At 40.3% G+C, this 60,912-nt stretch overlaps 2 protein-coding genes across 6 annotated transcripts; both read left to right on the top strand.

The window, feature by feature from the left end:
- Positions 1–2,626: 2,626 nt before the first annotated feature.
- On the top strand, positions 2,627–17,673 carry LOC129777740 (putative lipid scramblase CLPTM1). 2 transcript variants are annotated; one of them, XM_055784198.1, is made up of 3 exons: positions 2,627–2,951; positions 3,084–4,704; positions 16,907–17,673. In XM_055784198.1, exons 1-3 carry the CDS (start codon positions 2,847–2,849, stop codon positions 17,197–17,199), a joined length of 2,019 nt encoding a protein of 672 aa, XP_055640173.1. In that variant the 5' UTR covers positions 2,627–2,846; the 3' UTR covers positions 17,200–17,673. The 2 variants fall into 2 exon arrangements, with proteins under 2 accessions (XP_055640173.1, XP_055640174.1); XM_055784199.1 differs by having other exon boundaries at positions 3,087–4,704.
- A 12,646-nt stretch (positions 17,674–30,319) lies between these two features.
- On the top strand, positions 30,320–52,385 carry LOC129776539 (ral GTPase-activating protein subunit beta). 4 transcript variants are annotated; one of them, XM_055782244.1, is made up of 15 exons: positions 30,320–30,638; positions 30,720–30,939; positions 31,111–31,140; positions 31,218–31,616; positions 37,894–38,154; positions 38,250–38,702; positions 38,959–39,063; positions 42,413–42,553; positions 42,612–43,149; positions 43,213–43,421; positions 43,732–43,893; positions 49,712–49,852; positions 49,911–50,468; positions 50,533–51,952; positions 52,011–52,385. In XM_055782244.1, exons 1-15 carry the CDS (start codon positions 30,447–30,449, stop codon positions 52,123–52,125), a joined length of 4,944 nt encoding a protein of 1,647 aa, XP_055638219.1. In that variant the 5' UTR covers positions 30,320–30,446; the 3' UTR covers positions 52,126–52,385. The 4 variants fall into 4 exon arrangements, with proteins under 4 accessions (XP_055638219.1, XP_055638220.1, XP_055638222.1 ...); XM_055782245.1 differs by having other exon boundaries at positions 43,732–43,746; XM_055782247.1 differs by lacking the exon at positions 43,732–43,893.
- The last annotated feature ends 8,527 nt before the right edge of the window (positions 52,386–60,912 follow it).

Genomic DNA, 60,912 nt, shown 5'->3' on the forward strand with positions numbered 1-60,912 from the left:
CACTGGTTTCAACACACAATGCGACCAAAGTCATGGATAATCTTCGAAATTTTGAAGTTTGATACTGCATGATTATGCATATGTACTAACTCCCGGACATTTTACAGAATCTCATGCTGTGGATAATTCCGACATTAAATCAAGCGTATATATAACATCATATGCCCTAAATTTTGGTTGGCATATAATGCGCATAACTCTGGCATATGCATGCAAAAGTGGAGGCCATATACATACATGGCAAATGCCTACCGAATTAGTTTGGATGAATATGCAACTTTGATCGATTATGTTGGAATTGAATTGCGATCTAATAAGAATATAATCATGAATTGTCAACGCACCTAATACGACTTTTGCCATACTCATATACGATTTATTACAGATATGGAAAAGAAAAAAAATGGCGCAAAATATTTTCGTAAAATGTTTATTATAGCCCCACGAATCGCCATTTTTATATACGAGTATTTATATTTGTAGAAATAATAATTATTTAATTTACTTGTGTTGTGAGTGGAATATAAATGTTTAAAATGGCACAGATTGATGTTTGGTGAAAACTGATCCGATGTGGGTTCGAACTCCGGTCGTCTGGATTATCATCCACCAGCTATCTCGCGCGGTTATTTGAAATTTAATTCAACAGCGATTAAAACTCATACATATGATTCGATATGATATAACCTAATACATTATATGCAGTAGGATCAGTCATTCCTGGTTGCCGATTTTATTATTTAAGAAAAGGATCTTTGGTTTCCCTATTATAGAAACCAAATATATAATATCATTGAACTGGAATAATAAAAAAATAAATAAATATCAATGAAACTATCTCAATTTAAAAAAAAATAAATTATTATTGTTACTACAATTTTCACTATATAATTTGTTTTCTCAATCATATCCAACTAAATTCTGATTATAATGATAATAATAAATCAATCTGGCAATCTTGCAAAGCGATGCGATGCAATGTGCCAAATTCGATGTGGTATATATCTAAGATTGGCGTTCAATGGCGTAGTTCACTTCGTTTTGCTGCTTGTTTCATTAGAAGGGATGTTTTCCGTTGTTACTTTCATCGAACATCAGCAATTTCGAGTGCTGATATTCAGAAGTCCATTTTTGTAAATCATTTGTCATTTTTGAAGCATTTCATTGACATTTCAATATGATGTAATATGTTCTTTATTAGGATCTAATATGATTTACTGTTTCATGATTTTCTTCAGCATGCAACACTATTCTCTGCAGTACTGAATCGATTTAAATTATACGCTTATACGACACACAAGCTACACCAGCGTAATATACGCATATGATGCGGACTAAATTTTATGACAATGTACATCATAAAACTCATGTTTATTATACCGAATTGCGACTTAATTTGATAATGATATATAAAAGCGAGTTTTTACATTTTATGCGATTTCAAATATACACGATACATACTTTGATTGATATTATATGCGATTGTGATTTATTTTGATTTCTTGTAAGACTTAGCACGTGCAAAATTATACGATTTAATGTTTGCTGGGAATCAATACCATATTAAGTTACTTGATGTCTTTTGTAGGATCTTATACCAGGGAATTGATACGGTTTCACAAATAAACTTCACGGTTTAAATTTTCAATTAAAGTTCAACACCTTTATTCACATCCGTACGTGGCTATAGATATTTTCAAACTGAAGTCTCTCGCGCTCTGGCTTATACAATGTTGCTCGAGTTCCCTCTATTTATTCTCCTAACAATAAATACAAGATTCTACATCTTTAATTATGCAGGGGATTCCGTTTAGCCGATACGAGAAGAATCTGCAGTATTTGAAGCGCAATATATGCCACCCATCGTTCACCGGGTAAAAATGCAAATTTTCACACTTATACCAAGCCATCCTTTCTGTGTTATGAAATGAAAAAATGTAAAATAATTTTTTCACCGTAGAAAAAATTCTTGAACCCAGGTAATTCGAAGAAAAATACAGATTTATCAAAAAAAAAAAATCAAACGAATTTCAAGCCAAATCACTCGCTGCACCATCTGGTTGCAAATCTAACGTAGATTCGTCAATACAGTTTTTTCAAAACTCCGATAACTCCTCTCTCATCATCGTGTACAAACGTGGAAATTTCAAGGGATTGCTAAGATGGCCGCCTTTTTGTAGCCAGCAGAGAAAATCATGAGCATGGAAAACATAACCTAAAATTGCAAATGAAGTGCTCCGCGCGATTCTCCAGCAGTGATTCTAATCGCCAAATCGCCAAGAAAGCTTCCGGATGGGTAGCCAAACATCGCTTGCCGAAGCAAATTATCCAACTTAATCAAATATGAACCTATATGATCCAAATATTAAACAATACGTGAGCTCCCTAAGCACGAGCCTTGCTTTATACTGCAAACGCTCAATTTGCATTGGTTGAGATAGGGTTGCCAGAGCCCGGGAAATTTTCGTAACCCCTACCCCTGCTAAAGTTGTCCACGTGGTATGTAGACAGTCCCATTATCACTGTGTCCCGCAGCTAAAATGGCACACAACAAAAGCTGCAAACAAGTTTACCCACAACTTATCGTTCGTATCGCTTTTGGGTCATGTTTCTATCTTTTTTTTGTCACTTTGGAACCACCTGTCACGATTAATCAGTCGATTACTGCTCGTTCTCAGCTGTCTTTTTTCATCGTCCCCCAGCGTAGCTCGTCATTGCGTTAATTCGGAGCCTATTCTGAATTAATTGGACTGATTGAGCAAATCACAATTGTTTGTAGACAGCGCATTGTGAGGGTGGCATGAGTTTCAAGTTTAACTAATTTATCGCAAAGGAAAATCGGTGAAATGAGTGATCAGCAAAGTGATCGGCCGAGTGAGCCGATTACCACAGGAGAAGGAGCAGGGGAAGGTGAACCACTGGTGGCCGCGAACAATCAGGCCGTTAACGCAGTAAGTATTGCCCCACTTTGGAAGTGATAACAGTTTAGTATTCGGGCGTTAATCTACGATTGAATGTCACGTTTTCGTGATAATTAGGGATAATTTTAGTAACGGTTTTCCTCTTTTTCCTTTCTTTCTCAGCAGCAGCAAGCACGACAGCCAACCAAGTTGGAATCGTTTTTCGCAATAACCAAATCTTTGATATTGCGAGCACTGGTTATATACTTTATTTCTTCGTTCTTCCGGAAACCTGCCACTGATACGGCCAACACTCAGCCGGGCAATGTTCCAGGGAAAAGCAAGGTTATGGCTTGGAATCTATTCGATAACGGGACCATGTTCGATTTACACGTATATATTTCCGAGGACCCACTGTATGTAGATTTTAACGATCCCAGCTCCCTCGTTTGGCTGCAGGAAGACCTGATGTACGGGGACTGGTATGGGGGTCGCAACGGTGATGGCATTTTTACTGTCAATACTAAAATTAGGGCTTCAGAACGCTTGATGAACAACGGATCTATTTTTCTGCACACTTACGTGACTAAAGCAGGCAAAAGCCCCAATCCGGCAGCCGGTGATGATTATGCGGGGAAATTCATGGGATCCGCGAGTGCGATGTTGAGCAAGTACAAGAAAATAAAACGGGTCAGGACGCACAATTTGTTGGCCGGAGAGAAAGAGAAGTTCGAGAAAGAGTTGGATAGCGCGCTGATGGAGGACAAAATAATGGCACATTGGCATCCGAATTTAACGATAAATTTGGTAACGGATCAAACGAATTGGGCACAAGGAACGGTGCCACCTCCGTTGGACGAGTTTATCAAGTTCCTTCCGGGGGGCCATACCTATCTTCCGATAGTGTTTTACAATGATTACTGGAATATGTTGCGGGAATATCAACCTATTAATAACACCACGCCAGAGCTGGAACTGAATCTTTCATATCAACCATTATCACTCTTCAAATGGCAACTTTACGCAGCCCAAACAATGCGCAACAAATGGACGAATAACATTTTCGGAGAAGCACTCACCGGAGGATCCGAATCCGACGAGGATCAAGATTCGCTCAAAGAAACCCTGCTGGAAACTAATCCCTATCTGTTGGGCATCACGATTGCCGTATCGATTTTTCACAGTATTTTTGAATTGCTCGCATTTAAGAATGACATTCAGTTCTGGAACAATCGTAAATCTCTCGAAGGTCTCTCCGTGCGGTCGGTGTTTTTTAACGTGTTCCAATCGCTGATTGTGCTTCTGTATGTGCTAGATAATGAGACCAATTTCATGATCAAGATCAGTTGTTTCGTCGGGCTGGGCATTGAGGTGTGGAAGATTCAGAAGGTTGTTAACATAAATATCAACCGACAGGATCTCGTGTTTGGCTTCCTGCCGCGTATCAGCTTCTCGGATAAGGGTTCCTACGTGGAATCTAGCACCAAAGTGTACGATAATCTAGCCTTCAAATATCTAGGCTGGTTGTGCTTCCCGTTGCTGGTTGCCTATGGCGTTTACTCGGTGCTCTACCAGGAACACAAGGGCTGGTATTCGTTCGTGCTGAACATGCTGTATGGATTCCTGCTCACGTTTGGATTCATCATGATGACACCTCAACTTTTCATCAACTATAAGATGAAATCGGTTGCCCATCTGCCGTGGCGGATGATGACCTACAAATTCCTGAACACTTTCATCGACGACATCTTTGCGTTCGTTATCAAGATGCCAACCATGTATCGGTTAGGATGCTTCCGTGACGGTGAGTAATGTGCACCCAGTTTGATCAATGCTATCAAGTGTTTCTATCAGCATTCTCTCCATTCGGGTTATCAGCAAACCTTATGAATACAATTAACACTTTACGGACCGCTCACGAGTTTTCTCGTTTTCGCTTCCCTTCTTTACGGACTTACGTGAAATTAGCGGACAAAAGTTTTTGTTGCTTGGAAGTTTCTGTTCAACGTTTTGCTGGATTTCATGAATAATGCATTATTTCAATTGAAATAAATTGATTGTTTATCAAGTAACATCTTTCACAGTCATGCTCATTAGATAGAGAATTGATTCATTCTCGCGTAATTTTTGAAAAGGTCCTATGTAACATTCACATCAACTCGAGAAAAACGAAGTTGAAGATCGGAACATTGTTCCGCGAATTGTTTCAAAAGGAATCGATCTTTATCACTACTTTTACCACTAGCAGTCAATAATAACTCCGCGAAACCAATCGTATCTGTTGTTATGTGACATTGGACGTTTTGACTGACCGCTTCGTACATTGGACAAATTACGTTGTACGATGATAATTTGCAAATAACTACTGAACAACGCTTCAAATACTTGCTTTTCGTGCTAAAAGCAGATCATTATTGTTATAACTCGTTGAATTGTACTAAAAACGATATCAACACCCGAAAATAACAAAAACTCAAAATGTCCGAAGTGCGACTTCGTGTTGTTTTGATTGCTTTGTTACTTCGGACGTATCGAGCGTCAGAGGAAAGAGGCGTCCGAAATAATAGTCGAGTGCTTAAAATTCGAATCTGTACATTGGACATTTTTTGTATCGGTAATAAAAAGGTGAAAAGGATAGATACTTGAACGGTTGTTTTCGCATTGCATTCAATGATTGAGCACTAATGGTATGCATCCATTAACTCGATTTGTTTACATTTGTTACTTAGGACCTTTTCAAAAGTTACGCGAGCATTCATCTTTCCACATAATTCATTTTTTTTTAATCGTGACAGAGAAAAGTTATAGGCTGAAACGTGAGCATGGGTTAATATGGGAAAATATACAGAATTTTGAAAATCAAAAAAAGTTGTTCGAATAGAGTTATCGAATTGATTCGATAGAGAAATATTTTACTTCCAGCAACAATTTAATTAATCGGAAAAGAGTCTGCGAAAAGTTATAGGCCAAGTTGTATGGGATAAATTAATTATTTTAAAGAAAATTGAAAAAAAAGTTATTTGAAAGTACTTATTCGATGTAGACAATTTTTATCTATCTTTACCGCCATTCCATGCCAAACCGATATAGTGGATCTCAGATATTCGTCAAAAGTAGTAGTTTTGTTCTTCATCGCAAGACATTAGACCGGCATTTTTTAATTTTTTTATTAGTGTGCCCATTTCCATTTCTACTTTTTCTGACTTTTTCTGAATGACTTTTTTCAAAAATTCATAACTTTTGAACCACTGAATCGATTTAGATAATCGACATATCAAATTGAAACCAATGAGCTAGTCTTTCATGAATTTTATCTTCGCAAATACTGATAGTCGTTTTTTATTGTTTTCATGGCTTTGGACTAGAGGGCGCAATATTTTTTTATATTGTTTCTTGAAAGTTGAGGTTTTTTTTTACATTACGTATCTCGATATCGGAGATGCTATTTTTTTCGTTTTTGAGGTATGATTTTTCAAAGTTAATTGATGGTTCGAAAAAACATTTTTTCCCCATTTTTGCCACTACAAAAAATCATAACTGTTGAACTACTGGACCGATTCAGATGATCGACATATCAAATTGAAGCTTATAAATTAGTTTTCTTTGGAAAAATACACCTTCGCGCAGTGGCGTCTCGTGAGTGAATTACCTAGTTGTTCAACGCGAAAAGGGGGTTAACTAATGGTCGAATATTGTTTTCTTTATCTAATTTTAATGACTAGGGTGAACTATTTTGTGTTTCATCGTAATTCAAGCATATCAGAGTCTAATTCTAATTTTGAACTATTTTTCATATTCGTGCGTAGTTGATATATGTTGTACTAGCTGACCCGGCAAACTTCGTCCCGTCCATTTGGTTTTGTTATCAATACCTTCAAACAATCACGTGTTCTTACTAAACGCAAGTTCGTAAGTCCAATCGCATGACTGTTCATTGATTGATCTTCTAAACGACCCCGTTGGATTTACCTTTTACTATAAAATTCCTAGTACTTCTACCAAAACTCATCATTATAATATCAGATTATTTTCAGACACAATTCTCGTGTAAGATTTTTAATCCACTCGCAAATAACATGTTTCTCCGTTACATGAAATAAATGTTTGATACAGAAAATATAATAGAATAAAGATAGACCCCTCCCCTCCTCAGTCTTGTTTTCGGGGAAAATGATTTGTTTGATTAAATTTCTCATAGCGATACAGTAATCGAATTCTTCGTTCTGTGCGATGGGCAAATCGGTCGATTATATTTTCCAAAAAAACTACTTTGACGTTGGACCTCAAGAAGCAAATTGTTTTCAATAGCCATAAGTATATGCTTTTCGAGTCGCTCTTCTCCCATCGTTGATTACAAGTAGGTCTTCAGTCTACGAAGAACAGAAAAAGTTCGTTCAACCGATGCTGTGGTTGATGGAAGTATTAGCTTTGCGAGAAAATAATTTCCGAAAAAATATCGTCAAGATTGCAGCTGGTCAGTGTTTTTATAATCTCCGGTATTTTCTTTTCGGTAAATTCTGACTTTGTATTGAACATTCGCAGTTCAATACCCAACTTCACTTTGTCAAAATTAGAGAACCGACAACAAAGATCATCTACTAGATGTCTGGGAAACACCGTGTTGAAGTGTGTTGAAGTGTGTTGAAGTGATTTTCGTTCGTCTTTCAACTCTTTTATACTCGTACTAGCTGACCCGGCAGACTTCGTCCCGCCCAACATTTGTTTTTTGTTATCAATACCTTCAAACATTCACGTTTTCTTACTATGAGCAAGTTCATGGGTCCAATCGCAGAACTGTTCATTCAATCATCTTCTAATCATTATAATATCAGATTATTTTCCGACACAATTCCGTTACATGGAATAAATGTTTTATACAGAAAATATGATAGAATACCGACAGCCCTAAATCGGACAATTCCTTCCTCGAGTTCTGCTCTTATCAACACATTCAGCGATACTTTTTATTGGTATAGATAGAAGAAGATATAGGAGTGAGTTTCATCACATTAAAATCTATTTCCAGTTTCGAACAAAGATCAATCCCCCCCGCCCTCCTCAGGTTGAGGGGAGGAGTGACTATTCATCATGGAAACGTTTCGTGTCCCCTAAAACATTCGCATGACAAATTTGGCTCCATTTGATTGATCAGTTTTCGGATTATGCAGAAACTTGTCTTTCATTTGTATGGCAGCTCCTCCTTAAAGAGGGGAGTGGAGTGTCTAACCACCGTAAAAACATTTATTGCACCCTAAAACCTGCACATGCCAAATTTCGTTTCGTTTGCTTGATTTATTCTCGAGTTATGCAGAAATTTGTGTTTCATTTTTATGGCAGCCCCTCCTAAAAGAGGGGGGAGGAGTATATAACTACCACAGAATCATTTATTGCACCCTAAAACCTCCACATGCAAAATTTGTTACCATTTGCTTGATTAATTCTCGAGTAATGCAGAAATTTGAGACTCATTTGTATGGCATGTTGATCGGTTCAGTAGTTTCCGAGTCCATAATTATTTTATTTATTATATTATTTATTTATTATATTATTTTCTTTGCTATATGTCTCAACTATGTTGATCATCCTAGAGCTTCAGGTCCACTTGACTTTGCACCTGTTCGGGATGTTCTGTTGCATAAATTTCTTCATCTCGCAATCGCGCTTTGGGCTTTGGATGAAGAATGATGCCAACGAAGAGAGGGAAGAAAAATATTTCCCTGTTTTTGAATTTTTCGTGCAAGATTGCAGCAAAACAATATTGAGAACATGTGCCCTACAATGAATATAATCAGCGTTTGGAAACGACTTCTTTGCGATCGCCTGGATTCCTCCTCTATCTCCTGACATCACTCAAGCAAGTGATACTCCAAATTACTGCAGTAAACTGATGGTGCTCATACACTGTTTGACCGAAGCTAAATATTTGACTCTTTTTGACAGATAAAATTTGACCAACGTATACTGATCAAATATATTCGACACAAAACACGACAAGCAAATATTCAGTTATTGGAAGCCTAAAATATTTTTCATCCTAATCGTCAAAACTGTCGGTACGTGGTTAGGTTACCTTAAATATTTCAGCCAAATTTTTTCCATGTTAGATGTTTGACATTGTTTGCCACTGTTGATAATTGAGGAGTGGCAAAAAAAATTGTGTTTGTACAAATTTAAAACCAAACTTTTTCTGTCAAAAAGTGTCAAATATTTGACCTCCGGACAAATAGTGTACGACCACCTCAACGATATGGTTGCTAAAGCTGTACCGGACTTTTCACTACTAACATCTCTCAATGATAAAAATCTTTCGACAGGAATACTAAAATAAAATGTAAGAAAAAGTTCAATTCATGACGAATGTCAAAGGGTCATGCGTTTTTGAACTTATATTTCATCCATACTACTCCCGTCGTTCGTGCTATATCATAGTGTTGTAGCCAACTGAGATTTTCAAGAAATACCAGTGATTTCGTCGATCATAACTGCAACGAAATCAGCTTGTTTTACTTCCCGCGCGATCTGCTCTAGCATGGTGGATCCAACAATTTTCACCAACTCATTTGAATTGTTGCAGATGTTCCAGAAAACACTGCCGTGGCATTTATGAAGCCAGAAAACGATATATCTTTTACAGCCAAAAAATTACACATGTCCTTATAGTTTCCTCTATTTGTAGACATTATGATTTCATCGTGACCTCGGAAACTCAGGCCATGTGAACTGAGAAAAAAAATCTATGAGGGTTTTCATGCCTTTTCTTCACAATTGAATTATGCTTGTTTCTTGTGACTTAATTATAGCGAATTCGTTTTTAAAACTGAGTCAGTGCCAAACTGACTCTGTAATAAAAAAACGTTTTCAGTTTCACGAATGCGGTGGTTTGTTGGTGTGCGTTATATAGTCTGATTTGTTTATATTTACGACGGCAGAGATTATCATCATTCGGCATCGGACTGTTGAGCAGTCCAGTTCACTTTGCTTTCGCTGCGCTTCGATCTAAGATTGGACCCCACCAGTGGTAATCCAACTTGGATATTGTCGTGTGGTTTTTTCTTTTCGTTTTTCGCGTTATTTGTATCGTGTGTTTTCTTCTTACCGCGTCATAAATTTGACGCTTCGCGTAGTGTGTGATGAGCAAGAAGAAGAGGAAGGCAGGCTCGAGCCCTGCAAAAAATGATCGCATTGCCAGGGGCAATAAATTTTCAAGGCAAGCGTCATCTAATGATGCACGCGATGGTGGCGCGGTGAAAAGTGCCCGCACAGAGTCGAGCCTTCGCGACTGTGACACCGCATCGAACGACACTGAAGTAGGCGACTTCGGCGCGACGGTTGAAAATGCAAACTCTGCTACTGAGGCAGCATCCAAAATCAAACTCCCTCCGCTGGTGGTGAAGGCGGTCGCTTTCGACAAACTCATCAGTGAATTTGCATCGATGGGCGTTAAAGCAGAATATAAGCTATGTGGCATCGGCACTAAAGTTTTCCTCCGTACGCGGAATGAATTTGATCTGGTCGTGGCGTTTTTGAAGAATGCCAATATTGAGTTTTTCACCCACGACATCCCGGGGGACAAACCCTTCAAGGCTGTTATTCGCGGCCTGTCTAACTACGACCCGAAGACGATCACCGCTGAACTCAAGGATCGGTTTAAGCTAGTCGTAACCGCCATTTACCGGATGAAACGTAGAGGTGAAAACGAGAAGATGTACCCGGACTGTCTGTTTCTGGTGCACTTTCAGAAAGGGACGGTGACGCTGAATGCCCTCAAAGCGATCCGCTCTCTTTTTTCCCTGAGAATCCGATGGGAACCTTACCGTGGCGGCCGTCGCGACGTCACCCAGTGCCAGCGGTGCCTGAATTTTGGACATGGCACCCGCAACTGTAACATCAAACCTCGCTGCAGCACGTGTGCTAAGGACCACGCCACTGATGACTGCCCAGTGGACAAAGCTGGTAAAGTGGAGTACAAATGTATCAACTGTGGCGGCGCTCATCAGGGTTCGGACCGGCAATGCCCGAAACGCGAAAATTTCAAACATATCCGCAAGCAGGCGTCTATCAACAATCAACCGGGGCGGAAGAAGGAGAAGTCGTTTAGAGCAGAAGATTTTCCTCCGCTTCGCCCCACTCAGCAAACAACTCATCCAAGCGCTCGGGATCGAGCTGCCCCTCCTCAACGTACCTCCGGCGAGCCCGCCGGACAGCGCTCGCCTCCCACCCCCCCTGGATTTTGGCGCCCACCACAAACTGAAACCAACTCCGAAAAGTTCACCCCGACGGAGCTACTGGAAATTTTTGACAAGATGACGACCGCCCTCCGCGCGTGCCGCAACAAGCCCGAGCAGATGAATGTGCTTGGTAAGTTTATCATTGAATATGGCTCTTAGGTCTCTGAAAATTGCCACTTGAAACACTTGCTCGATAAGAGCAAAAGCCATCGAGTTTGCCGATTTCGTCGGCAGACACAGCATCGACGTGGGTCTGCTCTCAGAGACCCACCTAAAATCCGGTGACAGTTTCTGGCTGCCGGATCACAACATCATCCGGCTTGATCGCACCAGCTCTAGGGGGGGCGGTGTTGCGGTCATCGTACGGAAAGGCCTGAAGCTCAACATACTTCCGCACGTTCGCACGTCGGTCATCGAGGCGATTAGTGTGGAGGTCGCATTGACAAACGGCAACATCCATTTCATTGCCGTGTACTGTCCTCATCAGTGTCCGAACAGCAACAGGATGGCGCGTCAGTTCCAAAATGACTTGACTGCCATCACTCGCACCTCTTCTCGCTTTGTTGTTGGGGGTGATCTCAACGCCCGCCATGAGGATTGGCGGAACTACCGACAAAATCAAAACGGGCGGCTTCTCTTCGACCACGCGCAACATGGGCAGTATGCGGTACAGTTCTCGGACGAGCCAACCTTCACCTCACCTGCGGGAAATCCATCGACTTTGGACATCTTCCTTTCAAACATCATGCTGACCAAGCCGGTGGCGGTAAACGAGCTCAGCTCCGATCACCTTCCGGTGGTTGCTGAAGTAGGGGTCAACATTGTTCCAGCCATCTACCTTCGAAAGGATTACCATCACGTCAACTGGCTGGCGTTTGGAAGGATGGTGAACCATCACCTCGAGGAGAACCCGCTGCTGCATTCAGTGGAGGACATCGACCAAGCATTAGAGGGACTTCAATACGCCATCTCCGTGGCTGATGTGGCGTGTGTGCGGCGTGTTCCTGTGAGGGGTAAGTTCGTTGCTATTGACTCTTACACTCAACTATTGATCCGCTTGCGAAATGTGCGTAGACGCCAGTTTCAGAGGACCGGGGATCTCGGCAGAAAGGAAGAGATGGCCGATCTGAACAGGCAGATTGCTTCCAGGATGGTCTCTCTTCGAAACAACAGCTTCGGGCGCACCGTACAAAACTTGGATGATCGCTCCAGACCATTTTGGAAGGTTGCCAAAGTGCTGAAAAACCATCCGAAACCAGTTCCTCCTCTCAAGGTCGGCGATAGTCTCCTCGTTGCGCCTATTGAGAAAGCGAATGCGATAGGCAATCACATTGCATCGTCGCATTTGCTTGGCTCGCATATGGCTAGTCCGCTCGAACAGCAGGTTGCGCAGTGCGTCCAAGAACTAGATACCTCCCCATGTGCCATACCTCGGGAAGATAAGGTCAATGCAGAACAAGTTTGCTCAGCGCTGAAGGCCACTAAGAATATGAAGGCTCCCGGGTTTGATGGAATCTTCAACCTGATCCTGAAAAGGCTCACTCCCAAAGTCTACTCGCTGCTCAGCAACATCTTCAATCGATGCTTGGAATTGCACTATTATCCAAGCATCTGGAAAGAAGCGAAGATCCGCAAACCCGGGAAGGATCCAACTCTACCTTCAAGCTACAGACCTATCAGCCTCCTTTCAGCGCTGGGCAAACTTTTTGAAAAAATCATTTTATTCCGATTGCGAAAATTTGTTGAGGTCAACAACATCCTAGGGGGTCTCCGTAGCCACATTGGTTGCGCGTTCGCTTAGTAAGCGATCGATCGTGAGTTCATAACTCAGGGCCCTCATTGACCATCTTTGTGTTGTTACAGAATAGCTACGTCCACGCAACAATCATCAGCGATGGAGATCGATCCACGGTCGAAATAAGATCGATTCATCCATACAACTGCTCTGCTCTGCCAGACACATCGGGCTACTGTTCTATAAATAACTCAACAATGATCAATCAACTGTCTCCGCTGTCCGGTGGTTCAACTGGATAATGGAAGAACAGAAAGAATAACTCTTACGCCTAAATGGCTACTGTGTGAATGTACCATATGTAATGGTATAGAAGGAATACTGGCGAATGGCAACTGTGTAATGTGCTAATTATAGATCTGATAATCATGTGACATGTACACGATTAAAATTCGGCTCTGTTACAGCTAAAATGCTAATGAGCCTTAAATAAATAAATGGGATAAAAAAAAAACAACATCCTCCTGCCTGAACAGTTTGGGTTTAGACGGGGGCATTCGACTATCCACCAACTAGTGAGAGTGATGAACACCATCCAAAGGAACAGGGCTGTATCCAAGTCCACAGCCTTGGCACTGTTGGATGTCGAAAAGGCTTTCGACTGTGTCTGGCATGACGGGCTTGTATATAAGCTCTGTTCCTTTAACATTCCAATTTATCTCGTGAAAATCATCCGGTGTTACCTTCAGCAAAGGTCGTTCAGGGTATCGTTGAATGGCTGTTTGTCAAACACATTTTCCATCCAGGCAGGGGTCCCGCAGGGAAGTCTGCTGGGCCCTTTGCTGTACAGCCTTTACACCTCTGACACTCCTCCCCTGGGAGATGGCTGCGCGTCCTTTCTGTTCGCAGATGACACCGCAATTGCCGTCAAGGGGAGGATGCCTCGTGAAATAACAAACAGGCTTCAACGATGCCTTGACGCCTTTGTTGAATATGCTAACATATGGAAAATTAAAATCAATGCCTCCAAAACCCAAACAATCATGTTCCTGCACAGGCAGTCTCCCAAACTCAAACCTCCTCCATCTTGCGTTGTGGTGATGAATGGCACAAGGGTTGAGTGGTCCGCTGAAGTAACATATTTGGGGCTAGTGATAGATCAGAAACTCCTCTTCCGTCAGCACGTGGAGAAGAATTTGAATAGGTGTTCCGCTTTGGTTCGATCTCTGTACCCTCTGATCTGTCGACGATCCCGTCTCTCAAAGGTGAACAAACTGGCCGTCTACAATCAAATCATAGCTCCTGCCATCCTTTATGCAATTGTGGTGTGGGGGTCATGTGCTCAGACTCACAGGAACAAACTCCAAGTGGCGCAAAATCGTGCATTGAGGATGATTCTTGATCGTCCTTTTGACACAAGGATCTCGGATCTACACCAAGAGGCTAATATCCAAAAACTAGATGCAATTATGTATGAAACAAAAGCTAAATTTGTTGAGAAATCTAGATCCTCTGAATTTGACCTGATAAAAAATTTGTATATAGTAGATTAGTTAGTTGGTTATTAGTTAGTTAGTTAGTAGTTTATAAGTAGTCTCTTTAAAATTTAATTTCAAACAATACCATTAAAATGGTGAACAACTGTCAAATTATAAATAAGGAACTTTTGCTTAACAGTATGATTTTAAATCCAAAAGCTGAACCGAAGATGTAAAGCCCAGACTGTGTCACTTGAACTGTAAAATATGTATGCAAATAGCAAAACATCTGAATAAAAATGCATTTAAGTTGTAAAAAAAAAAATACTACGGCAAATGTACAGTGTCGACGTCTGGTGGTGATATTAGTGCTGGGGAGGTAAATTGTTCTCCATCAGATCAGAAGGGCCAAGTGCAGTGTAAACATATAAAAGTTTGAATGAAAATTTTTACTTAATATTGTTTGATTACCTAACACATGTAGTTCTGACACTCACTTAACCATTTGTCGATGCATTTCCTGTTTGTTCCACAAATAATTACTATTATAATATAAAACCATCATTAGACACAGTTTTCGTTCAATATTCTGCGATATCGGAAAAAAAACTTTTATTTAATCACATAAAATAAATATTCGATACGTTAAAGTAAATTTTCATTCATAATTTTGATTTTGAAATTTATTCCACCTGAATATCCATCATTATTTTCACCTCCCAATGAAAGCACACGTAGCTTAATGCCGTCTACTCTACTCTTCAAAATCAGAATTCGAATTGGATTACGATTCCAATAATACAAAAGCAAAAGCAGCAGGTTTTCCATTTTCATAGTCTTTATTTTTAGATTTTCCAAAACAATATTCGGAACTTGACAGTTCAGTATAGTTGTATTGGTGAACCCGAGTGCCAACCCGTGAAACATCTCAGTGCGAAACTACAGCTTTCGGGGCGAACTAGTGCGACACTGAGTGCGAAACTGAGTGAATAAAAAAACGTTTTGACAGCAGTTAGTGCGGCACTGGGGTTGAAACCGAACAAAAACGAATTCGCTATTAGTATGATTTAACGCAATACGAGTTTTCCCAAACGTGCGGCATGTCATGCTGTTGTTGATGGGATCTTTGGTAGCTGAATGAGTTTTTATAGCGGAAGATAGACGTATTCAGATTTGCACATCCATTAAAGTTCCGTGTAACCGTTTCTAACACAGGTCGTGTTATCTTGTGCAATTTCGGTCGTGGAATATCTTTTTATATTTATATATTTCTCTTCCTCGGTCCTTTTCGCAAAGGGTCTTTCCAAAAGCTCATCAACAATATACTGTCCAACAATATCCATATTTTGTTCTAAATTGTGACGATATATCGCGTTGTTGAATAATTTTAATACTCGGCGCAATCAATTTTTTTGCCTGTTTAAGTTTTGCAGCCATCCAATTGGCTGTCACTTCCCGGTCTTCCCATTTCTTCAGCTCACTTTTCAACACACAGTCAGAAGTCCACATAATGGTTCTAGACCAGTGAATGGTGAGTTTGAGCCGTTCCTGGCAAGTTCATCTGCACGCTCGTTGCCCTCTATACCGCAATGGCCAGGAATGGCCAGTACAGTTGTACCGAACTTATCTGACTTAATTGCTGTAAAAGGAAGATGCATTCCCAAACAATTTTTGAAGAGCATTTAAAAGCATTTAGAGCATTAAGTGCCATTTGACTGTCTGAGAATATGCAGATTTCAGCATGCCTATATTTTCTTTTGAGGCAAACATGTAAACATTCTATTATTGCAGCTATTTCTGCCGGGAAAACTGTTGGCCAGTGCCCCATAGCTACAGAATGTTTTATTCTGGGAACATACATTCCAGCACCTGTTCTGTTACCCATTCTCGACCCATCAGTGTAGAACATGATTGAACCATTACGAGCGCTAGGATAACCCTCATCCCATACTGAACGAGAAAGTTCGATCACTCTGTATGGAATGTCATAATTAATCCTAGGTTCCATCCAATCACTGTTCATCTCTGAGGCTGGTCCATTGGGTAAGAGATTAAGGGTGCTAAAGTGACCAGTTTTGTCCCCGTCTAGTATTTTTTTTTCCATCTTTTAAGCTTTAAAGCGCTTTTTCTAGCCTCTAGCTGAACATATTGATTCAAAGGTACCAGGTGAAGGATAGCCTCCGATGCCTTTGAAGAAGTCCTTCGCATTGCTCCAGTAATTGCAACGCATGCTAGTCGTTGGGGTTTGTTTAGTTTTTTTGTAGCTACAGTCTCCTTAGTCTTTGGCCACCATACAAGTGAGGCATAGGTTATCCTAGGCCGCACAATTGCAGTGTGCAGAATAGGGCCGCTATATATTTTTTTTCCTTTTTCAAATATTAGGTTGTGCAGTGCATGAGGTGCACATATGGACGAGACACCACTGGATCAATGCTATCAAGTGTTTCTATTAGCATTCTCTCCATCCGAGTTATCAGCAAACCTTATGAATACAATTAAGATAAGCTGAACCATTGCTCCGCATCTTATCTAATCTTTGTGTTTTCTATTCCTGCCTCTCTCTAGATATTGTCTTCTTCATATTCCTCTACCAACGCTGGATCTACAAGGTGGACTCGAAGCGTATCAATGAGTTCGGTTTTTCGGCAGAAATGCTCGAAGAACAGGAGGCCAAAACTAAGGCACCCGGGGGAGCGCTGATGGATGGTTCCGTCGCTCAGCCATCGCCAGTCGTCGACGAATCTGACGCATCCAAGAGCGCACCATCGTCACCGAATGGGACCAAAAAGCGAAAGAACAAGAAATCTTCGCCCCAGGCCAAAGCCACCAAGTCGGCCACGGAGAAAAAGGATGATTGAGGAGGCTGTCTGGTGTTGTTTGTTTTTTTTTAGATTAAAGATGATCACCAGTAAATTCCATCGCGATGGGATTGGTAGGCAATAAGGCGAGTGGTTTTTAGAGCAAATGTAATAGACTAAGGAATATTCGTGGCGTGTGGCTTTTCTTCATTTGTAAGATACTGAAGAGCGTATACAATATTGTAAAAGCGTATTGTTATATTTTATCGTCTACTCAACGCTGCATTCGCAACGACACACAATACATACCGGCAGAAGTTGTTTAGGAGCTTCTTAATAATTTATTTGATACGATAAGCTGCATTAAACAAAACCAATCTCAACTGACTTGAACGCACGATACCCGACCTGGACGATCAAAACAACGGACCGACATTATCTTATCCACTGTAGTTAAAATGTAGGAAATATTGTGTAATGTAGGACCGATCCGGGAATACATAATAGCGAAAATAACTATGATGCCTAATATAATTTGTTTTTTTTTTGTTCACAGTTTAGTGGATATCACAAATGAGTCTTTCGCGAAACGTTCCAAAACGTTCCGTTCGTTCTTGTTGGACCGCAACGCTTAATGTTCCCTATGAATATACCCATAGCACATTTCAAATCTAAGCGCACCTGTGGCCGAGTGGTTAGCGTCTCACATTATCATGCCGGGTGTTCGGGTTCGATTCCCGTTCTGGCCGGGGGATTTTTCGTCAGAGAAATTTCCTTCGACTTGCACTGTGGTCACGCGTATTCTAGAGCTTGTCCCTCGCAATACATTCGAGGCGTATTATTTGGCTTAAGAAATCTCAACTAAGTATTAATAAATGACGCTAGTTAATACATACGTTAAGACGGCAAAAGTTCCACAGGGAACGTTAACGCCATTCAAGAAGAAGAAGACATCTCAAATTAATGTTTGTTCTCAACGACAATATATTCGCGGCCATCCGCATCGCTCAACGCTCAAGCGTTACACCTTTGTTTTGCTGTTTTTTTTATCTCATTTGTTTATTTGGTCTCAATACCACTTATGATTAATTTCTTTTAGTTATTTTTGGAAAATTTGGGGAGATCTGGCTTACTTTTAGCAATACATTTTCATTGATTGTTTTCCTACTTTTAACTTTCAACCATTATTTTTGCCTCATTCTATTTTTCTTTCCAGAAGTATAAAATCCTACGCGGCTCTCAGAATGAACGATTCGTAACTTTCGTCTTTATGAGTTTGTGGGTGAAGAGTGCGTGTATGTGTGGAAATACGTATGAATATGTGTGAGTATCATCACTCCTTACAATTTTTATACCTACAAATGCATGAAAACGAAAGTTACGAATCGTTCATTCTGAGAGTCGCGTAGGATTTTATACTTCTGGTACGATTGCGATCAAATAAATGCTCCTCTAATTTACTCCAAACTTTGAAAAATCGGCTAGAAAAAACGGCTGAACGTATCAATATGAAATGTTCACAGATGTTTAGGGAATACACTAGGCTAAAAATTTGCCTGCAAACATTAAAACTTACTGCGATATTTGCAGAACTACAGTGAATTTTGTAAAGCACTATGAAAATCCGGTTTTTGGCACTTTTTTTAAATCGATGCAAAAAACTTGAATAATTTTTTCCGTCAAAGTAACAAACTATCCTTGTGCAGAATTTATTGTAGTTTTCAAAACTGCCTTTTGAATAACGGTGCGATGGTTGTTTATTGAATTATTCATTATCAAAGACGAAGGGGTGATTTTTCATTCAAACTGAAATATCTCTGTGTGGGTAGGTCCTACAGGAACGTCCTTGAAACCAAAAAAAAAGCTGATTGATGAAGTTAATTGGATTTGCTGTTGAGTTGGCTGGCAAAAAATTGTGTTAATCCAGAATATTCTTGAAAAAATAAAGAAAAATCGATTTTTCATTTGTTCCCGATATTGTTGCCCACTACACTACACACACCAAGATAAAAATATGTATGAAAAATATTCTAACACCTGAAAGTTGTAGCTTCAAAATGATGCATCTCAAGCATGTCAAAAATCATTTAAAATTTCCGACTTCGCATTCTGTTCCTCTATTTGTTTTTTGTCGAGTGTATATTGCCACCATCAAAAAATATTCTTTTCGCTGCACTTGGAATATTATTTCAAAATCTTGTAAAGGTATCTGGCAATACTCAATTTTTTTTGGGCCGCTAAAAATCTACGATTTTAATTTGGGAGTCATTTTTATGTACCAAACCACCAAACCACGATTTTAGAGCGCCGGCAGAAAATTCTGTTCAAATTCGTTGAAAATGCAAAAAGTTGAAAAGTTTTTCACTATAAACGTACTACTTAGGATCTACTGTATTAGGCCATATAGTTTTTTCAATAAAATAAACGGTGTATTTGATGAAAAATTCAAATTTTTATTTTTTCCTTTGAAACTCTATATAGAAAAACAGGTTTTTTCGCTGCACTAGAAATATTGTAAATCGCAGAAATAATCGGTATCACTGCACTAAAAATATGGTTTTGATTTTTGACGTAGGACTACGTCTAACCGGAAGATATAGGGGGTGAAATGGGAATCTAGGCACTGAACAAGTAGGAAAAAATGCAAGATTTGGAACGCTTATAACTCGAGCATTTCTCAATAGATCGCAAAGGTTTTTGCATCAATTGATAGGAAATATATCTACGCATCTATCATTACGAATAACATTTCATTTTTCTTGAGATAAATAATCGAATAATTGTGAAATATCAAGCATTGTCAAAATGCACTATGTGCCCATTTTTGATTGGTCCATTTTGTGCTCCTCAAATCGTACCGACCAAACCGGGCAACCAGAGCAGCAACGAAATAGAATGAAGCATGATTGGAAAGGAAAAAGAAAAAATGAACGAAACAATGAACGCAGTCTCACACATGTGTAATTCTCGAGCCAGCCAGTCAGCTTAAAAATCCCCGCTCCGTTGCCGTAACGATGATTCTCATTCAAACCGTACACCATATCGGTTCGCATCACAACACATCAACAAACCAACCCAAGCAGCCATGTCTGGACATGGTAAAGGAGGAAAAGTGAAGGGAAAGGCAAAATCCCGCTCGAACCGTGTTGATCTGGAGTTCCCCGCAAGGGTAGCTAGGCCGAGCGCGTTAGTATCAGTGCACCAGTCCACCTAGCCGGCGTTATATAGTTTCGGCCGCTGAAGTGATCGAGTTGACTGACAAAGCTGCTCGCGACGATAAGAAAACCTGCATTCGGTTCGGTGGACATCAAGACAACAACAGGCAGTTGCAGTGAGTGGCAAACGCAATCGCAAAACGGCAGCATGTAGCAGAAGAAAAACGTTTGTTCTTTATACAAACTGCTTTGGTGGCAAATCCAGAACAAGGCGGCATCGATGGCGTTCGAAAAGGTTTTTTTCAAAACCACGAGTACAAAGTTTTCTAAATTGGAACCATTCCATAAAACAAGGCGCTTTTCAGGGCCATTAAACCTTCCAAAAAAGAGTTTAGGAAATATAGTTCAATGCTTTCTAAAACAATATCCAAAATAATAATAAAACACAAATTGATTTTTTCATAATTTATTTGCCAGGATATGATGAGTATGTGAATTTGGCAGTTGTTCTGATCTTATTGATTTTCACCAATTCTTAAATTGCTTCTAGATTGATAGTACAGTAATTTACACTTATCTCGACATTTAGCTAATTGGACGGATCTACAGGTGCGACATATTTAGTTGGACATTTTTGTAAACATAGAGTTCGGGGTCCAAATTATGACCCCACATTGAAAGTCAACACTGTACCACTGTCATCGCAAATGTTCAATTACAGGTTAAAATTACCTCCAATCCGATACTGAGTGGTGGTAATGCGACGTGCCATTGAATGTAATTTACTGTAAAATATGTCACAAGCTGGATGGGAAGAAATTTTCCAACTGTGAAAGCTGTGGCGAGTGGCAAATGCAATCGCTAAACAGGAAGGTTTAGCCGAACAAGATGGGGATATCGAGTGACAACAAAACAATAAACTCTTTAGATTGAAGATAATTTTGTGATCCTGAAAAGGACCCTTTTTAGCCTGCATGTGAATCCAACGAGCGAACAAATCGTAATGAATGTATTTTTTTGCCATCGCTCCCTTTTAACGCTCATTCGTTCGTCTCGTTGGACTCGCCCCTCTGGCTGAGTCTGCAGATTTGTCTCTATCCTGTGAGTGTGTACCGCTAGAGTATAAAACACGCGGACCCCAAAAAAATATCTTATTTTCTTTCAAACCGTAAACCCGTAAATCGGCATCGTGGACGTAACAAAGGAGGACAAGTTAAGGGAAAGGCAAAGTCTCACTTGAACCGTGCAGGTCTCCAGTTCCCTGTTGGTCGCATTCATTGATTGCTCCGCAAGGGTAACTAGGCCGAACGGATTGGTGCCGGAGCACCAGTATACCTAACAACGATTATAGAGTTTCGGCCGTCGGAGTGCTCGAGTTGGCTTGCAAAGCTGCTCACGACAATCAGAAAACCCACATCAAGAACAGAGCAGCTTCGGTTCGGTGCTCATCAAGGCAACAATTAGTTTCAGTGAGTGGCAAAGTGTTTCTCCGACACGTCGTATTAAATGTAATTTACTGAACAACATGTCACAAGCTGGATGGGAAGAAATTTTCCAAATTTGAAAGCTGTGGCGAGTGGCAAACGCAATAGCTAAACAGGAAGGTTTAACCGAACAAGATGGGAATATCGAGTGATAACAAAAACACAACACCAAAGGTTCTTTTCAGAACCATCAACATATTCATAAAGAGTAAACAGTAAACTAATCCATTTTTCAGGTAGATAGGTAGGTATTCACGTAGGAGAAGAAAATAAAACAATATATTTAAAATATATATTTAACAAAAGCTGTCCCCTTTGCATAGTCCTACGTCACTCCGGTTATGTCCCCGACATTACCCACCCGTCTTTTTTGCATAACTAAAGGCGCAATAAAGTGAAGTGTTTTTGGGGTTAACGGGCCGTGGCAACTAGAGATGGGCAAATCAGCTCATCATGGTGAGCGGCTCAGAGCCGTTCAGCTCATACAAGATAGCTGCTCATTTGGAACAGCTCTTCAGCTCAGTTGAATTTTGCGGTTGTCCACACAATTGCATAACTACCATGGGACATTATATAGTGTGCATTTTCATAATGGACGGAAAGCAAAAAAATAAACGAATTTATCATATAATTGTACACAAACTAAAACTAATATGAATTCTAATAACATGGTATAAAACAAAAAGTGAATGCTGATTTCCAACATAGAAGATGCTTAGGATATGCTGAACTTAAACAACAGAAAAACCAGCAGTAGCCAAATAAAATGCCTTCAGAAATATTGGCCGACACAACGTCTTTTGATAAAACTACCGAGATATTTTTTGCATCCAAGTATATAAAAATAAATCCACTAATAGGCGCAACGAGAAATAATTCTTCGCGATGACAAAGGTAACAAAAAGACCATTATCAATCATTAGCATTTATGCCGGGTTGTTACTGAATTGTTTTGATTCAGCACGCGGAAATAAGTTTATGTGTTTCAACAGTCATGTTTAAATAACAATATAATATAGTAATTTCATTTACAAGCATATAATAATGTTTATTATTTTGTTTGGTAACGAACGATTGAATATCTTCAAAACAAAAACCTTTTTCCTATCTGGCATCTCTGCTAAAGCTAAAGAACGAAGAGGGACACACGAAAACAAACTGACGTCATATCATAAAACGTGGGAGACGAAAAATTCTTTCGCGTCTCAAAATTCACATTCTCTGCAGCTTTTGCGCTCCACAGCTATGCAGCTCAGCAGCTCAACAGCTCAGCAGCTCAACAGCTCAGCAGCTCAACAGCTCAGCAGCTCATCCGCTCAACAGCTCAGCAGCTCATCGGCTCAACAGCTCCGTAATGAGCTGATGAGCCGTGTTGTTTTGATTGCGAACCGATCCGAATCCGCTCACTAAAATGAAGCGATTCGAATGAACAGCTCATGAGCGGATGGCACATCTCTAGTGGCAACTATATTGCCACCAATTTTTTCAACTGTTTCAATAGTTAAAAAAATCTTCAAATGTAAATATGTGTTTTTCCTCATGTAAGGAGTATGTTCTCTGAAGTTGGAGTCAATTCGTTGCCTGGTTCCCACGTCCCGTTAAAGGGCTAAAGAGAAAGTCGATAGAATCAACCGAATGAAAGCCCAAAATTTCGTATTTTGTAAATCCAGCTAGTCTTATCGAGTCTTGCTCGCACTTGAAGTGTTGCATAATGCATACATTTAAGCGTTTCTGAGTTGTTTCCCAAAGGAAAAAACAGGAAGTGGGTTATATCTATGGTATAACCGCAAGGGTGACGTAGGACTATCGTTGATTTAGAGATCATTTGTTTGAAGTTGAATCTAAATCCATTCTGAATGAATGAATAAATGAATATTTGGGAGACTTCGAAAACGAGAGCGTTACGTTGGAGGCACAAGGTTTTATGCATCCAATATAGGATACGAAAAACCTTGTTCTAAAGAATAATCTTCAGAAGCTAACCTGCTAACTGTACTTGATTGACAAATCACAAACCCAAATGTATTATATGGATATTTTATGGATAGAAAACATTAAAATAAACTCTTTCACATGAATGTAATTTTAAATTCTCAGAGGAACTGGCAGATTATTTTCAGTAACGATTAGATATTTCCACATTTTCCTCGATACTGGAAGCCCACCTGTGGTTAATGCTAATTCGATAACCATCTGTTAATAGCACTTGCTTGAAACATATTTGGTCACAGTGTTACACGAATAGAAAACATTCAAATAAACTCTTTCACATGAATGTATTTTTAAATTCCCAGAGGAACTGGCTGATTATTTCCCAGCAATGATTAGATCTTTCCGGAACTTTCTCGATGCTGAATGGCATCCAAACGTAAAGAATTCTGCGCGTGTATGTGTCGATCCTTCGCCGTCCACCTCCTCCAGCACGTTAGGCAACGATGTTGTCTTGTCGATGTCCTCACGAAAAATGAATGTGTCTCACCACCAGAATATCGCTTAAGTATGCTTTTTGTGTGTGATTGAATCGAGAGAAGGTGTGGTTTACGATGGCAATTTGGAAGGCAAACTAGAGGGGAATGAACTCTCTGAGCTCGGAATTTTCGGCGACAGAGCAAGAATCGATTGCGGGCGCATACAATATTGGATACGGAAATATCCTACTGATGGAAAAGAATATTCTTCAAAAGTTATCCTGTTAATTGCGATTATTGAAAATTGAAATGATTGAAAAATCACAAAACCAAATGTATTTGATCACAGTGTTACATGGATAGAAAACATTCAAATAAACTCTTTCACATGAATGTATTTTTAAATTCCCAGAGGAACTGGCAGATTATTTTCCGGATCTTTCTCGATGCTGAATGGCATCCAAACGGAAAGAATTCCGCGCGTGTATGTGTGTGTGTTTGTAGCGGCTGCTTCGAGATCTTCCCGGGGAACCGTTTGTGGCATCACTCTCCTCCTGATGGATTCCCTTCTGGTCTAAGGTGCACAAACAGACTCTTGGTGACACCGTTCATCCGCGCTTTCATGATAAATGAAGAGCTTCACCACAACAGCGACAACATGCTCCAATCGCTGTTCAATTAGAACTGAGTGGATTTCCGAGCGGCGCTCGCTTATATACCGATTGGTGATTTCAATAGCATGTTTTGAAAGCAAATTTAATACTATTGAAACAAGTTTTTGGATCAGAAAGTAACAAGTATAGAACGCGTAGACATTTTATCTTTTGAATGAAGTGTTTTTCATACCATTTCGTTCAGTTGTTTAGGAGCTATTAACGCTCAAAATCTCGGTCTCCGGCGTAACGCTTTCGTTTTCGAAACTTTGATTTTACACCCCGGTATAGAAATGAAAGACGTAGTCCTACGTCAATATCTGGGACGCAAACCAAAACAAACTTATTCTCTGAATGTATGCAGCAAGTATACCAAACAACTTGAAAAACAATTACAATTGCACCGAATGCCTTCATTCGGTCGATGTTATCGACTTTGCTCGGTATCTATGGGTGTTGGTAGAACAACGAACGTCCCACCTTGTGTATGCGCACGGTGGGAGCCTAGCAAAGCGAGAGCACACCATCAGCCTTCTGCTGTGTGCTTAAACAAATATGTTCATTCAAAAATTAGAAAGCGCAGTGAACACATCTTGTTATTAATAAAACTTTCATTCATTCGTTTAATTATTTAAACTTGCCCTTCCATTCCACTGGAACCTCAGTCAGACAATGGGCCTATTATAGAAATCGAGTCGAAAAGAATTTTGCTCTATTACATTATGAGCCCTAATATGTAAATCGAATCGAAAAGTCGATACAATAACTATCACTATCACACCGAACAAAATTTCGTATTTTGTGAATCGAGATACTCTCTTACCGTGCTCGAACTTCATGTATTGAAAATATATAAATATATTTAAGCGTTTCTGAAACGTTTCCCCAAAGGAAAATATTAGGGACGCAAACCAAAACAAAATATTGCTTTGAGGGTAGGCGACAAGCGAAACAAACAACTTGAGAAAGTATGACAGATTCACCGATAGCTTTCGCTCGGTCGAAGCTATCGACTTACTCGGTATCTATAATAGTAAAACAGTGCTAACGAGCAAAATTATCACAGGAAAAAAATCTCTTGTGCCAACTGCAAACAAAATCACACTGCCAACTACAAAGTATGCCCACAAAGACGGCAACATCAAAGCCCTCTAGAAGCATAGAGCACAACTGGCAAATAAAAAACTTGACACATACCAAAGCTTGAACGATCTCCTCGAACCTCGCTGACGTAATGAAATCTAACAATTATAATGATGATAATACTCAACATTGTGAGATCTTCACTGGCCGCGAGTTACTGTACCTGACAGAGAAAATATTTGAAAGAACTCCGCCTGCGAATGACGGATCTTTATAGTAGCATGTCCGAAGGAGAACCTGAAACTATTGAGAGCCAGAGCAGAGGGTCCAAATCCCCTAAGGAGGATGGTTGTGATAGCTGTTATCCATGGTTGTTATGTAAGGGAAAAAAAAGATAAACTTCTAATCACCAAGAAATTCAATTCTGTATTCTGTTCAAGTTGTATTTGCATTTCGTTCGATCTGTTTCTCTTCGAACATTAAACGGGCAAATCCATACAGAATAGGGCTGCATATCACCACAGTGCATCCTGATTCTTACCTTCTCCCAACTATCCCTTCCTTGATAATCGCTGAGGAACCACGCTATAGAGGCGACCCGTTTGGCCTTCGGGCGGCGAATATCATACTAGCATTCCTTCCCTTCCCCTGGTGACTGTAAGGACGTGGCTAACGTCGTCACAATGATGTTCTTTGTGCAATTCCGCTGACTCAGGTCAATCACGGAGAGCAACTACGAAGTGTACAGTCTACCCAAACTCAAGCTCAAGCTCTTCATGTGGAAGGAATGTGCTCTAGTAGCAAATTTGTCATAAAAATCTCGATTAGAGAAGGAATTAGCTTTGATTCTTCTTTTTGGAACCAACATGCAGAGCTTGGTTTCACCAATTCAAAAGTGGTAATTTTGACCTCGAAGTTGAGGTGCACCAAAACAATCGAAGATGAAGAATTGGAGAAGTTACTCGATGAAGATCCATGCCAGACACAAGAGGATCATTTTCACATCGTTTAAAGCAACTCGGAATGATTCAAAAACAAGGCAATTGGGTTCCATATGAGTTGAGGCCGAGAGACACTGAACGGCGCATTTTCACCTGCGAACAACTGCTTCAGCGACAGAAAAGAAAAGATTTCCTGCACCGAATCGTCACTGGTCACGAAAAGTGTATACGGTACGACATTCCTAAGCGTAAAAATGCTTGGGTCATCATCCGCAAAACCGAATATTCATGGTTCCAAACCTATGCTGTGTATCTGGTGGGATCAGCTCGGAGTAATTTATTATGAGCTACTCAAACCAAATGAAACTATCACAGATGCAACAATTGATGCGTTTGAGTCGAACCCTGAAGGACAAGAGGTCACAATACGCCAACAGACACGACAAGGTGATTCTGCCACATGACAACGCTCGGCCACATGTTGCAATTGGTGTCAAAAACTACCTGTAGAACATCAAACGGGAAATCTTACCCCATATTAACCAGACATCGCTTCCTCCGATTACCATTTGTTCCGGTCGATGACATATGGCCTGGCTGATCAGCGATTTTCCTCCTATGATGATACCAAAAAATGGGTCGATGACTGGATTGCCTCAAAAGACCAGTCCTTCTTTCAGTGTGGAATCCGTATGCTACCAGAAAGATGGGAGAAGGTTGTAGCTAGCGATGGACAGTACTTTGAATAATCTGTGACTACTCTTCTTTTTATAATAAAACGTTGGTATTTTCAAGAAAACGCTGGAAACTTATTTGTACTGCCAATATGTTTGTGACCTCCTTTGCACTTTCAGGTTCTGTGAGACTATTCTGTATTGAGACCAACTCAAAGAAATTTTAGCTCTGTTGAACAGTTTCCGTGACGTTTCATGAAGCCGGTCAAGCTTCATTTAACTTTTATTTTCATTTTTCATGTATCATTTAACTCTTTTGAAGTTGATTCAATCTGTTGAATCGACCTTATTTCTGTATTGAAAATTTTTGGCTCGAGTTGAAGTGTATATCGTTCCCAGCTGGTTTTTTTTTAAATCACGATATTCTCACTGTACTGTCAAGCCACTATCCCATTGAACGTAAAAATAATAATTGTATTGATATCAACACAATTTCATTCTATTGATTTTTATGACATGAAACGCTATGACCCATGAATAACATTCAATAACAAAACCACTCAATAAGGTTTTTATAGCTGTTTCGATGATGTTGTCTGGCACCAGTGTCGAAAAAATTCAATGCTTTCACCAATACAAACAAAACCATTGCCGAAAATTGAAAAATGAAAATTTAACTTTCAGAGCACTAGCTCGACTTTTCCGACGTTTTCCACTATACAGTGCGACAGCAGATGAAAATTTAATATCTTGTGCTATGTGTTAAATATATTATTTAAAACAATGTTAAATAAATTAATGTAAGTGGCGTGGAATATTTATTGAATATAATGCATAAGATCATTACCGGACTATTTATATTTGATTTTAGTACTTTTTGTCACCGGATTGAACATGATTCATACCTGCAAAACCAAATCCAATTATTTGACTTTTGTATAGTTATTCGCTATATACAATGGTCATACATATCTACACTTGTGAAAGAAATGCACTTGTGGAAAAAAAAACTGTAAACTATAAACTGATCGGTGGTTTATGGTTATTATTTATAGTTACATTTTTGGGTACATTTTTTTATAATATATGTGCTGAACAATATCGACGAGAAAACAAGTCGCAGGAAGTTCCTAGAAATTCTTTTAAATCATCTTTTTGTGCCCCATCAAGAAAAACAGGCATTATTTCTTAGTTTACCAAGAACACAGGAAATATGAAAACTTGAAATTCCAAAACCTTTATCATCTGGTAACTATCTAGAAGGTCGTTATATTGGGTTGAGGAAAAGAAATGTCGTATTTCTGATCGAAATTTGACGCTTTATTGAACATACTTAAAATTACCCAATTTAAGTCAAATATTCGCCGTTTTGTTCGCAAACTTGTTGTCATTTAGAAGGCAACTTCATTATTCTCCCCCCTTATAAACCACCCCCCCCCCCACCTTATTTGCATAAAAACTTAGACAGCCAGTTTACGCAAGCCTCTTTTGAGGCCAACTTAGTATCACCAAGAGCGTTTTGCATGGACCGGAAGAGATGATAATCACTTGGAGCCAGGTTCGGACTATACGGTGGGTACAATAGGACATCCCATCCGAGCTCCCGTAGCTTCTGGCGGGTCATCAAAGATGTGTGAGGCCGAGCGTTGTCCTGGTGGAAAACAACACCATTCCTATTGATCATTTCTGGCCACTTCTGGTCAATCGCCTGCTTCAAACGGTCAAGCTGCTCACAGTAGAGAACCGAGTTGAGGGTCTGGCCATAGTTGAGCAGCTCATAGTGGATGATTCCCTTCCAATCCCACCAAACACACAGCAAAACCTTCCTGGCCGTCAATCCGGGCTTGGCGATGGTTTGGGCCGGCTCACCGCGCTTTGACCACGACTTTTTTCGCTTTAGGTTGTCGTACGTGATCCACTTTTCATCACCAGTCACAATCTTCTTTAAGAATGGGTCGAGTTCGTTTTGTTTTAGCAGTGAATCGCAGGCGTTGATTCGATCTAAAGGTTTTTTTGTGTTAACGTTTTAAAAAATATGTTTGCTTCAATCAGGCAGTTATGGTATGTTCTGATTCTCACACCAATGAAACCACAATCGGTATGTTTTTATGTTATTTTCTAGGTCTTTATACTTTCATGAATTATATTCAGTTGCTTACTTTTAATTTATAACAGGAGAAAAGTCGAATTTCGTTATTTGTGATGAAGTATCAAAACTTACTCTGTTTTGAGGAGACTGAATTAGATAACTATTAAAACTGCATAAAGACGAAGAAAACATATTTTCTGGATTTTTTTCAATTATACTCCCTTCTTCAAATAAATGCCAATAAAGCCTGCAAAATACACAATATCAATTTTACAAAGAAGATCAATTTTCGGTCTGTGACACCGTGCGCGAGTATACGAGTTATGATTTTGCACTCAAGTACAGGAGGGTTAATTGAACACTGCATGTACTGTACTGTATGGAACGAGTTTAGCCAAACAAAGTGCTACATATCATACAACCGATGTTTGTTATACCCAATAACGACTTAATCTGTAGATTATTTGCATGATTTGAAATAAGATAAAAGTTTTCAAGCCTGGAAAATTCTAAATGAACATCATTTGAAGAAATTTAAAAAAAATCAGAAACTTTCTGATGATAACCAAATTTATACATTTTACAATGAACGTGTATCCGTCTCGAAAAACAGCTGATCACAAAACGACTGTAAACAAACATTAAAATCTAGCTCTGTCCGTAAACAGCATCACGAATACATTCACATTCCGTGAAAATCGATTTTTTTGACAATCACCCAACAGAAACGTAAACATTCTGGAGAATTTTCCTTCTTATCCGCAAGAGTTTCGAATTTTCTCTGATCTCCAGCACGTGGAATGATCAGAGACCACTGAAAATGTACTCGGAATGGGCATCTTTAGTGCCTACGATCACGGAAAACATCAGCAACGCCCAATCGCAGAGTGTACTCGGAAAGTTCGGAATCGCTGGTGGGCGTGATGTGGCAGCTGTCGTAGTAAAACAATTAGCTGGCAATCTGGGCATCACCAATGTGGCCGAGCCGAGTTCCCTGGTGTCGGATCAAGAGGTCTGAAATACTGAATTGCGTGAAACCATTGTGGTTCAAGTATGTTAATACAATTTTGTTTTTTTTTTTAATTATGAATAGGTACAATGGTGCATGGATGTCATTTGCCACGGACTTTCTCTTCCACTAGCCGAACACGATATAATCAAAGATTGTGTGAATATTTATTGCGAGTGGCTTACGGCGCTTTTGCCTCACCCAAAGGTCAGCGTTCCGAAGCCTATCTGTGATGATCCGAACACGTACGTCAGGAAGATTATCAAGCATCTGTACAACTTGTTCGTTCCCCGGCCGGGAGAAGGTATCGTAGAAGCAATATGATAATTTTTTTCCTGTGAGATGGCTTGATGGATCGTTTACTAGTTTTTGCACGCTCTGCTTTTTTATTTTGTTTCCATGCACTTTATCCGTGAGTTTCTACTAATGGTGTGTTGATACTGACCTATTTTTCTTCCCCCTCCCGCTGAACAAGACTGGCCTTTCATGTATCAAGAGGAGTTAGGTGATAATGTGTTTCCATGAACTCACGCTGCTTGGTAGGAGCGCTTTAATATATATTTGTATTTTTTTTCGCTACAGGGACCGACACAATCAATCGACAGGCTGTTTTCTGCCATCGAGTGCTTCGAACGCTTCAGGATACGGCACAAAATTCACAGATTCTGACGGTGGAAACCTGGGAAGCACTGCTATTGTTTCTTCTGGCTATCAATGAAATCCTGCTGGCCCCACCAATCGTGAAGGACGACGTTGGGGATCAACTGTGCGAACGAGTGTTGAGTGTGCTGTTCGAGGTTTGGCTGCTAGCATGCAGCCGATGCTTCCCTTCGCCTTCTCTGTGGAAAACATTCCAAGAGGCATGCTCTGCATGGCGGCACCGAATTGCGCTCGTTGAACAGTGGAACCGAGTTAATCTGGTGCTGACGGCGAAGTTGCTCGAGTTTACATATGGTCCAGCTTTTCCCGAGATGAAGATTAGTAAGTGTGTCTTGATATTAGGTGTACCGGTAAGTTTCTTCGGTTTAACAACAGAGGGCGTAACTTGATTATTTGACCATTGTTTATATTTTTTTTACTTGAAAATGGTAAGACCTATAAAAAGGGATCTATGGAAGAGTTTTAGGAAAATAATTGAATTTTCAGAAAAAAAATGCTGAAAAAATATTTTTTGAAACCCTATACTGAAAAAAATCGATTTCAAAAACTAAAAGTCGGTTTTCTCAAAATGGTCATCTCAAATTTCGATGAAATGGTAGATAAATTGTAGATAAATATGTGCCCTACAACTCTTCCATATATCCCAACTTGTGCATATTTAAGACAAAAACTTTTTCAATATTCTATTGAAATTAAGTTTATTTCTTTTTTCAGTACAGAAAGCCAACCCAAAATATAAAAAAATAAATAATAATTTTATTATTTATTTATATTTATATTATTGAATATATCGAATTGGTGCAAGAGCGGACCCCTAGTCAATGGGCTCAGCCCGTAAACCGAACGCTAAACAGAACCCGCAGCACAAGAAATCACCATGGCAAATGATGCTGCGATTGGACAACGTCAGTCGCTCACATTGACAGATGAATGAGTTCGTGATTCGTTGCTATTCTGTCTGCACAAGGTTGAAGACGGACATGTCCGACAGACCAAGAATGCTGGAAATGTTCAACGAGCAGTTCCCACGATTTGCCGGCCAACTAGATCGGAATAAGCTCTACACACGGAGACGAGCCATTTTATCACACAACATGCTGTCCCAGGCTGAAATAGAGACCATCAAGTTGGAAGTGCAACGAGAACTGCGTAGAGAGAGTGGAGGATCGAGCGATATGTCGAGAAGGAGCTCTGCTAGGCTGAGTGTATCATTCGCTAGTAAAAGGCGGGAATCGATTGTGCCACCACCGGATCCAGTGGCAGAGTCTAGAGAAGAAGAACCGGTAGAGGATCAACAACGAGGTCAACATGGATGCAGCAGTGACCAAGTTTTACGGAACGGATCCCTTAACCCGACACAATATTCCGAAGATGCAGTATTCCCACCGACTGACGAGTGCTGTCCAAGTACTCTACCAGGAAGTTCTACCTGTGTACCTGGAAGTCGTAGAGAACCTAGAGGAGTTGCAATTTATCGTTAGGAATGCGCACCTTTCACCAAAACGATAGACATAACCGCGTACTCCAAAAAAACCTGCTTGGATGAGACGCCTGGAAGGTCGCATTCAAACGCTCCAAGTAAAAATCGGTCGACAAACGCAGGACAAGAGGGGAAGTCGATCGCGAAAGCTGATTCGTGGAGTTGCTGAAATTGTTAAGCCGGCAGAGCTCTCTGATCTTAATGAAAACCGCATCATTGAGATCCTCGACATCCATGTACAACGGTTGAGTGCAACGGCTATCAAAAAGGTTGAGACGTTATACGGAATGTACGAAAAGGGATGCGGATAATCGTATGTTCAGTATGAACGAAACAGCCGCATCAAACAAAAACGAAACAATTGCGATGGTGGTCTTCCTGAGATTAACGAAGTTACCCAGTTTTGGTCGAGCTTATGAGGGAACCCTATTCAACACCGAAGTAACAGAAACGGACTTGAAGCAATGCCTGCCGTTGTGGTAACCGCCCATGATATCAACGAAGCCATTCGATTCGCCAAGAATTGGGCGGCGCCAGGACCAGATTTCGTGCGCAATTTCTGGTACAAAAAAATTTCTTCAATGGGCGAATGGCAGAGTGCTTCAACAAGGTACTAGAAAATCCCCAAACAACACCGGAGTTCGCGACCAGGGGAATTACTCATCTGATGCCGAAGGATCAAGACAGCGGATGCAGCGAAGTTCAGGCCAATCACATGTCTAACGAGCCTGTACAAGTTACTTACGTGGATGATTAACAGAAAGATTCGAAACCATTGCGATGTTAACGAAATAATAACAAGAACAACAAGGCTGTAAACAAAACACGCGAGGTTGCAAAGACCAAGTCACTATCGATGCAGTCATCGTCGGACAAGCTAGCCGAAACAAAAGGAACCTGAGTATGGCGTACATTGATTGCAAGAAAGCATACGACTCAGTACCGCACACGTACCTCATAAAGGTACTAAAGATGTACAAAATACACGATAGCGTCATCAGGTTTTTGATACACGCAATGGAAAACTGGAGCACTTCGCTTAGTATTATCGACGAAACAACTATTCGCAGGGGAATATTCCAAGGTGACACATTCAGTCCTATGTAGTTTTGCCTTGCGATGAATCCCTTGAGCAGAGCACTCAACCGAAGCAGCCATGGCTACCATATAAATAGAACGACGAAAATAAACCATACCTTCTATATAGACGACTTGAAACTGTTTGCGGAATCAACAGAAGCGCTGCATAATCTACTACAGTGCATAAACGACTTCAGTTCCGATGTGCGGATGGAACTCGGAATTGAAAAGTGTAAGGCAGTACAGCTCCACCGTGGACGATTGGTGGAGACTGGAGGATTCCGCATTAACGAAAACAGATTTAGAGGCAATTGAGAGAGCAATGAGTGTAGCGTTCACTAAGCACCGCATGCACCATCCAAAGTCGTCCATAGAGAGATTCACCTTACCACATGTTGAAGGAGGGAGAGGTGTCATTGACATCAAAGCGCTTTGCGTTTCCCAGAACCAGTAGTTGCAATAATACTTTGTAGAAAGTCAGACCCTTCATAATATCTATTGCGCTGTTTGTGGAGTGGACCATGGATTCAGTGTCTTGGATCTGGCGCAGGAGCAGCTCGAAATAAACTGCAATTTGCAGACCAATGAAGAGAAAATAATGACGTGGAAAGGAAAAGAACTTCATGGGATGCACCTCCATCGTTTAGAGCAAGCGTATATTAACAAAGCACTATCCAACACGGGCTGGTGCGAGGTGAACTCTTTTCTGAAACAGAAGGGTTTATGGTAGCCATCCAGGACCGGATAATACCAAAAACTACCAGAAGTACATCCTGCACGAAAACGTTGCCGACTGTTGCAGAAAGTGCAATAAAGTAGGAGAGCCGATTGAACACGCTAGCGCAAGCCGAATCAGCTTATCTCAATTCTCACAAATCGGTTGCCATGATTGTTCATCAACAGCTAGCATTAAAATGCAACTTGGTAAATCAGTTGGTGCCCTACTATAAGTGTGTTCCGGATCCGGTTCTGGAGAATAGCTGCTACAAGTTGTACTGGGATCGCGAGATCATTACGGATGTCCGAATAGCAGCTAATCGTCCTGGTATTGTGGTCTACGACAAAAAGAAGAGAGAAGTATTAATCATAGACATTGCGATACCGTTAGACCACAATCTTCAATCAACGTTTGCTGCCAAGATAAGTAAATACCACGACTTGGCAGAAGAACTAAGACAAATGTGGCATTTACAGGGCATCCGTATTATACCAGTGGTAATCTCAGCAACTGGTTTAGCTCAACACTCTCTCACGCAGTCTTTGAAGGAGCTGCGAGTAACAGAGCAGTTTGCGGTTATGCAGAAAGAGGTGATTTTTGGAACGTGTAAAATAGTGCGACGGTTCCTGAATACCACAGAGCCTAATCCATCTTTGGCATTCAAGAAGCCCGGGGGTAGGTGAATATTCCAGCTCAATGCTGAAGAGAGCCATAACTCTATAATATTAATAATAATGTGGAATGAGTGTTTGAGAGGTCTTCATTACAAATCAAATGTAATAAAACTTATGACATTTTTTGACATCAAATTAATTTCTATTCATCTAATTTTATACTATGTACATGTTAATTTATATTCCAAGAGATACAATCATATTTTTCCTATTTTGCCTTACTCTCAAACATTTTGAAGATTTTATTTTGATCTACAGGAATAAAGCAATTAAATTTTTGTGTTCCCGATATTGTTTTCGTGTGATTGAATAGTTCCTCAAGCTCACTCGCCTTTTTTGTGTGCTGTTCTTTGGATACGTAACAGAAATTCAATTTCGTGATACATTTGTCATTTTGTTTAACTGCCCAATCATAAAGCTCTAGTGCTGTTTGGATTGTGTTTCCGTAATCTTGGGCAATACTTGCTCTCCTTGCCATTCGCTTTAGAGTCCCTCCTATTGCATCACAGGGTTCTTTCCCGTGGGAGGTGGCAAAGAAATGTAATTCTGCTTCTAGTCCATAAACTTTCTTGAAATTACACAGACTGGCAAAATTCTTTTTGTTGGACATGGAAGTTATTTTAGTAAAATCGATCATTTTTCTGACAAATTCTATCAATTTTTCTCTAAACAACTGCACTGCCACAGTGTCGTTTGTTAAAACTTCTGAAATAACTTTCCATCTTTTTTGCAGTATATTTCGAATGGGCGAATAGTTGGTTGCGAGTTATTCCAATGATAACCCTGTGCCGCATTTTGAATTATGAATGGATAATTTTCTGAAAAATCACAAATTACTATTATTTCTCCTTGCGTCAAAGATTCTTTTTTTATTTCGCAAAAAAGCAGACTGCTGTTTGTAAATAAAGTCATGCTCTATGAGTTTGTCTACTTTATCAACGAAATACGGTACAAAGTCACCGATTGGTTTTTAAATCGTTTCCAAATTACAACGGTCTGTGGTCAGCCATTGTTGAGAAACGATTTCTTCTTTTCCGCCACTTTACATTTGCTGCCGGTCACGACTGGTAATTTTCAAACAACTGCGGAACCATGTTATTTATCCTTTAATAGATACTTAAATGTACAACAACTGTTCGATACCTGACCGACCGATCAAGAGATTTTGGCTGTTGTTCTCTGAATTTAAACATATTGTATTTGACTAAAAAAATAAGCTTAAAACTATAGCTTAGCACCCAAGGGCCACCATAAATCCATTTCTACCTGTTATTGTTGTTTTCTGTAACTGTACACTCAAGAAAAAAAATAGGAAATTTTCGAGAAAAAAATCTTGAAAAAGTTTTTGTTAGAAAAACTTTTCTGCCTTAAATATGCACAAGTTGCGACGTATGGAAGAGTTGTAGGGCAGTAGATATTTATCTACAATTTATCTACCATTTCATCAAAATCTGAGATGACCATTTTGAGAAAATCGACTTTCATGTTTTGAAATCGATTTTTTTCAGTGTAGGGTTTCAAAAAATATTTTTTCAGTATTTTTTTCTGAAAATTTGATTGTTTTCCAAAAAAATTATCACTGTTTTGTAGGACTTACTATTTTTGAGGAAAAAAAAAATTATAAAAAATAGTCAAAAAGATTTGGCCCTTTCCATATATTAGTCTAGGTCTTCACGCTCAGAATGTTTCATAAGGTTCTGAGAGTTTCGTGATATGTCAAAAAGTTGAAGCGTAAACAACATAGTTTTTTGCCACTTCGAATATGTCGAATTTCGTACCAACGAGAGTGTTTTTGCGGGGAGTGTTACTTCATTACTTCAATATGAAGAAAAAAGCTGCGGATGTCGTCGCATTTTGGTGGAAGTTTATGGTGACCAAGCTCCAACTGAGCGAACGTGTCAGACGTGGTTTGCACGGTTCAAAAGTGGTAATTTTGACTTGGAAGACGAAGAACGTTCTGGACCGCCAAAACAGTTTGAAGATGGAGAATTGGAGGCTCTAATCGATCAAGATTCGTCACAAACGCAACAAAAACTTGCAGATACACTTGAAGTAGCTCAGAAAACCGCCTATTTTTCACGTGCAAACAACTGCTCCAATGGCATAAAAGAAAGCGTTTTTTTGCATCGAATCGTTACTGGCGATGAAAAGTGGGTCCATTACGACAATCCTAAACGTGGGGCAACGTATGGATACCCCGGCCATGCATCGACATCGACGGCCGCGCGTGATATTCACGGTCAGAAGGTTATGCTGTCTATTTGGTGGGACCAGCTGGGTGTGGTGTACTAAGAGCTACCATTACGGGGAACCTCTACCGACGACAATTGATGCACATTGATCAAGTGCACTGAAGAAAAAACGGCCACAGTACGAGCACCCGCCACCCGCCGTATTCTCCAGACATTGCTCCGTCCGATTATTACCTTGGATTCGATTCGTGGTCAGCCGAACCGACCGATTATTTCCGCAAAGGGATCCGTGAATTGCCAGAAAGATGGGAAAAAGTTGTGACTAGCGACGGGCAATTCTTTGATTTGTAACCATTTTTGCAGAATAAAGCATTAATTTTTGAAAAAAAACGAAGAAACTTACCGGTACTCCTATTATTAAATGAAAGGCTCATTTTGATCCGTCGTTTTTCAGTGGAAGAAGACAGTCATTTGATACCGGCGGGGATTACCAATGATTGTATCGCCCAATCGTGGATTCGGTTTCTCAAAATTCTTGGTGCACCGACGGATCTTTGCTGTCCGCAGGTTATCTCGCGTACGCCGCAATTTATACAAGCGGTTCTGCTTAGTGCCGATGGGATCGAGCCGCAATATCATCCATGTTTGCTGCAGTTGCCGCAGATTTTCCTGAAGACTATGAAGGGAATTGCCGGCTTGGTGGATGCTTTTCTGGGTAAGTTTATGCTAGATATGATTGACCTCATGATGTGAAGATATTTGATAACTTTGATTCCAACGCTGCTTTGAATCCAACAATGTGGAAACCAGGAATCGCTCAGTATAGACAAGTAGACGCAAGCATTTTGGAGAATATGGTTCCTCTTCACTTTCACAGTATGGGCATCGGTGGGGGGAATACAACTCCGAATATAAATTTTAGACATTCAGGTGGAGAGATGAGGCAAAGTCCCTCGATTCGTGCTAGTGGTGGCCTCGGAGGGTTAGGCTTGGGAGCTGCACTTGGTGTGGCTGGAAGTTCCAATGCTAGCCATAGTAGCATCGGCGGTGGTGGCGGCAACAGTAACAGTCAATCTAATCTAGCCGATGGAAACGTCGGTTCGGTTAGTGTGGGCTTCTACAGTAGCGTTTCGCACGACGGGCAGTTCGGATCATCCGGTGGAGATGGCGTGCCTAATTCGCCGACACCGCCACTGCAGCGACGGCTGGCCAAGAGCTTCAGTGTGGCGCCATCGATTTCCGCTCACGCGGTGATCTCAAAGGGTGCGCATTTGAGTACACTTGAATGTTGAATATTGCTTGATTTGTGTTTCGTTAGGTGGTATTCCGCTCTAATTCTTCACTATTTTATTTTATCTTTTTTAGATATCACCTTGTAGTATAAAGTTGATTAACCCGACTTGTTTTGTTTTATCTTTATATTCTATAAACAACTGCACAATACCCCGTAAATAATTGCATCTTTGCGAAACTTATTGTTCATGAGGTAAACATTGACATTGTATTGTTTCTATTCAAGGTCTCACCAAGAGCTCGTTTAGTGGATTGACCAGTAGTCGCGCTTCAGGAAATCAAGCGAATCTTGTATCGCAATCTGCATCGCTACCTTCGTCCGGATTCTCGTGTGAGTAATACAAGGCTTTTGTTCAACATACGAATTTCCCGCTGAGGCAACCTGTTACAATACAATGTTATAATGAAAGTTACCATATGAAGGGGTAGAGTTCGGAAGCAGCTATAGTGTTCCGTTTAGGCGTTGGACGATGGGAAACGAATGATGGCAGAAGTATTCCTGACTTCAACACTTCAAGACACAAGACACAAAACGGAAGCGGTGAACATGATAATTTTTCGGCCACTCACATAGGCTCGCATGAAACTGAATGTACTGAAGCGTGTACATCGAAATATTGTGTTTACTTGTCACTGTCGTCTTCTGGCAACGAAGAAGGAATTTGGCCCGAATTATATATCTCTGGCATTGGCCTGAATCTTCGCTCGTTCCCTACTGAAACGCCCCACGTCTCATAAGCGTAAAGCAGCACTGGTTTCACGTTGGAATTAAAGATCCGGAATCCGGATTGGTGTGGTTTGACCTCCATGTCTTCCTTAAATTCGCAAAGGCAGCCTTCGCCTTATTGATCTGCACGCATAAATCGATGTTGGTCCCGTCACCTGACGCTGTCTTTCCGCCAAGATATTGGAAATTCGCGACCCTCTCCACTAGTTGCCCAGCTACTGCAAATCTGGAAGGCGTGACGTTTTTTTTCCAATTCATTTATTTGTAGGGCTCAATCGCATAAGCTTTGCGGAGCCGCTAATTCAAGGTTTGTTTATACAAAGTTTCAACTAATTGCTATGTTGTGCACGGGTTGAAAAACTTCGTTGCTTCCGGTTGATCCGTGAATAACTGTATATTTTATCCGAATTACTTTATTGAAGCTCGATGTTTATTTATTTCACGTTTACTGGCGTACTTTTAATATGAACGTGAACGTGAACAAAAACATTGTTTTCACCACGATTTTTTGAATTGTTTGTTCGCAATGTAGTTCACAGTGAACTGATCGTGCTATTCCACCACCTGCTTGTTTTCACGTTCACGGGAACTCTAAACCAGCCTTTACTGGCGAACTTTGAATGTGAACGTGAACGTGAACAAGAACATTCTATTCACCACGATTTTCTGAGTTGTTTGTTCGCAATGTGGTTCACCGTGAAATGATCGTACTATTTCACCACCTGTTCAAGTTCACGTTCACGAGAACTCTAAACCAGGCTTTAGATCAAAGCAACCGGCAAACTCTCCCCTATCAAGTGCGAATGTGTTGAATGAACGTTTTAACACTCCTATACTCGCGCATTGGTCTGTCAGACCGAGAAATCAATAATTCGTTCATTTCTCAGAAAATATCAACACTACGACTTTGCGATTCTCCCTAGCTTCGTTATTCGTCGTTCGTCATCGTTTAGTGTATGGCATGTGTTGGTACAAAGGGGACGTGTGTCACTTTTTTAACACTTTCGGTCTGACACACCGACGCGAGTATAGGAGTAACTTTTTTGGACAATTGCCTTTTTTATATTCTAGAATATTGTTGATTTAAATGTATAAATTAATGTTAGTGGCGTGGAATATTTATTAAATATAATGCATAAGATCATTACCGGACTAATCTTATTTGATTTCCGTCCCTTTTGTAACTGGATTGAACGGATCCATATATTAACTATTCGTCGTTAGATTCATACGTTCAAAAGAAAAATATAAATGTTTGACTTTCGTATAGTTTTTCGCTAGATATAATGGTCATACATATACACACTTGTGAAAGAATTTCACTTATGGAAGAATTGTGAACAGTAAACTGTAACCTAATCAGTAGCTTCTGGTAATTTTTAACAGTTACAGTTTCGGGGATATTTTTTTGTAATGGACAATATCGACAAGAAAACAAGAAAAAGAAAAGGAAGTTCCTAGAAAGCCTTTTACATCATCTTTTTATGCCCCATCTAAAAAAGGCATTAATTCTTAGTTTACCAAGAAAACAGAGACAAACAATATTAGGAATATGCAAAATTTATATCCCAGAACCTTTATCATCGAGTAATTATCTAGATAGTTGTTATACATTCTTCTCTTCGATAAAAGACCCTAAAAACACGCAACAACTGCATGAAATGTTAAATATATGTTTGTTTCGAGCATGCAGTTATGCTGTGTTCCGATTCTTACTCCAATGAAACCACAATCGATTAATACGTTTTTATGTTATTTTATAGGTCTTTATACTTCCATGAATTATATTCAGTTGCTTACTTTCAATTAATAACAGTGAAAAATTAGAATTTCGTTATTTGTGTTGGAGTATCAAAAAATACTCTATTTTGAGGAGGCTGAATTAGATGACTATTAAAAAATAATAAAGACGAAGAAAACATATGTTTTGGAGTTTTTTCATACAATCATATCCTTTTCTTTAAAGAAATGCCAATAGAGCCTGAAAAATACACAATGGCAACAATACAGAGAAGTTCAATTTTCGGCCTGTGACACCGTGCGCGAGTATACGTGTTATGATTTTGCACGCGAGTACAGGAGGGTTAAGCGGTGAGCGCAACTGTATGGTACCCGCCATGTTTTTGGTGCCAACATCTCAAACGTCAAAAGTATTTGTTTTCTTCAAAACAGCGATCCGCGTTGACGGCATTGAGCTTCGATTACTAGTTTATGGGAGAGTCAAAGAATAGCTGATTTTCAGTCGGAGTGAACGTTCTCAAAATTACAATTATGAATGAAAATTAGCTTTTCCATATCAAATTAGTATTCTGTTTAAATTAAAAACATTTTTGTTTGCAGGTGGGGAAAAAGTCTCATACGAATATTGTTTATGAAGACAACTTTATATTATAAGGAAAAAATTCAGTAACAATGTTGGAATTGTATGGCCATATGGTTGAATGAAAGTCAGAAATACGTGTTTCTCATAATTAAATAACATAATGTGAAAATTTTCATTCAAATTTTAAAATTTGAAACCCGGCTCCGTGTATTCTAATCTGGTAGAAATTACACTAACGAGTTTGGGACCCAAATTATGGCTCTAATTTGAAGTCGCCTCCAGATGTCGACGTCATCGTGAATTACCAATTTACCCTGTCATACACCTGGGTGAGCGTTTCCCGTGAACACTGTTGTTTTATTACGGAAAGATGAATAGCTAATGAATAAGACGGAAAAAACGAAATGTCATATGACATTTTTAGTTCGATGGTACTTTGACTGTTCATGTTATGATGTTCATTAATGACACAGCACATACGTCTCCATAGATAGTCATACGATGGTAACCATTAGCATGACTGGACTAGGGTACCGAAAAAAGAAACACATTGAATTTGTTGCATGATAAAATTTGAATTATGATTTGTTAATTTAATAAGCTAATAATTTATTTCATTGTTCATTTCAGCTATGCTCTCACTGTGTCAAGAAAATCGATACCCGTTGGCCACTAACCGTCCTCGATGCAACAGCATATTACATTTGTTTGGAGAGTGGTTGTTCGATGCCGCGCACATTGGCGGAGACACGTGGATTCAGAATACCAAAAGTAACTGCAGTCCTGTGTGTTTCATTATAGAACAAAAAATGAACTTTTGCATTCACAGAACGAGCCGCCGAGGCAAAACGTCGACCGTCCTCGATGATCATGGACAACCGCAAGGGTAGTCTCTCGCAGCCACCATCTCTTTCCGAGATGAATGATGTTCCCTCGAGTCTTACCATAGACAAATACGAATCTGGCAAGGCTGAAGCATTGGGAGCTTTGTGTCGCATATTCTGTGCCAAGAAAACGGGCGAAGAAATTCTGCCCGTGTATCTGGCTCGTTTCTACATGGCACTCCAGCAGGGCCTGAAGCTCACCGATTCGAAGGATTGCGAGGAAACGTTGGCCAGTATTTTGTATAACTCATCCGATCTGTTCCGAATTGATCTGGAGGGTATACAGGTGCTGCTTCCGTCATTCATTGCTGCGCTGGAACCTATTTTGCCGGAGAAAGAATTGAGGATGAAGTCTCAGAATGTACTTGTCAACAAGACTGAACTGAGACGAGCTGCGATCAATGTGTTGCTATCGATTCTGGCACTCCCACTACATTTTCAGACGCTCCCTATAAGGGATATAACTGGTGGTCCAGCTGATAGGTTTGTGTTATAGATTCTTTAATGACATATCAATTAATTGTGTTTGCTATGGTCGGTTCGCAGGATGATAACATTTGTTCAGTTGAAACCGCGAATGATAAATATTCTGATGAATGCTTTGCAAGTCGAAAGTGATGCTCAGAACACGCACATGCTTCTCGGTGGACTTCACCTTTGCGTACAAGATTCCGGGACATTCGAGGAGTTGGAGATAGGCCCAGACGCGTTGAACACATCTCAACAGTCGAATGATGCTAATTTACTTAGTTCAGGTTTGATCTCAATCGATTCATTTTTCGTAGGTCTCTTACACGATTGCTTACACCTTTAAATGCTTCTTATTCGATTCACATCACAACCTTTCTCAGTCGATCGATCATGCCAAGCTTCTTCGTTCTTTTAAGTTTATTTATATCTATATTCTGTTCCTATTTTATCTTTCCACCACTGTACCAACTCGAATCAACTTACTGCCCCCTTCCGGTTCCCGGCGCTGCTGCTATGTCTTCTTTCCACACTATCTCTCTGTAATCATCGAACCATTGAAACCAATCGAAACCAAATACGATCACATCTTTGTAGCCTGCTCGGAGAAAAGTACGTACTCGATCAATAGCGCCAACTCTAGCACCGGAGGCAACAGCACTGCAACGCTTAGCAATGAGCCCTCTAGTTTGCCGGCTTTCGATGATTTCTCATCCGATATTATTCATGATTTAGAGTTGAGTTCGTCTGCAGTTTATGGTAATGTTTAGTTTTTTATATATGTTCGTTGTGTTTTTTTATAGCTTTGTTTTTATGTTGTTACTGTTTAAGTGTACATGTTTCACTATGTGGCGAAAAGGCGGAACACGTTGCGCGTGAATCTAGTGAAAAATTGTTAGTTTGTTTTTGCTTATTTAAAGCTGTTGATACAAATTAGTAGTAGTATCCGTAGTGCTTTTCGCTAAATAATTGAGATTTTTGTACGTTGCGATGAAAACTGACAGTTGGTGACGGAGAGTAGCACCTTAGGGAGCGCGTTTTGAATCCCTGTAGTCTCAATCAATTCCAGTAAAAATACAGCCATTCCATGCCTAACCGATATAGTTCCTTATCGCAAAATATGATGGTGCGTTTACATTAGGGAGATCTATAGCTATAGATGGATTTATTCACGCAAAAATAGATGTGAGCGGATGATAATATATATGATATACTTATTCTAGGTATACAGTGTGGGACAAAACGACAAAACATTAAGACCAATCCAGTGCATCAATCCACTTATAATAATTTATTTGCATTGTTCAAAGAAATTTATAACATTTGTAGTTAAAACAATAGTCATTCATAAAAAAGTGTTTTAAGCATACTTTACCTTAGAGGCGAATGAACTCTTTGAGTTTGAAGCCTCTATAGTTCAACAACAACTACGACAACATACTTTAAAGGGTGTTCGGATCAAGAAGTGGTCAACTTAAATTCGCCGTATTTTTTCTAATCATTCATATAAAAAACCTGATCACCCCTCAATTTGTAGGTGTGTGTGTGTGTAGAATGATGCCTCTATTTGGATTTTGACATTAGATCTTTAGTTATCAAAATGGCGTCAAAGCAAGAGGAGCGACGAATCAAAATTTTGTACATGCGTCGTGAAAATCCAAACCACACGCACGCAGAAATAGCTAAATCGTTGAATCACCAAAGTAATAAAAGTGTTCGGGGAACGTTTGTCGACAACTAGAAAGCCTGGATCTGGGGGAAATCGAAAGCCGGGAGCCGCAGTGACGAACAGAAGAGTGGCTAGCGCTTTCAGGCGCAACCCCAACCTCTCTGTTCGAGATGTCGCAAATAAGTTGGGAATATCATCTACAACCGTTCATGAAGCTAAAAAACGATCCGGACTATCGACTTATAAGAAGGTAGTGATTCCAAATCGCAACGATAAGCAAAACCTTACGGCAAAAACAAGATCTCGGATGCTGTATACGACATTGTTGACAAAGTTTGATTGCGTGGTAATGGACGACGAAACCTACGTCAAGGCAGACTTCAGACAGCTTCCTGGACAAGAGTATTATACAGCAACCGGAAGGGGAAAGGTGGCAGACATTTTTAAGCATATTAAACTATCAAAGTTTGCCAAGAAATATCTCGTTTGGCAAGCTATCTGTACCTGTGGCTTGAAAAGCGACATTTTCGTTGCAACCGGGACCGTCAACCAGGAAATTTACGTGAAAGAGTGTCTTCAAAAGCGTTTGCTGCCTTTCCTGAAGAAACATGACTTGTATGTGCTGTTTTGGCCGGATTTGGCATCCTGCCATTAAGGAAAAAAGGCCATGGAGTGGTATGCCGCTAACAAGATGCAGGTTCTGCCCAAGGATAAGAACCCTCCCAACACACCATAACTTCGCCCAATCGAAAAATTGTAACGTTTGGGCGTCGCTTAAATAAGGGTCTCTATGAGAAGACTCGACTGACAGCACACGCAACGCAGCGCTTCACGTCCATGTCAACGGCGAAACTGCCAACCGCTCGGAGAAAAGAAAAAAACACAACTGTCAAGCGGAGAAAAGAGCGAAGAGAGTGGGAAAGTAAATTTGGTGCCGGACAGACGGCTAGTCGCGTGTGAAGTGAATTTGGTGATTTTTGCCTCGTGGCGCGAGGCGGGCCAAGTGGTGGCCAATAGCAAGCCTAAGGGCATTGTGCTGGGCCCAGAGGGCAATAAAGTTAATTGGTGTGGCCCAAAGGGGGCACAATTCTCAGCACCCAGTAGGTGCGCTTGGTGTGGCCAGAGGGCATTTGGCACTCACGGGGTCAAGGTCACGAGCCTGGAGTCCGAAATTTGTTTGGTGGCCCGAAACGTCCGGGGACCGGAAGAGCTATTCCCAGAACACCGGGATCGAGCGACGAGTTCTCCCCAGGACACCGGGATCGAGCGACGAGCTCTCCCAGGATAGCAGACGCGATTTGGTCGGCAGATGACACAGGTGAGCGCTGGGTGAATGTGTGTGCGTGTGTGCGTGAGCAGGGAGAAAGAGGGGAAACTCTAAATCATTAACAAAATATTGGGCGATAGTTAAGCAGAACCTTAAGAAGACCCAAAAACTGTTAGCAGCGAGAAGCAGTTCAAAGCAAACTGGCGTTCTGCGGCGAACAAAGTGGATAAGGTGACTGTACAAAATCTGATGGCAGGCGTCAAACGAAAGGCTCGCCAATTTGGACTAGGTCGACCGGAATCTTAACTGAGTATTTTTTCCGTCTTTTATACATATTGAACTTCAAAAAGAAAGATACTTTGCTTTTTTTTAATACACAAATAATCGATTAACACTCAATTTAGTTTGACCACTTTTTGATCCGAACACCCTTTAAAACTAAATTGACGCGACAATATTTAGGACCAGTTCCTCGTTTCGACTGTTTCGAGTGTTGTTTCGACCGATTTTTGAAGAAAATTGATTGTTTCTCGGTGTTATTTTGTGTTTTTCAGATTCTGGTAAGTATTTATCATGTGAACAAGAAATATGTAAGGTTTTGATTCTCGAGTGCTAGTTGCAATCAACGAAAAATGGGTCGCGCGCATAATTGTATGAAAACACTGCGGATGTTCATCCGCAAGATGTCCAAGGCAGGCAGCAGCCATCGCGAAATCGCAGAGTTCATGGACGATCCAAAACCATCATGTTGATTACCCTCCACGACAGCAAAAAATCCGAAACGACTAGACGCCCAAGGAAAACGATCGCGAAGGGTGACTCCATGTGAGTCTCCAAGAAAGATCCCATCAAGGCCTCGAAAACGATTCGGGACGAACTGAACTTGTCCGTGAGTTCCCGGACAGTTCAGCGGCGACTGGTGGAGCAGGGGCTAGGCGGTAAAAGCCCCCGTAAGTTCCCGATGGTGACGCCGTATTCTCCAGATTTGGCCCCGTGCGACTTTTTTTTTGTTTCCAAATTTGAAAATTCACTCGCCGGGCAGAAATTTAAGCCGAATGAGGAGGTTATCGCCGCTGTGATATGACTACTAGACCACCCGCGCGATATTAAACAAAATTCAAAATTGTTCAATGAACTCCGAACCTAGTCCACACCGCCACGGAGGCGTACTTCGCAGACCTCGAGAAAACTTATTTTTCAGATGGATTAAAGAAGTTTGAGCATCGCTGGGTCAAGTGTATCGAGCTAAAAGGAGGCTATGCTGAGAAATAAATCGCCACTTTTCCAAATTTTTTGTTGTTTTTGTAGGCTTATGTAGACTTATCGGACTGCCCTCGTACATGTAATTTTGAGAAAAGACTCGTACTGAAAAATCTTAACTCTGGCGCTTAAGCCAAAATGTGAGATTACAGCTGCGGAACAATATTATGCTCCAGAAACAGATTTAATAAATTTAAAAAGTGCAAAATTAACCCTTTGCTGTCGTTTGTATACTTTCAGTCACCACAGCGGAGAAGTACACTAATATTATACTTTATGCAACAATGTATCAGTTCACACATTATCTAAACGAATTTTAATGTCCAGTGAACTTAAATACGAATCAAAACGGTGCTTCAATTATGGAAAGCAGTACGCAGTATAAATAAAAGTTGATTGGGGAAAGGATTAATGGGAAACTCCATGTATTGCGGCACTGTGTAGATATTAAGAGCATTGTTTTCTATGCCAAATGCCTGTGCCTTCGAAGAAATGTGGAACCTGGGATGGGTTTCGTTTGAGCGCGAACTGCGCTGTCATAGATCAAACGAGAAAGGAACTGATATTCTTCCAATGGAGGTGAACCATTCCTGGAATTGATGGCTAGAGCAATCGTGTTCGCATTTTATTCTTTCCAGCCCACGTGAGGTTGTGAGATCGTATGCCATGTTTATTATTTTGACTTAATTTTGGTTTGTGCTAAAACTCATATTTTTCAACTAGATGTATTGGTGATACAAATAGTGATTGGCCCTACCTTTGGGATCCTGGATCACATTCCACTTGCAAACTAACGGTAGTGAATTCCAGCAATGCGAGAGGTCGAGAGCGATGGATTTAACAGGGGGTTTGGGTACACGTGTTGTGTTACATTTAAATTATACATCGAGCGAGATCATCATTGCAAGAAGGGGCCATGTTTTCATCAATCGCTGCAAATAATTATTTACTACTGGAAGCATTGCGGTTACAATGGTTTTAATAATGTCGGAAAATTTAAAAAACCTGAAAAATTTTATTCACGATGTTAGGTTGGGGTTTTTGATGTCTCGAGTGCTGGGTCGTTGGAAGGTGAACTACTTCCAGGGAGACCAAGAGGGACCTTATTTTGATTTTCCGCTGCACTCGGTTTTGTAGGCAAACTAACAGAGGATTCACCGTAGAGACCTGTCTTTGAACTTTAGGAGCGGACACATTTTTGCGCCGGGGTTTCCCAAGGAAGATAAACGGTGTGTCCTCGTTAGCTGTGTACGTCAACTGGCAGCGAAGCGTAGACATTGTTTGTGGTCCATGTTTGTTGTTGTTGAATCAGTGGAGAGCCGCCCTTCAACATTTCCAAGCGTCAAAGATAATCATGGGTTTTCGGGCAGAATGAAAAACTTTCAAATAGAAATTATTAATGAAAATTAACTTAACGTATTAAATTAGCGTTCAATATGAATGGAAAACTTTGTTTTCTCCACGTTGTAAAAAAATCTCTTACACAAATTGTATCTGAAGATAATTTTATATTATAATAATAAGTTTTAGTGGAAAACTAATTTCGTATCCAGATGTCGACACCATATCGTTGTCATCGCGGATACACTGCATTTCGTTTTCACCGTGAAATGTAAACGGGAATAAGGGCCATTGGCTTTGGAATGAAAATTCGCCCGGGCAACCTCAATTTCTCTACCATCACGAAGTCAGGGAGAGTGGAACCAGACCCGTTTCGGTTATCACACCCACAATTTCGACTACGTGAGAAGGAATGTAAAAGCGATACTCAATTGTAAAATGCTGTACGACAACATTCTGGTTTGCGTGTTCCGATCAGCCACGACAACCTGCAATCGTTAAGAGGTGGAGAAGGGAGATTTGCGTGTTTTAGGGTTAGCTGACTCTTTCTCGGAAGAAATATCTTCCGAAGTAGGGAAGCGTTTGAGTGACTTCGTTGTTCTTTTCTCAATAGCTTGGAGGGAATCCCCCAGTGTCAGAGGTCTCCATATCCGGAGATCCCCCATCCTCGGCCAATTTTTTAAAATTGGCACTTATATTCTAATGTATTTTTTAAATATTTCACAATAATAATTTTATCTTGTTCGTCTAAATGCGCATAGCAGTGCAAATGAACTGAAGCGTATTGGGAGCTCGTTGGTGGTAACAATGTGTCTCAGGTGAAATTATGAAAATCTATAGACGGTGTCTCGCCCATGAATGGAAAAGTGGAATAAATAATACATTCTAGTCTTGGTGTAATCTACATTTAACCCACTCAGACTAAAATATAAACAAGTTTCCAGCCAAGCGAAACCGCTCACCAACTGTTCAGACTAAATAACCTTGAATAACAAAACAAAACAACTCGCATAACTCTAACTAACCTTCTATTGAAACAGACAGCGGTCACGCTCTCTTCGTACGTGCAACGTATCTGGTTTGCCACCGGCTGATATCGTCGTGGAAGACCGACTTGAACGTTTCGTTAGCCGCTCTGGAGCTTCTCTCGGGACTAGCCGCTATGCGCATCAAGGACTCTGGTAAAGCACAAGCTCAAGCAACAATTGTTTACCGTGAATTCATTATCTTTTTTACCAGACGCTCTCGAGTGCAAGCGTGCTGTTAAGTGGATCTGCGACTACATTTGCTACCAGTGTTCGCGTCCGCCTCCGGCGCACAGCAAGGACCTCCACAGCACAATTGTTGCTGCGTTCCAATGCACCTCATCCTGGCTGATGCATCATCCGTATTTGCTACAGGACAAAGAATGTCTCACGACCGTACTGGAAGTGGTCGAACTAGGAATATCCGGGTCCAAGAGCGTCGGCAAACCTGGGGAACCAGTCAAGCTCAAGGACGAGAAAGAGCTGAAGCCGGCTTCGATGCGAGTACGAGATGCTGCGGAGAATCTTCTCACACTCATTCTGGAACAGATTGATTACTTCCCTAACGAATGCGGTAAGCAGTCCCTGTCTTCGTTGTTAGACGAAGTGGTGTTGGCAAAACACTCCAGCACAAATGATGAGGACACATCGGAGATCACCCAGGAACAAGCGATCCGAAAGTTTAAATATTTTGTTACAGAGAATTCCACCATCCTTGCACTGTTTGAGGAACCTCTCGGGAATGATCAAGATCCCCAACCAACCGTAACTAGTGAGTGATATCCCATTAAATTTACCAAACAAACACCAACTTTTTACAATTCCTTGCCATGCAGTATTAATACGTGGTCCCTTCGGGAGGCACGCTTGGACCATGCAGCTGCGGCATTTGTCGCGCAGCAAATCCGGTACCAAGTATCACGCTCCCAACCCGGGCCGGCCGGTTCCGATGAACGACATCATGATCCGCCAGGAGGTCGAATACAAATACTTCCCCGATTCGGTCGATCGCATTCCTCCATGCGTGGTGGATTATTCCATCCCTACGCTCGATAGCACCGAGCAGAAGATCGGCAATCAATCCACCAAGCATCTGGCGCGACTTCTGGAAGATCAGCTGGTGTACGAGAAACTTTCCTGGGCCCAAACTGAGTGTTCGGTCGATGGCTTGGGGCATGCACAGGAAGCCACTCCGCCAAACGTATGTCACGAGTTTCAGGCTGCTCGACTGTTTTTGGCTCATTTCGGGTATCTCTCTATCGGTCAAAACAACGACGGCCAGAAGCTGCTGACTGCGGTTGATACCACGAAGCCCGAATTCTGTCAAGATTTGCGAATGCTGGATAAAATGAGCCCTCGAACTTGCGATACGATACACGTGTTCTACGTGAAGGCCGGTCAAACAACAGAATCGGAAATCATCGGCAATATGGACATGGAGAATTTGTCCACAGTTGACATGCACTTCTGGAATGTTCTCTATACGCTCGGCTGGCCCGTGAATGTCGAGGAACATGCTGGTTGGACGGGTTTCATAAACAGTAGCTGGAAAATTCCAAAAGAGTGCAGAGAGCCTCGGAAGCAGCAACCTAACCTCAATGCCTGCAACTACGAAGATTTTCAGTTGAACGGAGAAAAGAAAGTTTTATATTGGGCAGACGTGTCTTCCGAAATTGCAATCGTGGTGCCTAACCGAAGCAGCAAGAGCGACGTTTGGGTGGAGGAATCGCCGGACGTTAATCCCGCCACAATGTACGAACGAAGCGTGAGTGAAATTCAGGCTTCGAAGGCAGCCTCGAGCAAGGCACGCCAATACTCGCTGGATAGTGAATCTGAACGAATGGGAGGCACGAACAGTAAATCGGCAGATCCAATACCTCCTGTGAGAAGAAGAACAGGGGCTACGAAGCCTACCACTTTGTACACTGCTCCAACTGCGAAGATTCTGCTGGTTTGGTTGGAAAGCTTCGAGGATCATCTAACATTTCCGGTGGACGACTTGCTACATTACACAAGAGCTGGCTATTCGACGGCTCATGGACCTATTGCGCCGCTCAACGCAAACGAATGCCACATCATATTTTTGCATGCTCTCAATTCGGGTTTGCTTCGGGTCAAACTGCAGGGTCCGACAGGAAGGATGAACTTTGCCATTCCGCTGGTTGACGGGATGGTTGTCAGCAAGAGAGTTATCGGATCGTTGATCCGACAGACGGCTTACAATATGGCAAAGCGGAGACGTTTGGACAATGATTGGTGAGTTTGTTTCTCCTCATCGTGTATTCTACTGCAACTTACTTGATTCTTCTTGCAGCTACCAACCACCGCATGTTCGCAGGCGCATCAAAGTCCAGGAAATAATGCAGAAATATAAGAAGGATATGAGTGAGCCAGAACTTTTGGCCGATTTATTCAAGTCTTCAATTTGAATGACATTGTTTTTTTTTAGTACTAAGATGGGTAAAGTATTATATGTTTGTTTGTGTTTGTACGTTTAGCAACAACAATGTGATTGTTTTGCGTTATTCCGGTCATATTCCGTCTACTTAGTTTGCTAGAAACTAATTTTATTTATTCTACGAATCAAAAGAAAACTTAACAAAGTTGTGTAATTTAATTATGGTGTTAATCCCATTAATATTCTTTCGTATATAAATAAACATTGAAAATATTCATAATCATTATCAAACGAATTTGTTTTGAAAGAGAAATCAAGCCATTTCAAGTACAAGAGATAATCAAGCTACTCATTAGTATCGAGAGATTTTGTGCACGAGTGCTCCCGTGGCCGAGTGGTTAGCGTCAAACCTAGCATGCCGGGGGTTCGGGTTCGATTCCCGTTCTGGTCGGGGAAATTTTTCTTCAAAGAAATTTCCTCTGACTTGCACTTTGGTCACGCGTATTCTAGAGCTTGCCACTCAGAATGCATTCAAGGCGTGTTATTTGGCATAGAAATCTCAACTCAGTACTAATGAAAATGACGCAAGTAATATTACGTTGCGACGGCGGAGTTCCTCTAGGAACGTTAGTGCCATATAAGAAGAAAGAAGAAGAAGATGTTGTGCACTCTATTCTTTGATTCTGGGACCGAAAAAGGTGTGTTCCATGAGCCAAGACGATAAGACACGTGTTGTAATGGGGTTAACAGCAGCCAATAAGCATGCATCTCGATTATCGCCTTAAGAGGGTATTCTTAGTGTAGAGGCACGAACTTCAACCTCTGAACAAATAAAAAAATACATTTTGACCATCCTTTATTATATTGTTTGTTTATGAACCTTTTAGAAACACAAGAATACTTAAATGAAAAAAAACTCAATATTAAAAAAGTTGATGAGTCTGGGTCAAGGGGTACGGACGGAATCTTGACATAGGACTGTGATTGTGTGTAGTAATTGCATTTGAATTGAGTTTTTCATCGTTCAAAATCTGTAATTTTTTTCTCTTTTGATAGGGGAACCCGGAAAAGAGTGCCACCTTAAGCTAATACGCGTTTTTAAATGCTCTTTTGTTATATTTTTTCCATTTTTTTGCTGGTTTGTTCATTTATACTCTTATTTAGGTGTAGCTATGCATTAAATTGTTCAAAAGTTATGTTTACTATAAAGTGACCAGACGTCCCGCGTTTCGCGGGACAGTCCCGCGTTTTAGCAAAATGTCCCGCGTTAGATTACGTCCCGCGAAAAGTCCCGCGTTTGTCAAAAAAATCGAAAATGTCCCGCGATTTCATTATTTTTCAACATTACATAGGATACGTTACAAAGTTTGTGCCTGTAGCATCTCTATACGTTACAAAATGTAGCGATCAGGTGTAACTAACACTCCTGCAATGTCTTTCCTTCCTTACCTTACTACTGATATATATTAGTTTTATGCTACGCTATTTTCAAATAGTTTTATCCGTTTTTTTACGTCTTTCACTTTCAACATGGTGCGTGAATTGAGAAGAGAAAATAAATAGTTCAGTTTAATCGTAGAATCGCAACGTTTTTACTTAAAACTCAACTAGATTTTGGCGAACTTCGGAGTGACAAATTACGTGAGTTTTAGAAAGAAATAGTAGAGAAAAAAAATTGTTATTTTTGCAAGGTAATATTTTTAAAACTTCATGTTATAATCATTTCAATCAGATAATCGTTCTACAGATTCCCATCAACCATGTCGAAAAAGCGTCAGTGTTCGTTTACTGACGAGCTGAGACATGAATTCCCTTTCCTCAAAAAGTCAAGAGTTACTGGAAATGTATTCTGTGAAACCTGTACCAGTGAGTTTTTCATCGGATCTGGAGGCAGAACCGATATTAAGAGGCATATATCGACAGAGAAGCATAAGCAAGCGCTGGAAGCGGGCGCAACTTCGTCAAAAGTTAGTGATTTTTACCGTAGAGCTGATTTTGGTGTGAAAGAACAGCAGCTTGCTCACGCCGAGGTTGTCTTTACATATCACACTGTAATGCACAGTCAATCTTTTCGATCGATGGACTGCACATCAAAGCTAGTTCGCTCTCTCTTTGAGCCAAAGTTCTTTTGCGGTCGCACAAAAACGGAAGCGATTGCAACGAATGTTCTGGCTCCGTATTCTGTTGAGCAAATAATAAACAGCACGAAGTACATAAATTTCCTCACATTTTTTTCCGATGCTTCGAATCATAAAGACATAAAACTGTTTCCTTCCGTCATTCGATTTTTCGATTACAAGCGTGGAATACAAGTCAAGTTATTGGATTTTGTGTCACTTCCTGGCGAGACAGCTGATATCATTACGACATCAATATTTGAAATTTTGTGCAAATATAATATGCAGACCAAGATAATAGCGATTTGTGCAGATAATGCCAACACGAACTTTGGCGGCCTTCTTAGGAAAGGTGCAAACAACGTTTACGGCAAGCTGAAGGATCGGCTTAAAAAATCGATAATAGGTGTAGAATGCGCTGCTCATATCGTGAGCAACACTATTCAGGCGGCAGCAGATCAACTTCCCGTAGATGTAGAGGGCATCATGATCAAGATTTATAGTCATTTTTATATATATATATACCGTTAGAGTTGAGAAACTGAAAGATTTTTGTGTGGATGCAGAAGTAGAATATATGAAAATTCTGGGCTATAGTAAGACGAGGTGGTTAGCTCTGATGCCAGCAATCGAACGAGTGTTAAAAATGTTTGCTCCATTGAAATCCTATTTTTTGTCTATTGACAATAGCCCCAGAGTTCTTCGCGACTTTTTTGAAGATGAATGTTCTATAATGTGGTTGTATTTTATGTATAGTCAGGCTGCAGTATTTCATAGTACTGTGAAGAATATCGAGAGTGACAATGTTACAATCATAGAAGTTGTATCTGAAATTAACGATCTCATGTTTAAGCTCCGTGAAAGATTAAGTCATCAGTTTCTGCCACTAAATGTACGAAATCAACTGAAAGTTCTTGAGGAAAATGGTTGGTCAAAATCAAAATCATTCAAGTCCAATGTAATTAACTTTTATCAGAAATGTATTGACTATTTTGAAGTACGAGTTTCACAAATTGATCATGTTGATTGTCTGAAATGGGTGAACCTCAAAAATGCTATCAATTGGCAGTCTGTTCAAGAGAGCTTTGAATATATCCGTGTTTTAAATAAGCCAGAAGATCTGGTAGTTGCTGACAAAGAAGAGACAGAGTTGTTTGATGAAGTATCGTACACGAAGAAATACGCGACAGATGAGAAAATTTCAAATTGGAATGACAATAATATTAGAATCGATGAAAGATGGGTAGAAATTTTCAAACACTTCGAAAATAATCATATTCCATTCGGTAATCTGAAGAAAATTGTAGAATTCGCATTGTGCTTGCCAGGTACAAATGCTGTGACTGAACGAGTTTTTTCGAGCGTAAACAAGATTTGGACCACCGAAAAATCACAACTAACTGTCGATACGTTGGAAGCAATATTACAAGTCAGGTTTAATTTCCAGGACACGTGCGAAGAATTTAGTAAAAACGTCTCTAACAATATTTCACTTCTACGTAAAGTACACGGAGCAGAAAAATATGTTTGATCTGAAAGCTCCAAAGGAATATGTTGTAATGTAATTATATCTCAAGTTAAGAATAAATGACAAATGACACCAGTGTTTTCAACTAATTTTCGATTTTTGTGTACTTCTTTAGCTTTTGTTCACAGAACGTTTTTTTGGCTGGTGTCCCGCGTTAGGTCTTTGACCATCTGGTCACTTTAGTTTGAATATGTTATCATTTACAAAAACGATGTTTTTGGCTTGTATTTTTCCAGTACGGGGCAAGAGTGCCAATCTTATAAAAATATAATTTTTGATGAAAAAAGCACTGTGAAATTCACGGTGGTTCCAAAGAACGCAATCTTAAGTTCTGGTGGTGTTCACAAAAACCGGCAAGCCAATCTTCTCCGGCCAATTTCGATGTTTTGTCGAAAGAGTGATCTGAATTATTTCACTCTGCGATTTTATACCCTAGGTTCGGGATGTCGTGTGTTGTCAGCCCATAAAATAACTTCTGCATATTAAGAATGTGACTCACGAGTTACTCCTCCTGTTGTTTAGAAAACACAGTTTTAAAACGGCCTAACTTCTGCACATATTTGGCCAATGTTCTTCTGGGTAAACTATATTCCTCCGCAGCTCGTCTCCATGGTTTACAGAATGTACGGCAACAACCATAGTTTCCATTTGCCACTGGTTTCGGAACGAAATCCGTTCATATTTACAAACCATGACCACAATAAACACAACCACGATTACACTATTTGCGTTTGACGGATCGACTATGGCATTTTTACCCCGGTAATAATGGCTCCTTTCGCCCCGGAAGTTGAGAGATAACAATTTTTTTTATTGAAATAAATGCGTACGATTTAAATTAGTTCATACAGTAATTTGAAGAAAAATGATTATTCTATTTGTATTTATGGATGGAGTCATGCAAACATATAGAAACTGAGTTAATTTGCGCCTGTGCGTTCTTATATAGATTGCAGTTGTAAGAAGCTCAGTTAGTATCTATCTGTTTTCCAATAAAACATATTTAAGGTTCTGGCTGATAATATGTGAGATATATATCTGTATAAAACAAAGTTCTGTAGTTAAAACATTATAAAAGATGGAAATATGGAGGCGATCTGGCGTAGTGGTAACATCCATGCCTCTCACGCTAACGGTCACGAGTTCAATTCTCACTCCCGACATTCTTCCAAAAATGGAAGTAAAAAGTGACGAACCAGCCAAATGAGTTGAAAATCACTATAATACAGATAAAAAAAAAAAAAAAAAAAAAGATGGAAATAGGCAAAATAATCAGATGGGCACTCTTGCCCCGGGTTCCCCTACATCAAATGGAAACCCTGAAAAAAAAAACTGTTTCCTGTATGGACTTGTATTCTGTAAACGGCTTAGATGAGATAACGTACTAGAATCCGGAACCACATTCTGTTCAAAAATGTACACAAAAAGACCAGTGAAGCCATCACTACCCTGCTCTTCTGTTTATTCAACTATGCAGAAGAAGACGAGGAGTCATCATTTATCATTTTTAAACACAAGTCTAAATAGTAAAGATCTAGGGGAACCGCGGGTAATACGGACAGTGGAGGTAATATGGACAGGTAATTGATTTGTATAGTTATATTTTGAATTTCAGATTTCTGTAAATAAGAACACCTTCTACATGTTATTCCCTTTTTGGAAAAAGGAAACAAAAACCGAAAATCATATATGATTCCGCGTGAGGATGTAATTTTAGCTGCTTCGATGTTAAGCATTTTGAGTGATTTAATATCAAAATTCAATTTTCTGATGGTTATATTTCGGTTTGTGAGTTAACAGAGAAGCGATATTAGGATATACGGAAAAGTAATTTAATTTTTGAGTGGAAAATTTGAATTATTGAAATAATTGTACTGTTGGGGTAGAACGGATAGTTGCCAGGGGGAGTGAGATGAACTATGAAAAGTCTGCTTAATCTATTCCTAAGGAATGCCCTGCGTCTATAAATGGAAATGGGGACTGCCATACAAATGAAACACAAATTTCAGCATTACTCGAGAATTAATCAAGCAAATGAAACCAAATTTGGCATGTGGAGGTTTTAGGGTGCAATAAATGTTTTTACGGTGATTAGAAACTTCTCTCCCTCTCTTAGGGGGGGCTGCCATACAAATGAAACACAAATTTCTGCATTACTCGAGAATTAATCAAACAAATGAAACTAAATTAGGCATATTGAGGTTTTAGGGTGCAATAAATGTTTTTATGATAGTTAGACTATTCACCCCCCTCTCTAAGGGAGGACTGCGTAACTCGAGAATTATTCAAGCACAATTTGGGATGTGAGGATTTTTGGGTATGACAAATGTTTCAATGATAGTATGACACCCCTCCCTCCTCTGGAATGGAGAGGGGGTCCCATAAAAATATTACACATATTTCAACCAAAAATATTCCAACTAAACATGACGATTGCAAATTTTCGGAATACAGAGGAAAAGGAAAAATTCGGAAAATTTAATTCCTATATGTTCTACAATTATATAGTGACAAGTCCGTTTGATGTTTGCGCTAGCGAAATTGATCTTTGTTCGAAAATGGAAATGGATTTTAATGCGATGAAACGCACTCCTATATCTGCTTCTATCTATACCAATAAAAAAAGTATCGCCGAATGTGTTGATAAGAGCTGAACTCGAGGAAGGAATTGTCCGATTTAGGGCTGTCTTTATTCTATCATATTTTCTGTATAAAACATTTATTCCATGTAACGGAGAATCATGTTATTTGCAAGTGGTTGAAAAATCTTGAACGAGAATTGTGTCTGAAAATAATCTGATATTATAATGATCAGTTTTGTTAGAAATACTAGGAATTTTCTAGTAAAAGGTATATTCAACGGGGTCGATTAGAAGATCAATCAATGAACAGTTCTGCGATTGGACCTATGAACTTGCTCATAGTAAGAAAACGTGAATGTTTGAAGGTATTGATTACAAAAAAATTAATTTTGGGCGGGACGAAGTTGGCCGGGTCAGTTAGTTATTGATAAAAATAGCATTTTCTCCTTCGTTGCCACGTTGCCTGGAACATTGTTTGTATGAGGTTGCCCTACAAAAGAGAATAGCCAGGTGATTTTTATTGAGTATCCTATGGCCATGAGTGCTCCCTTGGGAATTTCGTGTAGCTGCTGTGGTGAACTGATCTCATTGGGTGCTAAGTTTTGATTATGTAGATGAAAAGGAAATGAGAATGGGCAAGTGCATTCGAGGAAGTGAAGCGGGCTTTCGAGGAAGACATACAGGGTTTTCCAACTTTAAATTCCGAAAGTAAATTGAAATAAAACACACTTAGAACTCGAATTTCGATGAAACTTTTATTTCAAATTAAGGTTTGGTTTATGCCATTATGTGTGAAATACAACATCATTCAAATGCCCACCTAGGGCTTCCTCGCACACCTTGATCCGGAACAGGTAATTTTCGATGACTTTTCGGCACATATGGGGCGGTATCCCGGTCATAACTTCACGAATGTTGTCTTTCAAATGTTCAAGAGTTTGTGGAGAGTTGGCATAGACACGGTCTTTCGCATAACCTCACAAAAAAAAGTCTAGCGGGTTCAAATCGCATGATCTGGACGGCCAATTGGCATCATCAAAACGCGAAATTATGCGTCCCTCAAATTTCGTTCGCAATATGGCCATGTATATTCGTATCCCTCCTGTTCGATCTATAAACTTTTACTTAGTCGCGGCAATACATACACACACTCTTTACAGATACACGGGCCAAAGGTTGTGCAGTCCACTGATGATTCAACAAAAGCCAAAGGTTGTACCGCTCATGACAACTCTACACGAGCTGATGATTGCGCCGGCTAGTGACCATTCTATCCTGGATTCCTCGAGAAGACGCACCACGCTAGATATGGGGTACAGACTAGGGGGGCGTTGCTGATTAATGGTCAGCTGCATCCCAATAGGAAGTATCCCGTGTCGGGCACAGGTACAGATCATTGAAGACAGCAACATCACAATTACGAAAACACTTGTAATACTAACCTCGAGCCAACCGCGAGTAATCGGTTACATATTACTAACATAGTTATAAGGCAAACATTGTCGAAATATTGAACTCCCGGCCCCGTCAGGTTGACGCCATATGAGCCTTAATAAAAATATATATTTTGGATTAAAATGGCCATGTTCGGTCGTGTTGTGTGGCACGTGGCGCTGTCTTGCTGAAACCACATGTCATCCGTATCCATATCTTCAATTTGTGGCAAAAAAAATCGGTTAACATGCGACCATAGCGCTCGCCATTCACAGTTACCGTCTCGCCGTCCTCATTTTCAAAGAAATAAGGCCCGATGACTCCACCAGACCATAATGCGCACCAAACAGTGTCTTTTGGCGGATGCAATGGCCTCTCAACAATCACGTGTGGATTTTCTGAGCCCCATATACGGAAACTTTGGGTGTTCACATAGCCACCGAGCTCGAAATGTGCCTCATCGCTGAAGAAAATTTGATGCGAAAATTCAGCAATTTGCTGCTGTTGTTCGCTATGTCAAACGGTTGTCAGCGCAGGGCTGTATACTTTCGGAAGCCCGAAATGGAAAACCCTGTATATGGCGAACATAAAATTATGATCGCGACTACTCAAGCTACCATAATCCGATATGCGTGAGTATACCCTTTTGAACTTCTAAATCAGCAGCCAGTCAAATTCATTAATTGCATTTTTTACATAATCAAACAACATGCTCGATATTATGACATCCTGGACCATAATTACATAAATTTTTAACCCATTAACGGCCAAGCTGTAATTGTTCTTTATAGTTTTCATTGAAGGGCGCTATATTTTTTAATATTTTTTCTCGAAAGCTGAGGATTTTTTAGATACCATATCCAAAAAATGTGTTCTTCTTCGTTTTGACGTGGGACTACGTCTAACCGGAATATATGGAGGGTAAAATGAAAACCTAAACACAGAACATGCAGGAAAAAATGAAATATATGAAATATATAGCTCGAACATTTCGTACTGGATAGGAGAGATGTTTGCATCACTTGATAGGGAATATTTCTACGCATCTATCGCAACTAACAAAATGTTGTTTTTCATTAGATAAACAATTGAATAACTGTAAAATATTAGGCGTTATCTAAACGCCCTAACTGCATCGTTTTGATTGGCCCGATTTA

The sequence above is a fragment of the Toxorhynchites rutilus genome, chromosome 3, assembly GCF_029784135.1.
Source record: "Toxorhynchites rutilus septentrionalis strain SRP chromosome 3, ASM2978413v1, whole genome shotgun sequence".
In the NCBI taxonomy this organism is placed as follows: Eukaryota; Metazoa; Arthropoda; class Insecta; order Diptera; family Culicidae; genus Toxorhynchites; species Toxorhynchites rutilus.

Bases quoted from the DNA above. Each gene is read 5' to 3' on its own strand.
- LOC129776539 (XM_055782244.1), top strand. From the start codon at position 30,447: ATGTACTCGGAATGGGCATCTTTAGTGCCTACGATCACGGAAAACATC. The intron at 31,141-31,217 runs GTGATAATGTGT...TTTTCGCTACAG, and splicing joins CATGTATCAAGAGGAGTTAG to GGACCGACACAATCAATCGA. The intron at 43,150-43,212 runs GTTTGTGTTATA...GTCGGTTCGCAG, and splicing joins ACTGGTGGTCCAGCTGATAG to GATGATAACATTTGTTCAGT.
- LOC129777740 (XM_055784198.1), top strand. From the start codon at position 2,847: ATGAGTGATCAGCAAAGTGATCGGCCGAGTGAGCCGATTACCACAGGA. The intron at 2,952-3,083 runs GTAAGTATTGCC...TTTCTTTCTCAG, and splicing joins ACAATCAGGCCGTTAACGCA to CAGCAGCAAGCACGACAGCC. The intron at 4,705-16,906 runs GTGAGTAATGTG...GCCTCTCTCTAG, and splicing joins GTTAGGATGCTTCCGTGACG to ATATTGTCTTCTTCATATTC.